This window comes from Erythranthe guttata, chromosome 13 (assembly GCF_056151865.1).
Source record: "Erythranthe guttata isolate IM_541 chromosome 13, IM_541, whole genome shotgun sequence".
NCBI lineage: Eukaryota > Viridiplantae > Streptophyta > Magnoliopsida > Lamiales > Phrymaceae > Erythranthe > Erythranthe guttata.
This window is the reverse complement of record NC_142545.1, coordinates 10,514,686-10,586,774: the sequence shown is the minus strand read 5'-3', so window position 1 is coordinate 10,586,774 and position 72,089 is coordinate 10,514,686. Positions and strand designations below refer to the sequence as shown.

Below are 72,089 nucleotides of genomic sequence, written 5' to 3'. Positions count from 1 at the left end.
ATTGTAGAAACTGAGTCCAAGGAGAGTTGAGGATTCTTTTTTCACAATCTGTATATCATGTTTGATGGATTTTCTGATGGAAGACCATGGACTTTCAAGACAGACAGACAAAAGGTCAGTTTTATTTCCTATTATTTTTCTTGTGATATTATTTTTCATGTGGTATTTTTGATGTCTAATGAATTCATTGGTTTATTGTAGGGACTGGTGGAGGCAATAACAGAGAGAGTCCCTCATGCCATTAACAGAAAATGTGCTAGGCATATTTGTGAAAATTTTAGAAGTTCATTTGCTGGGGTTCCCCTAAAAAAGTGGTTTCGGAAAGCTGCTAGGTCATATACTGTTCCAGGTTTTAACTTTGCCATGTACAAAATTAAAGAACATAACATTAGGGCTTATAACTGGCTTTTAAAGATTTCATCTGAGTTATGGTCTAGATATGCATATGATAGGAGATTGAAGAATGATCATATCACTAATAATATTTCTGAGTCTTTTAATAACTGGATAGCTGAACTTAGGCCTAAGCCTTTCTTTCATTTATTGGATGGACTTAGAGCAAAGTTGATGAATAGGCTGATAATGAGGAGGGAAAAGGGAATTAGGTGGAAAACTAATCTTCCTAAAAATGTAGTGATAAGGTTGAACAAGGAGAGATTAGAGGCTAGGAAATGTCGTTTCTTTGTTGCTGGGGACAATGAATTCCATGTTCAGGAAGATAACCAAATTTTCATTGTTAAGTTATCTAGCAAAACTTGTGAGTGTCAGGTTTGGGATCTGAGTGGAATCCCTTGCAAGCATGCAATTTTGGGGATTCTGTACATAAGGGAAAACATAGAGGATTATGTTCACAACAGTTTATCCAAACAGCAGTACCTCACAACTTACAGTCACCACATTCATGCCATTACAAGTTCTGAATTGTGGCCAGAAGACACCATTGTTACTCCACAAAATTTGCTGCCTCCAACTTATAGAAGGCCACCTGGCAGGCCAAAGAAAAACAAAAGAAGAGCACCAAATGAGGGGGAAACTGCAAAGAGGTCTTCTGTTGTTAGATGCAAAAGGTGTAATGGCTTGGGGCACAATGTCAGAACTTGCAAAGGAGCTCCAAGGTCTTCTGGTGTTGAGGTAAATGTGTAATTAGACTTTTTTTTTTTGGTTTTATGTTACTGTTTAGTTGATTTGCATTAGCTGATATTGTTTGTATTTTAATACTGTTTAGTTGATTTGCATTTGATGATGTTGTTTGTAGGCAAATGTTGAAGGTGACAGCCAATTCCAAGCATCCAACAATCCTGAAGCTGAAATTCCATTATCACAAGCTGCTGAGTCAAGTAGAGTTGGCAAGAGAAAAGCATCAAATACTGCCATCAACAACAAAAAAAAGAAAATACACAAGGTATATTTACAAGATCATAGTTATTTTTTGAATATGATGTATATATTTTGAACAGTAGTTTCTCATTATTGTCTTTTAAATATTCAGGGTGATCTACAAGCTGAAGGCCCATCCATCCAAGTTCAAGAAAGCTCATATGTCCAAGTTGATGGCCCCACTGTTCAATGTGATGGCCCCACTGTCCAAGTTCAAGCTCCTTCTAAGGCAACTTCAAAAGCATCTTCAAAGGCAACAACTTCAAAAGCATCTTCCAAGCCACATTCCAAGGCAACAGCTTCCAAGCCACCTTCTATGGCAACAGCTTCCAAGCCACCTTCCAAGGCAACAGCTTCCAAGCCACCACCTTCATCTGGAATTGCTTCCGAGCCACCACCTTCCAAAGCAACAGCTTCCAAGCCACCACCTTCAAAGGCTACAGCTACCAAGCCACCAGCTTCAAAGGAAACAACTTCCAAGCCACCAGCTTCCAAGGCAACAACTTCCAAGGCAACAGCTTCCAAGGGAACATCTTCCAAGCCACCACCTTCCAAGGCAGCTAAAACAGCTTCTAAGGCATCTTCACAACCTGTTTGGAAGCCACCTTCCAAGGCAACAACATCAACTTCCAGGGCAACATCTAAACTTGATGATGAATTTGAAGAGAGAATTAGGCTGAGTAGGATTGCTATTGGCAACCCCATGACCACTAAATATGATCATCTTCTTCCTAAGATGAGTGTAGATAAATTCCTTTCTTTGATGAGGTTTTAATGTTGATTATGCATGTTTGAATGATTAAGTATATAATGAGGCCTGTTTTGTTAAGTACTTGATTAGGCATATTTTTGAAAGCCAAAGAGGCCTGTTTTGTTATTATTTTGGAAGCTTGTAGTTATTTTGTAGGCCAACTGATGTTATTCTGTTTGTGAACAAGTTTGCATTAGAATACTGTGGTCTTTTTTTGTGTAGTTGGGAATCTGTGTTATATTCTGTTTATGAACCAGTTTGTAAGTCAGTTTGCATTTGAATATTATGGGTATTTTGTGTTTATATTCTGTTAGTGAACAAGTTTCTAAGTCAATTGAATTAGAATATTGTGGTTTTTTTGTGTAGTTGGGAATCTGCATTTATTGAAAATACAAGTTTTTTTGATTGTTACACTAGTGAAATATAAGCACAAATGTTTGGCATAACATATAGAATGCAAATATTGCTAGGTTTAAAACAATTAGGCTATGAATTACTCCATTTGCAAGTTCTTCAATTTTCACTGCAGATTCTTTTTTTGCACTAGTTGCTTCACTTTCATCATGAAAGTCCTTCGAAATGTTGTGTGAGCAGTTTTGCTGACCGTCAAACGGGTCACACCAGTGAGAGAAACCGTGCTCGGAACAACAATAAAACAACCTTCCCGGATTTAAACTTGTTTCCGAGATCATGATAGCAGTCTTTTTTCCACAATTCGACCGCTTGCATTTCTGCTTCTTGTAACGAACTCCACTGATTTGAGAACTATTACTTGAGGATGCCATATAATTACAAAAACGAAATGACTTTGATTAAGTTGAGTGAACAAAAAAATTGAACATATGGTGACACTTATATAAGGGGTGGCGGGGGGGACGGCTATTTTTTTATTTTTGTTCAGACATTACAATTACCCCCCTCTGGAATGTTTTCGATTTCAATTAACCCCTCATGGTACAACGGCTATAAAAAACGGTCAGGATTTTTATTTTTTTTTATATTAAAATTTGAATTTTTTTTTATAATTATAAAATTAAACATATTACAATTAGCCCCCTCTGGGGTATATTAGTCTTACAAAAATAACTACCTACTGGGACACGTGTACAGGGGCATATTTGGAATTTGAAAACGAATATTCCATAGAATCTTGTAGATTCCGTTAGTAAGGGGGCCTTAAGGGGGTAACTGTTAGACGGAGCAATACCTCAGGGGGGTTATTGTAATTCCTAAAACGACAGGGGTTTGTGAGTTATTTGATGATACCTCAGGGGGGTCCCTGTAATTTACCCTAGTATTAATATTAATATTAGTATTAGTATTACTATTAGTATTAATATTAATATCAGTATCAGTATCAATATTAGTATTAGTATTAATATTAATATTAATATCAATATTAATATTAGTATTAGTATTAATATTAGTTTTACTATTAGTGTTAATATTAATATTAGTATTAGTATTATTATTGGTATTAGTATTAGTATTACTATTAGTATAAGTATTAGTATTAGTATTAGTATTAGTATTGGTATTACTATGATATTAATATTAGTATCAGTATCAATATTAATATCAATATCAGTATTAGTATGAGTATCACTATCAGTATTAGTATCATTATCAATAACAACATCATTATGAGTATGAGTATGAGTATGAGTATGAGTATCAGTATCAGTACCAATATTAGAATTAATATCAATATGTCTATCAATATATGTATGAGTATTGGTATGAATATTGTTATGAATATTAATATTGGTATTAGTATTAATAATAGTATTAGTGTCAATATCAATATCAGTATCAATATGTGTATATGTATCAATATGTGTATTAATATTAACATCAATATTAATATCCGTGATAGTATCAATATCAGTATTATTATCATTATTAGTATTATTATTAATATTCGAAGTCATATTAGTCTTGGCGTATTAGCATTAACATTAGCATTAGCAGTAGCATTAGTCTTAATATTACTATTAGTATTAGTATTAGTATTAGTATTAGTATTAGTATTAGTATTAGTATTAATATTAGTTTTAGTATTAGTGTTAGTATTAGTATTAGTATTAATATTGGTATTAGTATTAGTATTAGTATGAATATTAGTGTTCGTATTAATTTAAACATTAAATATTCGTATTAGAATTGGCGTATTATTACTAATAGTAGTGTTGATATTAATATTAGTATTAGACTATTAGTATTAATCATCGTATTAATATTAGAATTAGTATTAATATTAGTATTATTAGTATTAGTATTAGTATTAGTATTAATATTATTATTATTATTAGTATTAGTATTAGTATTAGTATTATTATTAGTATTAGTATGATATTAGTATTAGTATCAGTATCAATATCAATATCAATATTAGTATTAGTATCGGTATCAGTATTAGTATCATTATCAATAACAACACAAGTATGAGTATGAGTATGAGTATGAGTATGAGTATGAGTATGAATATGAATATGTATCAATATCAGTATCAGTATGAATATGAGTATCAGTATCAGTATCAATATCTGTATAAGTATTGGTATGACTATTAATATTGCTATTAGTATTGGTATTAGCATTAATAATAGTATTAGTATGAGTATTAATATCAGTACCGGTACCGGTATCGGTATCAATATGTGTATGTGTATCAGTATGTGTATTAATATTAGTATCCATATTAATATCAGTAGTAGTATCAATATCAATATCAGTATTATTATCATTGTTAGTATTGGTATTAATCTTTATATATAAAAGAAAGGTTTTGCCCCGAAACCCTAATCCCATTTTCGTGAAATATTTGTAACCCTAGGATCATTTTTGTCCGTTTACTTTTGAAGGTATTATTAATATTTTTTGAACGGTTTTTTCTTTTGGATTTTTTTGACAGATAACTAAAACAAAAAAATATTAAACTCGCACACAAATTTAAAACTGTTGGGAAGGTATTTATTTAAATTTTTAATCTTTTTTCTGTTTGCTTCAGTCTTTAACTTATGTATTTTTCTCTCACATGTTTTCAAAAACTGCCTCCACAATCCATAATGGCCGGTTAAAACTTCCCTCTCCCACTTCTACCATATCATCTCCTAACTGTTCGTCTGAGAAGGAATCTAATTTTAATTAACCCACGATAAAAAAAAAAAATCACACGATATTAATCTGCACGATTCTATCATTTACCACATTTGAAGGGAAAAAATAAATGAAACCGCTTTTCCAACTCCATCTGCACGATTTTTTTCTTTTTTTGTTTTCATCTTTGTGAGTACGTCTATGCAAATCTTCTTTTTCTCCATTTCTACAAAAAAAAAGTGTTGGGTTTGTTCTTACAAAAGGTGATGTAGTCACTATGGTCTACGCTTACTGTTTGTTTCTTTTTTTTTTCCTTTTTTTTTTGGAATTTGCATCCTTGGGAGTATGTTTACATGAATTTTATTTATACAATTTTTAGGCAAAATTTTGTTTTATTAAAATTGTTTGTAACTAAATTAATTTTTTTCTTACAACAATTTATTCATAATGACTTTTGATTTGGGTTTGTATTTGTTTCAGGCATTGATTCTGCATATTCGAAGAAGAAGAGCATTCTATTCTATGGGTAGGAAACATGATGATTTCGACTCTTATGGTGCTGCACATTACGACTTTGCATGATATGATTGATGTATCTCCACCTATGCTGCACGAATACGGATACGTGGACACGGCGATACGTGGATACGGACACGGTGATACGACATTTCCAAAATACTAGGATACTGACACGCAGAAATACGCGTAAATATAAAAAATATAGGGGTATATTTATAAATAATAAAAATATAGGGGTAAATTTATACATTGTAAAAAATATGAATAAGTCGTCATCGCATAAGAGAACCGCTTGCCCTTGTTGCTCGTGTTCTTGGTCGCCGTCGCATGCTCGACTTTTGGAGTTTTGGGTGGACTCACAAAGAAAACAGAGGAAATGTGTATTACAGCGAAAAGAAAATGCGCATTTTTTTTATAAGGATTCTCTCTTAAAATGTAAGAGAAGTGTCCAACTTTTTTAAAATTATGGACACTGCCCGACACGGATGTCCTACTTTTAGCGAAATTACGACACGGCCCGACACGGGTGTCCGAGAAGTGTCCGTGTGTATCCGAGTGTCCAGGTGTCGGATACGGGGACACTTCACCTTCTAGAAGTGTCCGTGCAGCATAGATCTCCACACTATGTTCGTATCTAATTAAATGTTAATCTTAAAGGTGGAGATATGTTGTTGAATTTTCATCAAGGCAAGGTCGTAGATTGATTTCTAGAAGTGTCCGTGCAGATTTTGAATGTATGTTTGATACAACATAACATATCAATTATATACCGTGTGTTTTCATCATGCTACGAACGTAAATCTTTCAATCTGGATGCTCGACATATTACAGACGTTGGACTTGCTGCCCTGACATGTAACATCTTAGTAATATAACTTAAATTTCTTTAACAATAATCTTAGCACGAGTGGGTTCTTTCCGCATAGAATATTTTTTGCATGCGAATTAGAAGAGTGGGTATTTTTTCAGTTATTTTTAATCTATGTTAGTCGAGTACTTTTTAAGATAGATTGAGAAGTAATTTTTATAAGTGAGATTAAAAATTTCTTTATCATAACATTGCACTTTCTGATATAATATTTTTTTTCATGGAAATTTGTTGATGTAAGATTTTCTGCTTTAATATGATTTTTGTTTTTTAGAAATTTTCAAGTATTGCTAATTTATGTTTCGTTGAGTACCTTTATCAGGTTGTTCACGTTTTTTTTTTTCCTTTTTTTTTTTTTTAAATATTCACAATTGTTTTAGTATTGCAAGTTTCTTTTATTGTTTTTCATCACTATTATGATTTTGTGCTCAAATTTAACTTTCTTTGGATGAAATTTAAGATAACGAATGTTTTTAACATGAGAAATTGAAAATGTCGTGCATAAAATTATTTTTAGTGAAGTATGTTTAATTGACTATTATATTAGTTGTATTGCATTATGCATAACCATTTACAATTTGAACAATGATGTTTTAAACTAATTATTTCATTTTATTTTTTACTATTTTGTCCCCGATTATAAATTTTACTTATCAAATTTTATTTATACCACTTCAATATAAAATTATAGAAAAATATTACTTACCTTAATGTTTTTACAAATTTTGTATGAATATTAGCCAATTGTTATGATTTTTCTTTAAAGTTTCTCCCGATGCTTTTGATTGGTTATTGGCTGCGGCTATATGCAATACTAATTCCACCTGTGCAAGACCAAATTAAAAAAGATTCCAAAATATTCTATTGTATTAAGATGAAATGACAAATATACCCATAAATTAAATTGGCTTTTTTTCTCATGCAAGACCAAATACAAATAATGAGGAAAAAAAAAAAAAAAGATGCGTGAATTGAATAAACATACAACCCCCCCTCCTCAAACCCTACATACGCCCATCTTCTCCACCTACGTCCACCTTCTCCGCCGTCCAAGCTCCGCGCCCAAGCTCCACCACCTACGCCCACCTTCCTTATTTTGTTCAACCTTACAAAAAAAGAAGAAAAATAAATTAAATTTGAAACTGGTAAAAATCAACACCAAGGTGTCGGAAAAATGTGCTACAAATCTACACTTAGGCGTCGAATTTTATGGGTAAAAATCGACATTGACATGTCGAATTTATAGCACAAATTCGACATTGCCAAATGTCGAATTGTATGCCTTAAAATCGACATCTAAATGTTGATTTTTACCCATAAAATTTGACCTGTACATGTCGAATTGGTTTGCGCGGGATTTTTTTTGGAAAAACGATATTCTAGCTAAAAAAAAACCCATAGATGCATACCTTCTTGGGTTCTTCCACCGTAGAATCTTCTATGTTGATGTCTTCTGACTTCATATTTGCCATCTTTGTAAGATTTGTTGAGTTTTGATGATTTTGAGTGTTTAGGTTTTGTGGGTTTATGGAGGAAGGAGAAAGGTCTTGTGGGTTTTGGAAGATGAAGAAGATGAGAGTTGTTCTTGTGATCTTGTGATAGGGTTTTTTGTGTTTTTGAATTTTTTGTCTTGCACATTTGGAATTTTCTATTTTTTTAACAAGTAAGGGTATTATAGTATTCATACATTGAAAATTTTAATTTGGTCTTGAACAAGTGGTTTTAGTCTTGCATATAGCCGCAGTCTTGGTTAGTTTGATTGAGTTAGTTTCTCTCCAACTTAAAAATATAGTTTACATTGTATAATTTAGGCATTTATGTGGTGTCCAAATTTCTCAATTATTGAATGGAAGATTTAACAGTAATTGATTTTATAAATTCTCAAGTTTGGGTTTTTGCTTAGGGTAAATTACAAACACCCCCCTCGGGTATGGTCAAATTACAAAAATCCCCCTCTTGTTTGAATAATTACATCTACCCCCCTCAAGTATGATTTTTTCTTAGACCTCCACCTCTATGGTGCCAAATTCAACATAGTCATCTAGATTCCGTGATATGTGATCTAGTTTGTACTCTTTTTGTGTAAAAAATACAGTTTCCGATGCACCACAAACTGATATATACAAGCTAAAAATCACATATTATGATCATCTTGCTTCATAATGTAGAGTTTGAATGGGATAAAACGGGTACAAAAGTGATAATATTCCATATAATCTCGAAGATTCCACTAAATTTTATGAGTTGAGGGGGTGGTTGTAATTATTCAAACAAGAGGGGTGTTTTTGTAATTTGACCATACCTCAGGGGGTGTTTGTAATTTACCCTTTTGCTTATGATTTTTGGATGTATGATTCAACTTCAACTGCCCACACTTCCGTTGCGTTTGACTTTCACTACCTATTTTAAGATAGGATTTCAAAATGTAAAAGAATTATTGTGTTGAATTTTTATTTTTTATTTTTCGAGATTCAAGAGAAATTAATTATTTAAGTTAAGACATTGAATATTTTCAATATATGTTATAAATATACTTTTTGTTACTGAAGTATGTGCAATTGAATACCTTAATTGTGTTGAATTACCCAAATCCACTTAAAATTAGATCAATGGTTTTTCAGATCACTTTTCATTTAAGTTATCTTTTTATTATCCTTTCCAGTTACCGCGGAATTTTATTGATCAAAATTTTATGTCCAATATACATTCTCTTTTAATTTAATTCACTATTTACGCAATATATTCATTTAATATATGTTCAGTCTTTCTAATTTTATCCAAAATATTACATTTGCATACATTACACGTTACCTTTTATAAGATCGACATCTATTGCTAAAAGAGTGTGATACATAAAGATTAGTAAATTAATTCTTCTTTTTTTTTTTTTCTCTTTTGTACTTTTTCTTCAGAATATGGCCGGACATATGTATATCAAACTATATTCGTAAAACAGATATGTACATAACGATTGTAATTAGTGGATTTTTTTTATAGTTTAGTTTTTTATTGTATTGGCTGTTTCGAATATGAACTTTATTTATATTATGTATTTATTATCGTTTATTTAGCTATATTCATTTTGTTTTCTTTAATATTCGGCCGTGCAACGCACGGGATAAAGTACTAGTATTAATAATACTATTAATATGAGTATTAATATCAGTATCGGTATCGGTAACAGTGTCAATATGTGTATGTGTATGTGTATTAATATTAGTATCAATATTAATATCAGTAGCAAAATCAATATCATTATTAGTATAATTATTAGTATATTATGAGTATTAGTGTTCGTATTAGTATTGACGTATTCGTTTAAACATTAAAAAATTCGTATTAGAATTGGCGAATTATTATTAATAGTAGTTTTGGTTTTTTTTTTTTAATTTTTTTTGAGTAAATTCAAGTCCATTACAAGGGGAAATATAGGAGGGGGGACTCGAACCCTAGACCTTTACCCTATTGGTAAATGCTAGGTACCAACTCTCCTAATGAGGGTTGGTTAATATTAGTGTTGATATTAATATTAGTATTAGACTATTAGTATTATTCATCGTATTAATATTAGGATTAGTATTAATATTAGTATTATTAGTGTTGGTTTTAGTATTAATATTAGTATTGTGTATTATCAATATTGGTTTTAGTATTAGTATCAGTAGTTGTTGTTAGTGTAATATCAGTGTCAATATTAGGGTGGCATAGGCAATTGTACGCCGCAATGTCCAGAGTTAAAAGTAAATTTGAGATAAATATATTTATCAACTCAAAATCGAGCGATATAACTAACTTTACGAGCAATTTTGTGTACAAAAGATTTTCAACGAATATGAAGGTAAATCACAAACAAATGTATATTTTGATTCAATAAAACATTTTTTGGGTATTATTTACATGTATGTCAACTGTTCAAAGTTTTCGTTCGTTTTATTTTATCCAAAATAATTTTTAAAAAAACAATTGATCCCGTGCATCGCACGGGTGAATTACTAGTAATATTTAATAAGAAATGAATTATCGTGATCTAATAAAAGTTAGGCTGCGGCTATATGCAATACTAATTTCACTTGTGCAAGACCAAATTAAAGAAATATTCCAAAAGATTATATTTTATTAATATGAAATGACAAACATACCCACAAATTAAATTAGCTTTTTTTTTCTCATGCAAGACCAAATACAAATAATGATGGGGAAAAAAAAATAGATGCTTGAGGTCCCCCCGCCCCAAACCCTACATACGCCCACCTTCTCCACCTACGCCCACCTTCTCCGCCGTCAAAGCTCCGCCGCCCAAGCTCCACCACATATGCCCACCTTCCTCAGTTTGTTCAACCTTACAAAAAAAGATGAAGAACAAATTAAATTTAAAACTGGTAAAAATCGACACCAAGGTGTCGAAAAACTGTGTTACAAATCGACACTTAAGCGTCGCATTTTATGGGTAAAAATCGACATTGACATGTCGAATTTATAGCACAAATTGAACATTGCCAAATGTCGAATTGTATGCCTCAAAATCGACATCTAAATGTCGATTTTTACCCATAAAATTCGACTTGTACATGTCGAATTTGTTTGCGCGTGATTTTTTTTGGAAAAATGATATTCTAGCTAAAAAAACCCATAAATGCATACATTTTTTGGTTCTTCCACCGTAGAATCTTCTATTTTGATGTCTTCTGACTCCATACTTTCCATCTTTGTAAGATTTGTTGAGTTTTGATGATTTTGAATGTTTATGTTTTGTGGGTTTATGAAGGAGGAAGGAGAAAGGTCTTGTGGGTTTTGGAAGATGGAGAAGATGAGAGATGGTCTTGTAGTCTTGTAATAGGGTTTTTTGTGTTTTTGAATTTTTGGTCTTGCACATTTGGAATTTTATATTTTTTTAACAAGTAAGGGTATTATAGTATTTATACATTGAAAAATATAATTTGGTCTTGCACAAGTGGTTTTAGTCTTGCATATAGCCGGAACCTAAAAGTTATTTGTAACATATTGTGCCTTTAAAATAGGAACCAATGAACACATTTAATTTAGGAATAAAAGGGTTGGAGAATATTATTTTACTTTGCCATTAAATCAATTTATTTAATTATGTAATTTTATTATTATTATATTTTCGTTATTTGGTTTCTTTTTAATTTTTCTTGAAATTAAAATAAATTTTTCTTTATAATAATAGAAAATTCGAAATAATTATATCTTATATATAAAAGGAAGATATTTTGACCTATAACCCTAAACCTAAACTTAGGGGCACTTTAGTCATTTTCTTGGGGATTTTTTTTTAATTTAATTTTTGCACGTATATAAAACTGAATACTTTCTCTAGGTGAGTTATTCCATAACTGTTGTCATATAACTGATAGAACATGGAGCGAGCACTACTCACGTTGAAAACTGCTATTTTGCTCTTTTATATTTTCTCATTTCATCATCGTTATGAAAAAACTGTCAATCTTCCATAGCAATATTTTATCAATCATAACATCGGCTTTAGTGGTATATTTAATTTTTTATTAACTTCTTTTCCATTAGTATTCCCAAATTCCATAACATGGATCATCAGCATCGTTTCTCTTTACTCTCTTTTTTTAGAAAAACATAAGTCGGCCTCGCAATGGCTGAATTTTTGGAATTCATAGTCTGTGTAGTATTGCACGTGTGTGTGTGTGAGTTATTACCGTGTTTTATGTGGGTAAGACGTAAGTATGTTTGTGGGTTTAGTTAATAAAGAAAATAGGAAAAAATGAGGAAATTTTTATTTTTAATCCATCATCTAATTTTGTTTACATGGCTGGCCATGGCCCATGGCTGATGGATAACAACATCCAAGCTGTTGTCAAGAAGTTGTTCGGTAATAATAGGTAACTTGGTTTATGTTTGAGCTAATGTTGTCGTAATATTGTCATAACTTTTTGTTTTTTTTCTTCTTTTTTTTTTGGCCAACAAAATGTATTTTTTAGGTTCTGCTAAATTGACATGGAGAAGGAATAGAGCATTTGTGAAAGAAGCAGAGGTCGATTCGACACCAAAACCTGGTGAAGATGCTTAGGTGCAGGTCCTTTTGTTCGTATCGGTTTATACGTTTTGTGTTGTTTTGTAATTTTTTTTGGTACTTTGATTTTCGTTTCCAATTTTTATCTCACCATTTGTGAATCTTCACCTATTTCATTTTTCAACAATTGTGAATACGGCCAGTCACGTTAAATTTTATTATTCTTAGCAATATTTGACAGATGGTGTGAATATAAAATATAATTATGTGTGAATTGGAAAATTGAAAGTATTCTTCTATGTAGATTACTGTTTAATTCATTTGTTTATTTATTATGTCCATCTATATTTTTTTAATAATAGTTTATGTAAATTATATTAATTATTTTGTTTCGGATAGCTTGGATTACAAAAAAAGAGGAAAAAGATTCCCACGCCGTATCTTCGCTTATTTTTATTTTGTGATTTTTACATATCTAAATCTCATGATAAACCGGTTGAGCTAATGTCCTATTATAGTTGTCTAAATCATATTCGTCTTTTGGTTTGTTCCTATTATAGTAGAAGGAAGAAGAAGGAAGAAGAAGGAAGAAGAATGAAGGAAGAAGGAGATAAAAATAAGAAGTATGAGGAAAAAAGGAGAATGAGAAGAAGAGAAGACGAAGGTTGAGGAGGAGGAGGAGGAGGAGGAGGAGGAGGATGGAAAAGAAGAAGAGGCGGATGAAGCAAGAAGAAGAAGAAGAAGAAGAAGAAAAAGCAGAAAAATAAAAAGAAGAAGAAGAAAAAGGAGGAGGAGGATGAGAAGGATGAGGTTGAGGAGGAGAGGAGAAAGAATAAGGAGGAGAAAAAAGAAGAAGTAGAAGATCAGAAGAGGAAGAAGGAACACGAGTGGGAGGAGGAGTTTGTGAGGAAGAAACATATGGGTGTGAGAGGTTTGTGTGTGGTAATGAAGAAAGAAACATGAGATTTTATATGTTTGTGTGATATTGATTTTCATTAATGGTATAAATATTATTACCTATTTATTATTTAGGCGGGGTATTGAAGTAATAAATAATTGTTATTTAAAATAGTCGTCCCGTTTGTTAAATTTGTATTATTTATTGTTTAACATAGATTTTATATATTGACTCGGTGTAATAATATTGCTTTTCTTTGAGTTTTGTAGTTTCTCCAGTTGTGGAGACGTTTTATGAATATACATAGAAGGTTGCTTCTATCTTGAGGATTTTGGATGACAAAAAGAGAAATTAAATACAAGAAGATTCGTCTCAATGCTGCTCGAGTCCATAACCAATATTTGGTTCATTTACTTATGAACTCACAAGAATTAACTGTTAACACGAGGACGAGACAAACGTAGTATAATAACAATTGGATTTTGATTGGCAAGGTAGGTTTTTTCTTTCTCCATCCCTCTAACATTACTACAAGAAGGTTCTGTTTTTCTTTTTTTTTTTTTTTTTTTTTTTGTGATGTCTAACCATGTAAAATGAGATAAGTTTAGTTTCAATCTGCTTAATTCTCTCTCATGTCAATGTGTTGCATTTCTAACCTGCCTTCATAGTCTGCCATTTTCCACCACTGGCAAGTGACGAGGCCGTGTTTGAATTTATGAGACACATTGTACTAAATATTATAATTGGTTTTGTTTGCAGTGATATGTTTTATAAAATGGATTAAGAATGTAACTACACTACATATAATTTATTACGAATGTGTTTTATATGTTGATTCGGGTAAGAGAAACCCAAAATCTCAATTATTTTGGTTTATTTTTTTTTTTTTTATCAAAACTTCATACATGTGACACTAAGATTTATAACTTGATTTACATTTTGATTTTCATTGACTTGATGGTATATAAAATATAATTATTTGAAAACGTTTGGTAAAAAGACAATATCTATTAATAAATATTATATTACTATTTTTTTCTATATTATCAATATTACTTCATTTTCACTGATCCATTGTTTCCATTGAAATTTGTTCATAATGTTTGTGTTGCTTATCTAACACATATTATTTGCTATGCAATATAATATGTGTTATTTGCAATAATACTCTTATTTCAATTTCTTGGATAATTTTTTCCACTTAATTTTCTGACGATATTTGTACATTTGTTACCTACTATTAATTTGTGCTTTAAATGCTTCATTTCTTTGTGGAATAATTCTTTTTCCTTTTTTTTTGTCATCTCCACACGCAACAATTTCAACCATTTCAAAAATTGTGTGCGTATTTAATGATGTCTTAAGAACACTAACATTTAAAAAGCTATTTGTTGATTGGAGATTTGCATTATCAAAATTGTAGGCATGTTAATGATATTACCGAAATTTAAAATTTGCAAGTAAATATGTTAATCTTTGGTAATATATTTTTTATTGCAATAAATTATTGAACTAAAACCTAGACCTAAACCTAGGGACAATTTTGTCAATTAATAAACCTTTAATTTAAAATTTGGAATTCTTCTAATGCTCTATTACCCTTTTATATGTTCTAATGCTCAATTGTTCGGTACATAGGTTTAAAAATAAAAAGAATTAATATTTTCCTATTTTTTTGGGTAGTGGTATTATTCCACCTCCAACTAATTCCTATATTCATGCAATTTTTTAAATCTTCTATCATTTTTTCGTTTTTTTTCCTTGCAGTTATGCATTTTTTTTCGATTTTTCTTTTTAACTCTAACTCCCCACTAACTAGAAGTTAGAACCCCATGATCTCAACCCACTACAAATTGTACTCTATTTAAACAGATGGAGAACTCCAGCGAAAAACACATTATTTTTTTGTTCGTCTTCTTCTTGCTATTTTTTTTGTTCGTCATCTTCTTCCTCACCAAGATTTTTCAACCTAATCAAAACTTATGCGATTGCTTTCTACAGGTAAACAATATAATTATTTATTTAGATTTATTTTATATTTAAATTTCATAGCTCATAATAGTTGCTAACGGTGTTGATTTTTTTGAACACATGCATAATTTTCGTTCACAATGACTCCCCACGTGTAAACCATATGTCTTCATTTCCTGTCATTATTAGAAGGTGATTTTAATTGCGATGATGATTGCTCTTCTGAACGAACCCCTAGAGATCGCCGCCGAATTCTGAATTTGATTAGGCAGAATTGCTAAGACTGATTTAGTTTTCAAAGATAATTTCAGGGTTATGCAGTTTATGATCACACTGTTTTCTTCCCACCAACCCAAGTAAGATCATTTTTTTCCTTTTTCTCATGTTTATTTGTTTGTTTTTACAAATGGGTTGCGTCAAATCTTTCAGTTTCTGCATCGAATGGCTGTATTTTTTGCAAATTAGTGGATATGTTCAGTATTTCTTTATAATTGAACTACAATGTCATTATGGGAACCAGTTTTCCTAACGCTATAACATGATAGATATTTGTTAGTATGAAAAAAAAAACTTTCTTTTCCGAAAAATATGTTTTTGCGAGTATGTAATAATACGAACTTCTTTTCTTTGTTGTTTTGCTTAGGTTTCTGTGTTTTTTAAAATGCAGCATGTTTTTCCAAAAAACTCCTTGGTGAAATGTCATAGTACGGAAAAATAATCAGAGAAAATCTTGAAGCTCTGTGAAATTTTATTCGGTTATTTCGCGTTAAACAAATTGCAGCTTTAATTTTTTTAAATTGTGGATTTTTCAGAAACGTTTGTTTTTACAAGATTTTTTTTTCACGATAATACTTATACTGATTTTCGGTTAGTTAGCGTAAGCAATGTTGTTGTTCGTGTTTTAACTGAGTGTTCAAATTTCTGTCAAGTTCGTTGTTTTTTACTTCATTACCTAAGATAAAAATATCGAAGTTTTGGCAAACAGCTACTTTGCTCTTTTCCGAAAAAATCTTTGGCATAGATGTGGTTTTATCGTATTCTTTTACAATAAAAATATCTCTGCTCCTCAAAATTTTGTTTAGTTGTTTGCGTTATTTTGCTCTTTTCCGGAAAACCTTTAGCTGATTTTTGGAATTATGCAAAAATTTTGTTCGTTGTTTGTGTTAACAAAATTGACAAAATTGCAGCTTTAGTTCATAAATCTGTCTCTTGCACTTCACTCGAGACAATATTGGTAGCGAACAAGAATTTTACGTTTTTCTTCATACGATGCAAAACAAAAATGGGGAGAACTCTGTTTTTAATGTTTTTAAAACAATTGTGACATGTAGTAGCATTACTTTCCACGCTTTGTGTTGCATGTTTTAAGGAGTTTTTATTAAATTTTCAACTATCTTTGAAATTATGTCGCCTACCTTTTAATTTCTTTTCACGCATGTTTTTTACTGGACCATAAGTATAAAGAGTTTTTTCAAATTTTCCAGTACCTTAACCAATCACGAGACTGTTATTAACATTCAGTGTGCTCAATTGCAAATACTAGATCAGTTACGAAAACTTTTTGAAGGCAAACATTGACATTTTATCGAGAGGTCAACATTTTTAGAATAAGTTATTAATTTTTTAACACTGTTTTAATATAAATAACCAATGACAATAGCGCTCTCTCTCTCGATCTCTTTCTATTGTGATCTTATTGATAGCTTTCATTGAAACTTTATGTTTGTAATTAGCAAGTGATTTTACATATTGTGCATGCAGTGACAGTGACCATAAAAAATGAATGCCAAGTATATATTGAAGCTATTGTTGGGTTGAATTCAAGTACAATCTTATTTTCATTTTTTTTTGTGTATGTATCCAGAAATTAAAAAAAATGTACCGTCTCTTAGATTATCAGATTAACTTCAACTTAACGCATAGTTTCTTAGAATTAGTTTTAGATTGATTTGTATTGTTTTATTGTTTTGTCTACAAAAAATTACTTATCAAATTTAATTCATTCTACTATGATTTGAAATTAGAATTACAAATATTATATACTGTAATTATTTTACAATTTTTACAATTTGTTATAAATCTTTTAAGTTGTTTGCGGTATAAATTTTTCGATCGAAATTTGTGGTGTTTTTTTTTCTTTATCATACAATGATGAAATATAATTTGTGCTAGGTGAGTTTATTTTCTTCTTAAACATTGTTTTTTTTTTTTTACATTTGCCAGATTTTGCAAATTTAGCCATCCGTGCTTTTGAACATATGAATCTTATATTACATATGTAAAATAATTATTTTCTTTTCTTTTGTAGTGGTTCCCGTGCAACGCACGGGCATGGTTACTAGTTACGTATAAATTAACAACATTATATCATAATTCACATTGAGGTGACTCCATATTATTATGTAATTGAAAGGGAAAAAATAGATGACAAAAAGGAAATAAAGAAAATAACATATTAAAAAAAATTTAATTTCCATTAAACATGTACACATGTCTTTTTGTGAATGGGATCTATTTTCTACGCCTTAACAGAAGGTCGTTCTGAATTAACACCCAAAAATTATTATACTACATACTAAGTATTATACTAAATACTAATCTAGCTTTAACAATAAATGATATTATTAAACAATAGTTCAATGAATCCTCTAATACATAAAAAAAAAATCTTAATAAATTGTGCATCTATTGGTAAACTTTTTTGTAAAAAAAATTAAGTATACATACTTACATGAAGAACATAAACAATAAAATAAAAATCAACGACAAAACATTCGCCTCTCCATTCAAAACCGAGTATGCCAATCCCTTGCAATGTTATGTAAACCATCGTCTGTCAATCGGCACGCTTCAATCATATGAAAAGTATAAGAGAGGCACATGTCTTTCCTAAACCCATCGCGATGATAAATATATGTAAAGAAATGATAAATATATCTTTATGTAGGATATTACACTTTAAATCATATTCTTTTATATATACTAGCATTTTTCCCCCGTGCGATGCACGTGCGATGCACGGGATATTATTTAAATAGTGAAAAAAATAATCAGTTTAATACATAATAAGAAAATATAGTACAGTAATATAATAAAATTTAATAATGTAGTATTATTCATATTGAATTTCTAGCTTTACCTCTTAAGATTTGAGATATATTGATGAAAATTAGGAGATTAATAATTGTTTAAAATTATAGTTAAAAAATTAGTACAGAAAAAATATTAAAAATAAATAATTATATAAGTAGCAATAAGGTAAAATTCTTTACGGGTTAGTTTTAATTTTGATAATTGTTAAAAATTATAGTTAGAAATTAGTAGAGAAAAAATATTAAAAATAAATAATTACAGAAATACCATTATGATTTTTTATCGTTGCCCAGCGTTTCTTTGCTTTATATATACTAGCATTTTCTTCCCGTGCGATGCACGGAATCGGATTTTAAAAATGAAAAAAATGATCAATTTAAGAAATATAATTTTTATCTTTATTTCTTTAGATTTGAGATATACATATATTGATGAAAAATAGGAGATTGAAACCGGAACGATTATTCACGGATCAGTGTCAATTTTGATAATTGTCGTATATGCTGAATATATATATATATATATATATATATATATATATATATATATATATATATATATATATATATATATATATATATATATATATATATATATGCTTGTTTGGTTTGGTGGTGCAGTGGTATCTTTGCAGGTGGTGGCGAAGAGTTTGGGGAAGACGGATTGGAATTTCAGTGTGGATCCATGTAGCGAGTTATCGGGTTGGATTACCCTTAACCCGGCCATTAAAGAATTTGAGAATACACTTACTTGTGACTGCACCTTTGACAATAACACCGCCTGCCATGTTGTTAGCATGTGAGTTTTTTTTTTTTTTTTTTTTTTTTATTTGAAGTTATGGATTGGGGATAAGGTGTATTGATAGGGTGGGCCATGAATCATAAGATTGGGTGAAAGATGTTGAATATTTGTAATATGATTTGAAGTTAAGGTAGCTGAAGATGTTTCAATTAATTATTTAAACTGTATAATGTAGAAATTTCAAATTTCTATATAGTAGGCTTGACTTGGATCCTAGCTATACCCTCGTAGGAAAAAAAGATGTTTGAAAAAAAATATGTATAGTGTTTAAGATTGTGATTTTTTTTTTAAACATAAAATGTCTTGTATTTACTAAAATTCGTCGAGTATTTGTTACTTATTAGAGCCCGTTTGGCTAAACTTATTTTAAAGAGCTGATAAGCTCTTACGTCTCATATTAAGAGCTGATTAGTTGTTACGTGGTATCTTTTAGATTTATTTTTTAAAGTATATGGATTATGAGCTTATAAGCTATTTTTACTCATTATAAAATCTTTAATAAAAAATGTGATAGATATAAGTATCATAAACGATCTTATAAGCTCTCCAACAAGTTATTTATCCCTTACAATTTCCAAATATAATTAAATATAAATATTAATTAGTAACAAAAACAAAATAAAATATATTGTTAAAATCATGAGATAAAGATGATTCATTCATGTATTTACACGAACCTATATGATTCTTTCATAAAATAATTAAAAGTATAAACTCCAAATTTGAGCATAATATATTGAAATTATAATTACAAAATTTCGAAGGTAATACAATATTATAAAAATAAAAATGAAAGGAAAATCGTCAATAAAAAATAACGAAAGAACTAAATAACATAATGAAAAAAAAAATCAAGAAAAACTAATTTCAAAAAGGAGCTGATTTTATCAAAACAAAACGCACATTTCCATACGTTTTTTATCGAATGAAAAATGATGATGGAATAAAGTGAATCGGTAGGGGGTTTATATACTTGTATATGAACAATGAGAAAAGAAACAATCAATGTCATATGGTAATAATATAAAAAACATTAAATGCAATAAAAAGATGATAATTTTTTTATTAAGAAATAATATTGTATACCTTATTCTAGGAAGGTATATGTAAAGAAATGATAAATATATCTTTATGTAGGATATTACACTTTAAATCATATTCTTTTATATATTACTAGCATTTTTCTCCCGTGCGAAGCACGTGCGATGCACGGGATATTATTTAAATAGTGAAAAAATAATCAATTTAATACATAATAAGAAAATATAGTACACTAATATAATAACATTTAATAATGTAGTATTATTCATATTGAATTTCTAGCTTTATCTCTTAAGATTTGAGATATATTGATGAAAATTAGGAGATTAATAATTGTTTAAAATTATAGTTAAAAAATTAGTACAGAAAAAATATTAAAAATAAATAATTATATAAGTAGCAATAAGGTAGGATTCTTTATGGGTTAGTTTTAATTTTGATAATTGTTAAAAATTATAGTTAGAAATTAGTAGAGAAAAAATATTAAAAATAAATAATTACAGAAATACCAGTATGATTTTTTATGGTTGCCCAACGTTTCTTTGTTTATATACTAGCATTTTCTTTCCGTGCGATGCACGGAATTGGATTTTAAAAATGAAAAAATGATCAATTTAAGAAATATAATTTTTATCTTTATTTCTTTAGATTTGAGATATACATATATTGATTTAAAATAGGAGATTGAAACCGGAACGATTATTCACGGTTCAGTGTCAATTTTGATAATTTTTGAAAATATAATTAGAAAATTAATACAAAAAATATTAAAAAATAAATAATTACAACAATGCCATTAGGGTTTCTTAGGGTTGCCCATCGTTTCTTTCTTTTATATATAAGATGTAAAAAAACTTAAGAAAAACATGTCACCAAGATCCATTTCTTGAACCCCACATCACCACGTTCTCTAATTCAGCTCTCTGGATTTATTTTGTACTAAATCCAGATTTTGCTCACGTCATTCATTAATCACCCAAAAAAAGCTAATTAATTACATCTGAGCCATTCCCTCCCAATGTTCTTTCCCAGGTTTCTCGGGTTGATTTGTATTCTGGGTTTTGCTTCTGGAGCAGCCCTTCTGCCTGCTGATGAAGGTACATATTACATATACATATTATATGTATATATGTAAAGCTAGTAAATGGTGTTAGTTGTATTATATGTATATGCTGAATATATATATATATATATATATATATATATATATATATATATATATATATATATGCTTGTTTGGTTTGGTGGTGCAGTGGTATCTTTGCAGGTGGTGGTGAAGAGTTTGGGGAAGACGGATTAGAATTTCCGTGTGGATCCATGTAGCGGGTTATCGGGTTGGATTACCCTTAACCCGGCCATTAAAGAATTTGAGAATACACTTACATGTGACTGCACCTTTGACAATAACACCGTCTGCCATGTTGTTAGCATGTGAGTTTTTTTTTTTTTTTTTTTTTTTTTTTATTTGAAGTTATGTATTGAGGAAAAGGTGTATTGATAGGGTGGGCCATGAATCATAAGATTGGGTGAAAGATGTTGAATATTTGTAATATGATTTTAAGTTATGGTAGCTGAAGATGTTTTAATTAATTATTTAAACTGTATAATGTAGAAATTTCAAATTTCTATATAGTAGGCTTGACTTGGATCCTAGCTATACCCTCGTAGGAAAAAAAAAGTTTGAAAAAAAATATGTATAGTCTTTAAGATTGTGATTTTTTTTTTTAAACATAAAATGTCTTGTATTTACTAAAATTCGTCGAGTATTTGTTACTTATTAGAGCCCATTTGGCTAAACTTATTTTAAGAGCTGATAAGCTCTTACGTCTCATATTAAGAGCTGATTAGTTGTTACGTATTATCTTTTAGATTAATTTTTTAAAGTATATGGATTATGAGCTTATAAGCTATTTTTAATCATTATAAAATCTTTAATAAAAAATGTGATAGATATAAGTATCATAAAGGATCTTATAAGCTCTCCAACAAGTTATTTATCCCTTACAATTTCCAAATACCAATTTTTTGTTATGCAAACCATCGTCTGTCAATCGCCACGATTCAATCATATGAAAAGTATAAGCGAGGCACATGTCTTTCATAAACCCATCAAACGTAGCTTTCAAGAGGATATTCATATGAAAAATATAATGAAATATAAATATTAATTAGTAACAAAAACAAAATAAAATATATTGTTAAAATCATGAGATAAAGATGATTCATTCATGTATTTACACGAACCTATATGATTCTTTCATAAAATAATTAAAAGTATAAACTCCAAATTTGAGCATAATATATTGAAATTATAATTACAAAATTTCGAAGGTAATACAATATTATAAAAATAAAAATGAAAGGAAAATCGTCAATAAAAAATAACGAAAGAACTAAATAACATAATGAAATAAAAAATCAAGAAAACCTAATTTCAAAAAGGAGCTGATTTTATCAAAACAAAACGCACATTTCCATACGTTTTTTATCGAATGAAAAATGATGATGGAATAAAGTGAATCGGTAGGGGGTTTATATAATTGTATATGAACAATGAGAAAAGAAACAATCAATGTCATATGGTAATAATATAAAAAACATTAAATGCAATAAAAAGATGATAATTTTTTTATTAAGAAATAATATTGTATACCTTATTCTAGGAAGGTATGTGTAAAGAAATGATAAATATATCTATATGTAGGATATTACACTTTAAATCATATTATTTTATATATGCTAGCATTTTTCCCCCGTGCGTTGCACGTGCGATGCACGAGATATTATTTAAATAGTGAAAATAATAATCAATTTAATACATAATAAGAAAATATAGTACACTAATATAATAAAATTTAATAATTTAGTATTATTCATATTGAATTTCTAGCTTTATCTCTTAAGATTTGAGATATATTGATGAAAATTAGGAGATTAATAATTGTTTAAATTATAGTTAAAAAATTAGTACATAAAAAATATTAAAAATAAATAATTATATAAGTAGCAATAAGGTCGGATTCTTTACGGGTTAGTTTTAATTTTGATAATTGTTAAAAATTATAGTTAGAAATTAATAGAGAAAAAATATTAAAAATAAATAATTACAGAAATACCATTATGATTTTTTATGGTTGCCCAGCATTTCTTTGTTTTATATATACTAGCATTTTCTTCCCGTGCGATGCACGGAATCGGATTTTAAAAAATGAAAAAATGATCAATTTAAGAAATATAATTTTTATCTTTATTTCCTTTAGATTTGAGATATACATATATTGATGAAAAATAGGAGATTGAAACCGGAACGATTATTCACGGTTCAGTGTCAATTTTGATAATTGTTGAAAATATAATTAGAAAATTAATACAAAAAATATTAAAAAATAAATAATTACAACAATGTCATTAGGGTTTCTTAGGGTTGCCCATCGTTTCTTTCTTTTATATATAAGATGTAAAAAAATTTAAGAAAAACATGTCATCAAGATCCATTTCTTAAGATGTAAAAAAACTTAAGAAAAACATGTCATCACTGTTAATTGACTTTTTTTTTTCTTCAAAAATATTTTAATTAATATTACTGTATTTGTTGCTAAATTACTGTCTCCATCAGTTATTTAACTGTTGGAGACAGTAATTTAACTGTTAATTGACTTTTTTATTCTTAAAAAAAATATTTTTAATTAATATTACTGTATTCGTTGCTAAATTACTTTCTCCAGCAGTTATTTAACTGTCGGAGTGAGTAATTTAACTGTTAATTGACTTTTTTTTTTCTTAAAAAAGTATTTTAATTAATATTACTGCCTTGGATGCTAAATTACTGTCTCCAACAGTAATTTAACTGTCTTAGACAATAATATTAATAATATTACTGTTCGGGAAAATAATATTCGTAATATTACTGTCCCAAACAGTAATATTACTGTCTGAGACAGTAATTTAATAGCCAAAACAGTAATATTAATTAAAATATTTTTTTTTAAGAAAAAAAAAAGGTCAACGCCGGAGACCGGCGGTCAACGGTGGTTGACCGGCCGGAAAAAAATTTCATGAAAAAAAAAGTTTTGGGGGTTAATGTGATATATTTGTTTAAATCCGGGGTCAATGTGTAATATTAAGGAAGTTAGAGCATAATGGGTGGAATTGATAAGAATTATATTATTGAGGGTATTATAAACTAAAGACATGGGGATGAGTTTAATTGAGAGACTGTTTTTTTGTGGACCAAAATGCATTTAAGTCCCATGTGATGGGCCTTTTTGCCATTCGCCCTAATATATATATATATATCAAGTGTAGAGCACCACGCAATGCGCGGTTCCGGGTGCCTCGGGTGAATACAAGAACTTATCGTATTATGTATTTTCGACATACTTTCATATATCGATTTTTAGGCTGCATTTTTTTTTATCTTTTTTTTACGATTAGGTAAAATTTGGGTGGAGCGACTGGGATGATGGAGTAAGTATAGGGGTGATTCTGCAATTTTCAAAACTGTGTCGGACGAGAGGTGGATTTGTTGTCTTAAATATCAACAAATCGATCAAATCTTACGATTTACGATTTATGAAAACTTTAAAGGTATTATATTATTTATCATAAACTTGTGATAATAAAATGTGGCGAATATTTTGGATATTGAAAGAGAGATCCACTTTGGGGTCAAATTTGTAATTAGGGTGGAGCGGCTAGGAATATGGAGTAAGTATAGGGTGATTCTTCAACCTTCCCAACTGTTTCAGCCAGGGATGTGGATTTTCGGAAATTACAACTTGATTTCCACTTGGGGGCATTTTCGGTTTAAAGACTTTAAAATGGTATATAATATAGGGACCAAAATAGTAATTATAACACGTTTATTATAAATAATATAGTAAATTATTGTTTTCTTAAATTGTAAATCGTAAAATTTGATCTTTTTGTCGATATTTAAGATTTATTTTTTGAATCGACTTAGGTATGAATAATTGAATCGTAAGATTTGAATCGTAAATCAGAAGATTTTAAACTGGGTATTGCGAATTTTCGTAAATGAGTTACACGCGATTATAGTCGAGGAGTCGAAGCATATTGCGTTGGTGACAGATATTTCGGATATTGCAAGAGAGATCCACTTTGGTGTTAAATTTGCAATTTGGGTGGAACGGCTTGGAAGATGGAGCAAGTATAGTGGTGATTCTGCAATTTTGAAAACTGTTTCAGTCAGGGAAGTGGATTTCCAGAAATTACAAATTGACCCCCACTTGGGGTGCATTTCTTGTTTAAAGACCAAAAAAAAATGTATGTAATATAGGGACCAAAAATCAGAAAATTTGATCGATTAGTTTATATTTAAGATTTATTTTAACATTTGAAGTGACATAGATATGAATGAATTGAATCGTACGACTTGAATCGTAAACCATAAGATTTTATGCTCGGTATTGCGAATTTTCGTAAATGAGTCACACACGATTACAGATGAGGAGGATTAGAAGCAAACTGCGTTGGTGGCGGATATTTCGGATATTGCAAGAGAGATCCACTTTGGGGTTAAATCTGCAATTTGGGCGGAGCGGCTGGGAATATGGAGTAAGTATATGGGTGATTCTGCAATTTTTAAAACTGTTTCGGCCAGAAATTACAAATTGACCCCAACTTGGGGTGGATTTCTTGTTTAAGGACCAAATTAAAAAAAATGTATGTAATATATAGGGACTGAAAATCGTAAAATTTGATCGATTAGTTGATATTTAAGATTTATTTTAACATTTGAATCGAAATAGATAAGAATGAATTGGATCGTGAATCATAAGATTGTATGCTCGTTATTGCGAATTTTCGTAAATGTGGCGGATATTTTGGATATTGAAAGAGAGATCCACTCTTTGGGGTCTAATTTGCAATTTGGGTGGAGCAGCTAGGGAGATGGAGTAAGTATAGGGTTGATTGTGCAATCTTCACAACTGTTTCAGCGAGGGAGGTGGATTTGCGGAAATTACAAATTGACCTCCACTTGGGGGCATTTCCGGTTGAAAGACCGATATTAAAAATGGTATATAATATATGGACCAAATCTGTAATTATAACATGTTTATTATAAATAATATAATAAATTAAAGTTTTCTTCAATTGTAAATTGTACAATTTGATCGTTTTGTCGATATTTAAGATTTATTTTAATATTTGAATCGACTTAGGTATGAACAAATTGAATCGTAATATTTGAATCGTAAATCATAAGATTCTAAACTCGGTAATGCGAATTTTCGTAAATGAGTCACACGCGATTATAGCTGAGGAGGACTTGAAACATACTGCGTTGGTGGCGGATATTTAAGATATTGCAAGAGAGATCCACTTTGGGGTTAAATATGCAATTTGGGTGGAGAGGCTGGGAAGATGGATTAAGTATAGGGGTGATTCTGTAATTTTAAAAAATGTTTCGGCCAGGGAGGTGGATTTCCAAAAATTACAAGTTGACCCCCACTTGGGGTGCATTTCTGGTTTAAGGATCAAAATTAAAAAGAGGTATACTGATATAGAGACCAAAAATCGTAAAATTTGATCGATTTGTTGATATTAAAGATTTATTTTAACATTTGAATCAACATAGATATGAATGAATTGAATCGTAGAAAGAGTTATACTAATATAGGGACCAAAAATCGTAGAACTTGGTCGATTTGTTGATATTAAAGATATATTTTACCATTTGAATCAACATAGATATGAATGAATTGAATCGTAAGATTTGAATCGTAAATCATACGGTTTTATGCTCGGTATTTCGAATTTTCATAAATGTGGCGGATATTTTGGATATTGAAAGAGAGATCCACTTTGGGATCAAATTTGCAATTTGGGTGTAGCGGTTAGGAAGATTGAGTAAGTATAGGGGTGATTATGCAATTCTCAGAACTGCTTCAGATAGGGAGGTGTATTTTCGGAAATTACCAATTAACCTCAACTGGGGGCATTTTCGGTTTTAGGACCAAAACTAAAAATGGGATATAATATAGGGACCAAAATAGTAATTATAACACGTTAATTATAAATAATATAATAAATTATTGATTTCTTAAATCGGAAATCGTAAAATTTGATCGTTTGTCGATATTTAAGATTTATTTTAACATTTGAATCGACTTAAGTATGAATAATTAAATCGTAAGATTTGAATCGTAAATCATGAGATTTTAAACTCGGTATTGCGAATTTTCGTGAATGAGTCACCCGCGATTATAGTTGAGGAGTCGAAGCATACTGCGTTGGTGGCAGATATTTCGGATATTGCAAGTGAGATCCACTTTGGTGTTAAATTTGCTATTTGGGTGAAACGACTGGGAAAATGGAATAAGTATAGCGGGGATACTGCAATTTTCCAAACTATTTCAGTCAAGGAAGTGGATTTCCAGAAATTACAAATTGACCCCACTTGGGGTGCATTTCTTGTTTAAGGACAAAAATTAAAAAAAAAAAATAATGTATGTAATATAGGGACCAAAAATCGTAAAATTTGATCAATTTGTTGATAGTTAAGATTTATTTGAACATTTGAATCGACATAGATATGAATGAATTGAATCGTAAGATTTGAATCGTAAATTATAAGTGTAAACCACAAATTTTCGAGTCTGTAAAATATAATAAAAATACAAGACAAGAAAATAGGGAACAAATAATTTATTAATCAAAACGATGTGGATTACAATCTCCGTAATTCCCCTGATTCTTCTCCCCTATTCTAGTTTTGATTCAAGGGCTTAAAAGCTTGTTCTTGAATCGAACATATGATTTCCTATCACGAACATCTCGAATTTAAATATGTTATGAATTCGAGGAATCGAATGTATATGATTTCCTATCACGAACACCACGAATTCAAATATATTATGATTTTTTTAGGCGGGAGGCTCGAGACGTGAGCTTGAGAGCTCGATATGTGTCTGTGTGAGTCTGATTTTTAGATGCACCGAAGCCGTCTTTTTATAGCCACGAGCTAGGGTTAGGGTTTCTCGACTTGCAAAGTGGGCCAGACATTTTAAAGCCCAAATATATTATGGATTTTAATTTGAGACCTAAATTAATAACCGATTTATTTTGGTTATTAATTAGTAATTTATCTCAAAATTTCGATGTCTACAATAAGATTGTATGCTCGTTATTGCTAATTTTAGTAGATGTGACGGATATTTTGGATAGTGAAAGAGAGATCCACTCTTTGGAGTCAAATATGCAATTTGGGTGTAGCGGTTAGGAAGATGGAGTAAGTATAGGGTTGATTATGCAATCTTCACAACTATTTCAGCCAGGGAGGTGGATTTTCGGAAATTACAAATTAACCTCCACTTGGGGGGCATTTCCGGTTTAAGGACCAAAATTATAAATGGTATATAACATAGGGATCAAATATGTAATTATCGCAAGTTTATTATAAATAATATAATAAATTAAAATTTTCTTAAATTTTAATTCGTAAAATCTGATCGTTTTATTGATATTTAAAATTAATTTTAACTTTTGAATCGACTTAAGTATGAACAGACTGAATCGTAAGATTTGAATCGTAAATCATAAGATTTTAAACTCGGTATTGCGAATTTTTGTAAATGAGTCACACACGATAATAACTAAGGAGGAGTCGAAGCATACTGCGTTGGTGGCGGATATTGCAAGAGAGATCCAATTTAGGGTCAAATTTGCAATTTGGGTAGTGCAGCTGGGAAGATGGAGTAAGTATATAAGTGATTCTGCAATTTTCAAAATTGTTTCAGCCACGGAAGTGGACTTCCAAAAATTACAAATTGACCCCCACTTGGGGTTCATTTTTGGTTTAAGGACCAAAATATAAAAAATAAAAATAAATAAATAAATAAATAAAGGTATAATTATATAGGGACCAAAAATCGTAAAATTTTATCAATTTGTTGATAGTTAAGATTTATTTGAACATTTGAATCGACATAGATATGAATGAATTGAATCGTAAGATTTGAATCGTAAATCATAAGATTGTATGCTCGTTATTGCGAATTTTAGTAAATGTGACGGATATTTTGGATAGTGAAAGAGAGATCCACTATTTGGAGTCAAATATGCAATTTGGGTGTAGCGGTTAGGAAGATGGAGTAAGTATAGGGTTGATTCTGCAATCTTCACAACTATTTAAGCCAGGGAGGTGGATTTTTGGAAATTACAAATTAACCTCCACTAGGGAGGCATTTTCGGTTTAAGGACAAAAATTATAAATGGTATATAATATAGGGATCAAAACTGTAATCATCACAAGTTTATTAAAATTAATATAATAAATTAAAGTTTTCTTATATCTTAAATCGTAATTTGATCGTTTTGTTGATATTTAAGATTTATTTTAACTTTTGAATCGACTTGGGTATGAACGGATTGAATCGTAAGATCTGAATCGTAAATCATAAGATTTTAAACTCAGTATTGCGAAATTTCGCAAATGAGTCACAAGCGACTATAGCTGAGGAGGAGTAGAAACATACTGCCTTGGTGGCGGATATTTCGGATTATTGCAAGAGAGATCCACTTTGGGGTTAAATTTGCAATTTGGGTGGAGCGGCTGGGAGCATGGAGTAAGTATAGGGGTGATTCTGCAATTTTCAAAATTATTTCAGCCAGGAAGGTTGATTTCCAAAAATTACAAATTGAACCCCACTTGGGGTGCATTTCTTTTTTACGGACCAAAATTAAAAAAAAAAGGTTTAATAATATAGGGACCAAAAATCGTAAAATTTGATCGATTTGTTAATATTTAAGATTTATTTTAACATTTGAATCGACATAGATATGATTGAATTGAATCGTAAGATTTGAATCGTAAATCATAAGATTTTATGGTCGTTGTTGCGAATTTTCGTAAATGTGGCGGATATTTTGGATAGTGAAAGAGAGATCCACTTTGGGTTCAAATTTGCAATTTGGGTGGAGCAGAAGATGGAGTAAGTATATGGGTGATTCTGCAATCTTCACAACTATTTAAGCCAGGGAGGTGGATTTTCGGAAATTACAAATTAACCTCCACTTGGGGGGGCATTTCTGGTTTAAGGACAAAAATTAAAAAAAACAATGTATATAATATAGGCACCAAGACTGTGATTATCATAAAAATAATATAGTAAATTAAAGTTTTCTTAAATCGTAAATCGTAAACTTTGATCGTTTTGTTGATATTTAAGATTTATTTTAACATTTGAATCGAGTTAGGTATGAACAAATTGAATCGTAAGATTTGAATCGTAAATCATAAGATTTTAAACACGGTATTGCGAATTTGCATAAATGAGTCACACGCGATTATAGCTGAGGAGTAGAAGCATACTGCGTTGGTGGCGCAGATATTCCGGATATTGCAAGAGAGATCCACTTTGGGGGTAAATTTGTAATTGGGCTGGAGCGGCTGGGAAGATGAAGTAAGTACAGAGGTGTTACAGTCAGGGAGGTGGATTTCCAAAAATTACAAATTGATCCCCACTTGGGGTGCATTTATAGTTTAAGGACCATAATTAAAAAAATATATAATAATATGGGGACCAAAAATTGTAAAATTTAATCGATTTGTTGATATTTAAGATTTATTTTAACATTTGAATCAACATAGATATGAATGAATTGAATCGTAAGATTTGAATCGTAAACCATACGATTTTATGCACGGTGTTGCGAATTTTCATAAATGTGGCGGATATTTTGGATATTGAAAGAGAGATCCACTTTGGGGTCAAATTTGCAATTTGGGTGGAGCGGTCAGGAAGATTGAGTAACTATAGGGGTGATTATGCAATTTTCAGCTAGGGAGGTGGATTTTCGGAAATTACCAATTGATCTCCACTTGGGGGCATATCCGGATTTAGGACTAAAACTAAAAATGGTATATAATATAGGGACCAAAATAGTAATTATAACATGTTAATTATAAATAATATAATAAATTATTGTTTTCTTAAATCGGAAATCGTAAAATTTGATCGTTTTGTCGATATTTAAGATTTATTTTAACATTTGAATTGACTTAGGTATGAATAATTGAATCGTAAAATTTGAATCGTAAATCATAAGATTTTAAACTCGGTATTGGGAATTTTCGTAAATGAGTCATGCGCAATTATAGTTGAGTCGAAGCATACTGCGTTGGTGGCTGATATTTAACTTAAGATCTACTTTGATGTTAAATTTGCTATTTGGGTGGAACGGATGGGAAGATGGAGTAAGTATAGAGGCAATTCTGCAATTTTCAAAACTGTTTCAGTGGATTACTAGAAATTATAAATTGACCCGCACTTGGGGTGCATTTCTTGTTTAAGGATCAAATCTGTAATTATTCAAATTGTTTCTCGGAAACAGTACAAACCTAAAAACAAAACATAAACGTACGCCACGAACATGATAGACGATTAAAAAAATTATGCGACATACAATCAAATTTTTGGTTTTCAATTTTACCAACACGTATGAAAATACGAGAAAGATCGGATTACAAGTGTCTACATAAAGCTGTGAATACCTTGAAGTGCTTGTGTGATTATGTGCAAATTAATAATTAATTAATCATACGATGTAATTCACCGAGTGTAGCATCAAATAAACCGTATGTTCGATTACAAAATTCAAGATAACTCAAACGCACAATTAAAAACTCAAACTCGCGAACAAATGCTACTGACCAATAAAACAACTTATCCCTAAAAATATACTACATATTAGTGTATGTTTATTATCAAATTAAATTAGATGTGCATGCTATTGAAACATGACATTTAGCATCGAAATTTTGGCAGTTTTAATACTAGATCTAATACAATGAAACAAACTTTTAATTCTAGTATATACATATTTTCAATTCAACTTTAATTTTCAAATTTTCATTTTTTTTTTCTTCCGTTCATGAATTACATTTACGACACCAACATTACCATGCATTTTATCATGCCGATTTCGATCCAAAATTTCTAATTTTAGAATATAAAAGTTTCATTTCAATTTTTGAAATTTCGATTACATAATTCTCGGGATTTGTTTTTTTAAATTGAATTGGTAGTAGTTTTTTCATCTAAAAATAAAGCCTATTAATTATTATAACAATCAATTTTATTTTATAATTATTGTTACTTTTTAATTAATTAATAACAATAGATTTATTAGTAAAAAATGTACACAAATATAGTAGAGAAGATTAACAATAAATAAATAAATTATGTACGAGCAATATTTAAAAGCAATATCGAATTAAAAATAAGATTAATAGAAAGAAGCTGTATTTTCACTAAGCCGGATGAAGGATTAAAATATCCAAATAAATTTTAAAAACAAAACTTGACCATTATATATTATTCCATCGAATAAAATTTTCTTTCACAATATTTCATATAATTGTAACAATACAATCTTTATATTGCTGTAAAATAATGTAAACATAAAACAAACATAGCAATTCCTTTCGTCGAAAATTAACGGATAACGAATAAACGATCACGTCAACCATGGAAAAAATAAATAAAAATCAGCGGATCGGATTAAATTAAAAAGGAAAAAAACCTTCAATTAATCATACGCGTGACGTAAGTTGATTTAATGTAAATATCTCGGCCGAGGATTTTCCTTTACAAAAAATGTATTAATACATTATCGTCCTATGCACTATAAATACACGTTCGAGCAGCCTAGGTCTAATACAAAATTTTATTTTACCATAAACACATTCACGGTTGATCGGGCTGCCCTCCACGAGTCGATGGGCCGGCCCTATTATCCGCTCCTTTACATATGTGAATTTTTTGGTGGACAATTTCGAGCTCTTTCTTGGTCTTTTCAATCTCGATGCTAAGCTTTCTCGCCACTGAAAAGTGGCCGTGCACGGGATGTTCTAATCTCATTTTCGCCTCCATAATAAGGCTCTCAATCGTTGCGTCCCTTTCTTCTTCCTCCACCGATTTTAGTATTTTCAATGTGTTTTGCATCCCCAAAAAGATGGTACACGTTTTCAAAATCGTCGGATCTTTCTGCCGGGAAATACTTGGCGAGTACGCAGTTTTGATTGCATTTCTGCGTTGGTGCTTGCATGCAGCGCAAGGTTTTTGGGCTACCGGAACTGCGTTCGCCATTTATATTAATTATAGAAAAAAATTAAGTATATATCTTGTATTTATCTTTTCGCTTGTGTGATACGAAGAAGACGAAGGCGAAGGGCGAATATTTATAGTGAAGACGCGGTGATTACGTCATCATGGAAAGAATCCTGCATTTTCTTTTCTTGATTTTTATTTTTGGAAATAGCAGCATAAGTTTAATTGTTGTTGGATTTGATTTGTGCACAGTAGGAACTAGGAAACATTCATTAAAATAATATCCAAAAAAATTTATGAACATAATTTGTAATAAAAGATTGCAAATTGCATTGCTTGAATTTTTCTACCATATTTGTACGTGTACCTTTTTTTATACTGATTTTTTGAAATTTTAGAATTGATTAAATGAAAACGTTCGTCATTAGATTATTATTTGATTGTTACTATAAAGTCGTCGATTGACTAAATAATAGGAGTTATAATCGGTTGACATAATATATAATCAAGATAGCTCGACTCCAGCAATTAAAAACTCAAACTCGTAAACAAATGCTAAGATCCAATAAAATTTGTAGCTATAGGAGATTAAATTTTCACATAGTTAATAAAACGAAAAATACGAATTATCGCTAAAAATATTACAAACGAGCTTCCGATTATTATTAAATTAGAGGCGTTATTGAACATCACATCTAATTTCAAATTAGGGATAATTAGTGAAAACCCCCCAACTCATTTACTTATATAAGGATGGATATAACCTCTTTTTCATTATTAGTGAGAACCCCCACCTTATATTAAATAATTTATTTTTTAATTAATATTATATTTAATATTACTAATATACCTAATTTGTCCTTCTATGTTATATTTAAAAGAACCAAACATATTTTACGTTCTCTCTATTTCTCTTATTTTCCTCTCCCTTTTCTCTCTATAAACCGCCGCCTCCAACCCTCCCCATTTCTGCGTTGCCGATGCCGCCATCTCCAACCATCTTCCTGTCTCTGTGTCGTCGTCTACTCCCATCGGCGTTCCTCCCTCCACCGCCGCGAAAAAAAAAGCGGTCTCCACCCCTGGAATTCTCTCGTCATGGACGGTATTAGGATTTTCGGTAGGGAGAATGATGAGACTACGCATCGGAGCTAGGGTTGATATTGCGTTTGATTGTTGTGGTCTTCTTCTTCTCTGATTTTTTTAACCCAATTCTCGAATCTCAATTTTCTTAGTTGGAGATTTTGGTTGAATTCTTATATTGAAGGCTAATTTTGTGTTCAATCAATAGTATAATGGATGTTTGTTTTTTGTTGAAATTGTGTTGGTGTTATTTACAGACATATAGTTGTTTTCGTACAACAATATAGTTGTGTTCGTACAATAATATAGTTGTTTTCGTACAGTAATATAGTTGTTTTTACTACATTTTAGTTGATGTTAATAAATAGTTGATTTAACAAATCGAATAGTTGATTTTGATAAATGAGAGTTGTTGGAGATATATAGTTGTTTTAATAACAGTTGTTTAATATAGTTGTTTTTAACATTAGTTGTTTTATTGAAATATAGTTGTTTTAGCTAAAGATAAAAAAATACTAAAAAAGTATTTTTAAAAAATATAATAGAAAGTTATAAAAAATATTTGTTTTTAAATATTATTTTTTAAATAAGAAATAAATAAATAAGCGAAAATTAAAATTAAAATTAAAATATAAAAATAAAAAGTGCATCTAAGTATGGTATAATAGGTAGTGAATAGAGGAAGGGTAAATTTGAAAATAAAAAAAAGATGGGTCTCTCACTAATAAAGGAAAATGAGCTAGACGCTCATTAAAATAATGCTAGAGGGGGTTCTCACTAATAGTCCCTTCAAATTAAAGTACTAACTAATTAACTAATTAACTGTCAAGTAGGGGAATGTCTTACTGTGATTTCTACGGCTAGATTCGGGATTTTTCGAGCTTCGAGTTTAAATGATTATTCTAGTTAATTATGACACGGTTCCAATCTTTTATTTTCTTAATTCGTTTTTTAAATTTGATTAACAAAGTTTAACGAAAATTTCATATTACAAGTTTAAAAGAAAATTCCAAATAACCAAGAATGTTTAAAAAAAAAATTGCAGGCTTCAACTTTTAGTCTTATATATAAAACAAAATTGAAAATCAGATTTAAGAAAATATATTGTTCAGTAATATTTATATAACAAACTTTTTTTATAATGGAAAAATTACTTTATCGTAGCTATGGTGAGTCGGACCGAGTACGAACGTGTGTTTCGTGAGGATGTTAAGAGAATATTCAGTATGCTATTTAGGGCTGTGCATGGATCGGTTTTAACCACCAACCAACCCATTTTCGACCCATAATTTGTGATGGATAATCAACCATCAACCGACCCATTTAAGTTGGGTCGATAATATCAACCAACCCATGTATAGTTGGGTCGATAATGGTTTCTAATATGCTAAAAAGTTGGTTAGTCGGGTAATATCGGCCAACCAACTTTATTTATTAATTTATTATTTATTAATTTTAATTAAAATGTTTAATATTTTTAATTTCAAATTTCTATTTTATATCACATTTATTAAATTGTCTAATATTGACAAAATCCTAAAAGCAATAAATCTAACATAATTATCTAATTTGAACTATTTTAATTTTACAACATAGCCTAAATATTTGGACGATTATTATTTGTTGAAATATTTATGTTTAATTGCAATATATATGCCTGTAATGTTTTGAATCTTTTATTTTGAATATTGTTGAACTAGTCACATTTAATTTATAAAAGATATTGCGTTGAAACAACTAATAAAATATTAAAAAAAATTAGATGGATGACCCATCAACCAAACCACCAACCGACCCACCAAATTGGTTCTCAACCATCACCCAACCCATGTAAAATGGGTCGATAACGGTTTCCAATATTTACTAAAGTTGGTTGGATGGGTTGGGTTGGTTTTATGCCTGGTTTTTACCCAAACCAACCAACGCACAGCCCTAATGCTATTATAAGCAAGGCCGCCCAAGCCCAAGGTGAGTGAGCCCGCCGCCTGGAGCTTCCAAAAAATAAGAGTTATTTAGAGCCTCCAATGGAGCTAAATTATATATGTACAAATGTTTTCAAGAATTATTTTTAGCTCTTTTGGCAAAAGCATTTTAATTTATGGAGTAGGTAGCATGTTCGACCCTAGAAACATGCAAACTAATCTCAATTTTTTTTTTTCTTTTCTCTTCCAAAAATGGCTAAATTTCCAAAAATGGATAAAAAGTATAAAACGTCAAAATTATATATTCATTTAATTTAATTTATTTCACAACCGTATCACAATATTTATATATATAATTGTTATAAAAGAACGTAAACAAACATAGCAACTTCCATCGAAAAATAACGGATAATTAGAACACGTCAACCACGAAAACATAAAAATTGATGGATCGGATTAAATAAAAAAGGTAAAACCCATTCAATTAATTATACACGTGACGTAAGTCGATTTAATGTAAATATCTCGACCGAGGATTTTCCATTACAAAATCGTATCAATACACGATCACCCTACGCACTATAAATACTCGGTCGAGCATCCTACGTCTAATATAAGTTTTTATTTTTCTAAAACACATTCACGGTTGATCGGGCCGCTCTTCACGAGTCGACGGGCCGGCCCGATTATCCGCTCCTTTACATATGTGAATTTTTTGGCGAACAATTTCGAGCTCTTTCTCCGCCTTTTCAATCTCAAAACTAAGCTTTCTCGCCACCGAAAAGTGGCCGTGCACCGGATATTCCAATCTCATTCTCGCCTCCATAATAAGGCTCTCAATAGCTGTATCTTTTTCGTCTTCGTCCACAGATTTCAGTATTTTCAGCATGTTTTGCATCCCGAAAAGGTTGTACACTTTTTCATAGTCGTCGGATTTTTCTGCCGGGAAATACTTCGCCAGCGCGCAGTTTTGATTGCATTTTCTACGCTGGTGCTTGCATGCAGCGCAAGCTTTATAGACTGATCAGAGCCGGTCCTAACATTTTCGGGGCCCTAAGCGAACTAAAAAAAATGTGGCCCTCACGTATTTTAATATTATTTAACTTTTTTTTCATTGTATATATATTTTTTACAAATCTCTCATTAACTTAATAAATTATAATTAAATCACTAAAATAACAAAAAAAATCCATAACAGAGATGATAACAATGTATAAATTTCGCAACAAAAAAAAAAAAAAAAAAAAAAAAACTACTTAAACATTACTCTTCTAGCATTCTTTGAAGCAAAATCACTAATTACACAAGTGTAATCAATCTTCTTCACTATATCTTTTTCTATCGACAACATAGCTAGTCCATTTAATCTTTCTTGCGACATAGTTGATCGGAGATAAGACTTAATTAACTTCAACTTTGAAAAAGACCTCTCAGCTGACGCAACAGTAACTGGAATCGTTAGCAAAATCCTGTAAGCAATCCATGTATTCGGAAAACCACCATCTATAACTTGTAAATAGTTCAACACTTCGATTGGCCTTTTAAGTTCTTGTGGTAGAGTACATCTCAAAACTTTCAATTCCATAGACAAATCAATCCCATCAATATCGCAACTGTCATATTTCAAATATTCTTCAAGCTTGACACAATAATCATTCAAAGTTTTATCATCAATAGATTTTAGCCTCTTCAAGTCAAACAAAAAGCCAAACTTCTCTTCATATATTTGAAGTTGTTCAAACCTTGTAGTAAGTGACAAAAGAGCTTGATCCACCACATAGAGAAAATAGTTAACTCTAAAGCTCTCTTCGGCCGCTTGTAACACATTTTCACTAGAACTCTCATCAAATTGTTTTTTCTTGTGAATGATGCGCTTTTGAGGAAATACAGGCTCAATTCCCATTGTATTTGCAATTTCAATAGCTTCAATCTTTGCTGCTAAAAATCCAGTTTCTCTGTAACTTTCAAAAAAGCAAATAAGGCTCTTAAGTTGTTTAATACCAACATCAATATCCATATCTTCAGCTTGAAGCATTTTACTAGCAACATTTATCGTAAACAATAAATTATGCCAAATAACCATGCCAAACAAGAACTCAAAATTTTCAAGTTCATGTATCACCAAAGAATTAGCTTCACTCTTTGTTTTGGCATCTTCCCCACTATTTGCCAAGTCAAGTAATGCATCCCGGATTTTTGGCGCTTGATATCTAATAGCTTTAAGACTTCCAATACGACTTTCCCAACGAGTTTGAGATAATGGTTTAAGTGTAAGCTCTTGCACATGACGTTTCAAAATATCCCACCGCTTTGTAGAAGATGCAAATAAGGTGTAAATGCGTTGAACTACTCCAAAAAATGATTCAGCTTTGGTACAACAACTTGCCATATCACAAAGTGTAAGATTTAGGCTATGACAACCACATGGTGTATAAAAGGCTCTCGGATTGACTTCTAGCAGTCTTTTCTGAACACCTTTGTGTTTTCCTTTCATATTCGCTCCGTTATCATACCCTTGCCCTCTTATATCAGCAATATCAAGTTCAAGAGCCTTCAATGCATCCTTAAGTACATTAAAAAGTCCCAAGCCAGTTGTGTCATTCACTTTCACAAATTGCACAAAAAACTCTTTTACTGTTATCGGCACAGCTGAAATATCTACGCATCGAACTACCAGAGTCATTTGTTCTTCATGACTGATATCAGGAGTGCAATCAAGTATTACGGAAAAGTATTTTGCATCTTTGACTATTTTAATAATTGCACTTCTAGTTTCACCAGCTAACATATGAATCAACTCATTTTGAATTTTATGACTAAGATAATGATGACGAATAGATTCATCCTTAACACGTCGAAGGTGATCTTGCATAACCGGATCGAACTCTGCAATCATCTGAATGAAGCTCAAAAAATTGCCATTGTTCTCTTGGTCAAGTTTTTCATTATTTCCTCGAAATGCTAAATTATTACTGGCAAGAGTTTTGACAAGCGCAATTATTCTCGTTAATACTTGCTTCCAATGCTCCCTCTCTTTGTTGATTCTTTCTTGCAGACCTTTGTCTATTGTCTCGTTCTTTTTCAATCTTATTTGCAAATCAATCCATTTACTCATGCAAGTAAGATGATCTCTACTAGTTTCATGACTTTTAAGTCGCTTACCGAGATTTCTCCAATCCTTATACCCTTCAGCTGTGAGATGAGAATTGCATTTATCTTGCCTGAATAATTTACAACAAAAACAAAATACTCTATCCGCAACAAGTGAATATACTAGCCATTTTCTATCTTCTTTCTCCCCATTTAGTAGATCTCGAACATAAAATATACGAGAAAAATGCCTGCTACCTTCGTCTGTTGGGAAATTAATATCATCATCTGTTATTCTAACTGGGCCTTTTTCTACCAAAATATTTCTAAGATTGTGATCAATCTTATCCCAATTCCCTGGATCATAAATGTTCAAAGGTCTCATTTCACAATCTTCGCGACAATCTTGATCTTGATAATCCTCGTTCGAATTTTTGCTTTCACTCACCAATTCTTTATCTTCATTCGAGCGATCTTGTTCTTCGTTGATACTTGTATTATTTTCTGTCTCAACCGAAAAGTCAGTATTCCTGATATTTTCATCCAACCTTGAACTTGAAGCAACTGTATTTTTTTCCCTGCTAATAAACTTATCAAGTGACCCTGCTAGTGATTGAGTCAAATTTTCAATTCTCTGCTTCTTCTTTTTCTTGTCATTCCCACACATGTATTTTCTAGGGCCCATTATTACCAATCAAAATCCAAGAACACAATTTCACCCAAGAATTATATAGCCACAATCCGAACACAACCACCCAATTTGCAATTTCAAAAATTAAAAGCACAAATAGCAGGCACGAAGAAATAATCCACTCTTCAAGAACAAAGAAAGTTCAGATTATCCCCAAACAATATTTCACCTACATTAGAAAAAACTAAGTGTTTCAATATAATAATAAATTTTAAAAATAAATGACCTAAAAAACTTAAATTAAAATAGGGAAAAAAGAAGAAGAAAACTTGCCTGGTGAATTTCGTGGTCCCTGCCCTCCGCAAAAGATGAGATTGGGATTTGTTTTCTTTTTCTTATTTTTATAGTATTAAAGTCTTGAAAATCCCTAATTTTCAGTAACAAAAATATATATTCTAAATATAAACACACAGCCCAAACTTTTTTTCTGACTACCAGCGGCCCCACTTTCAAATTATTTATATTTTAATATTTAAAACGTTTTATATATATATATATATATATAAAGTTTTTTTTTTTTTTTGGGGGCCCCTCATCAAGGTGGGGCCCTAAGCCAATGCATCTCTCGCTTCCCTCAAAGGCCGGCTCTGAGACTGATGGACCTGCATTCGCCATTATATATATAAATATAAATATTAATTATATTAAAGCCCAAATGAATGGTTTCTTGTATTTTCTTTGTTGCTTATGTGAGATGAATTGAAGAAGAAGACGAAGGGTTGAATAATTTATAGTGAAGATGTGGTTTGATTACGTCATCATGTACAAAATCCTGATTTTGGTTTTCTTGATTTTTTGTTTTTAAAATAACTGCATAAGTTTAATTGTTGTTGGATTTAATTTGTGCATAGTGGGAAATGGTCATTAAAATAATTGCTAACAAAACTAATGATACTGAAATGTAATATTTATTAAACTTTTTCCATAAACAAAATTGCAATAGAAGCTTCCAAATTGTAATGCTTAAATTTTATACTATATTTGTGTACCTTATTAGTTTACTAGTTCCGAATGTTAGAATTATTTGATGATTACTTATTTTTATTATTAAGCCATCAATTGATCGACTAAATATGAAATAACTTCTCACTAAACACGTATACACATAGATGTGTATAATTATGTGTAAATTAACGGTTAATAATTATCTGATATATTTCACCGGGTGTAGTATCAAATAAAACGTCTGTTTGATTACAAAATTCAACATAACCCAAACGCACAATTAAAAACTCAAACTCGCAAACAAATGCTATTATCCAATAAAGTTAGTAGCTTACGGAGATTAGTATAATGTTTTAGGTAGTTAATAAAAAAAGAAAAAATAAGGTCTTAATTATCCCTAAAATACTACAAACTAGTATATGTTTATTGTCAAATTAAAGAATAGAGATCCATGTTATTTAAACATGACATTTAGCATCGAAATTTTGGCAGTTCTAATATAAGGTCTTATATATATATATTATCATGCATTTTATTATGCTGGTTTAGATAAAAAATTTCTGATTTCAGAATATAAAAGTTTCATTTCAATTTTTGAAATTTCGATTACATAATATTCAGGATTCTTTTACATTGAATCGGTAGTTTTTTTTCATTTAAAGAAGGAAAAACAATTATTTCCGCTGAAAATGGTAAATTTTGATCTCTCTTCTAATTTTCACACTTAAAAGTTACGAGTCCAAGAAAATCTACGCGCTATAACAATCGATTTTGTTTTAATTATTTTTCTTTAATAACTAATAACAATCAATTTATTAGTAAAAATATGTACACAAATATAGTATCGAAAATCTTCCATTCCAATCTTCTATAGCAAAGTCCATTCATTGAAAATTAGCAGAAAAAACTAAGGGATAAAAAATCATATCAATTTTACACGTGACATAATTCGATATTCAATGTAAATATCACGACAAAAGATTCTCCATTAATAAATTGCACTGCATCTTCTACTATAAATACACGTTTCTGCAGTCTATCTCTAATACCTAGCTAGAGCTAATGCAAATCCACATGTAACCGCATTTTTTGGGTGGATGAATTCCGATACATGGTTGATAATTCCACATGTAACCGCATTTTTTGGGTGGATGAATTCCGATACATGGTTGATCGGACCGCTCTTTTCGGGCTGGCCCGATGAGCCTGCAACTTCAAAATTTGTCATGTACCGAATTTCGACCCCAAAATAATGCTCTCAATAGTCGTATTTTGTTCTTCTTCCTCCATTGATATATTTTAATATTATATATATTAATCGTGTGTTTAGTTATGAATATCAAATATTCTGTGGGTGTTCGTTCTTCTGTCATTTCTAATGGAATATATTTTGCATGGGGTCTTTCTGAATTCGGGCCACTAAATAAGACTCTCAACAATTTTATCACCCATATAAAATTGAAGTAGAAGTTGTTGAGAGCCTTATTTTGGAGGCCGGAATTAATGAAAGAAAATCGAGGGCCTGGCCGTTAGACATGGCCATGCGGCGGTTTCGGGCCCGGAACCAGCCCGAATCGGCCCGTTGACGACCCGGCCCAACCCGTTGACCGGGTGAACCGGCCCGGACCCGTGAACCGGCCCGTCCTACCCGGGACGGGCCCGGTTCTAAGAAATGGTGAACCGTGAACCGCCGGGCCGGCCCGACGGTTCACCCGGATTTAAAAAAAAAAATCAAAAAAATTCAAAAAAAAAGCAAATAACGGCTAGTGAACCGGCCGTTATTGGCTTTTTATTCATAGAAGAGAGGGAGGGCTTTTTGCGATCGAGCAGCGATTTCATCCGCTTTCCTCAACAAAAGAAACAATCATAGAAGGAAATAGGGAAGGCCTTTTGAGATCGAGCAGCGATTCATCCACTTCCCTAAAGCACCAATATGCGCAGAGGAAATTGGAAAATATGAGAAATCGAAAACCGCCGGAATTTATGCCTCGTGTGTCCAGTCGACGGAGGCCGGGAAATAAGGAGGTGGTGGAGAGAGGGAGCGAAAATTTTGAAGGATAATGTACAAGAAGTATATCATAAGGAAAAAATACAAATGAAGTCGAACGTCAAACGAAGTCGTCGGAAGTGCAAAGCTACTCGTCAGAGTGGTGCCGTCTACAGATGCGGACGAACCCAACTCCAGCTGAGAATTCACTCGGCCGAATAAAATTAGCTATAAGAAGTAAACTTCACTGGAAGACATCAATATAATTCTTGAACAAGCGGCAAACCTGTATACGAACAGAGAGAGCAACAGCAAGCCGAAGCCGAAACACCAAAAAAGGGCTAACCTGTAATTGAACATAGAAAACACGAAGAAAAAGAAAACAAAGGAAACAATGGTTGCGAATGAAGAAAGTAATAAAATTAGATTGGGTGAACACAAAAAAGAGAGAAAATTACAGGAAAATAGAAGAGAGTCACCTGCACCACGACTCAACCTTTGGAAGCCATAAGCAAAGAATCCCTTGCATAAGAGGCATCGTGCTGTTTCATCTCTCAACATCAAGCTCAAATGAAAATGGTTACAACGCAAGATTAGCTGTCCAACAGTAGAAAATGCTTAGTTAGAGCAATTACTGGCTATAACATAACAAAACATACAAAATGCAAGTCGATTATGAGTTACATGGACCATTGCTTTTACGTTTGAGCAGAAATTATAATAGCATTATAAAAATTGTCTACAATAACTTATGTTTGTTGTATACGAAAACTAAAAAAAGGTACAGAGATTTAAACCCTTATCTTTTTCGTTCCGACTTTTTATCCAGCATATGAAAAGAATATTAAACAATAGTAACAACTGATATTGTTGTGTGAGTTTGTAGTCAAAGAAGAGAATCTGTAAGATATATAAATAACAAAGATCACATAATTCAAAATTCCTTGTAATAGTCCGTTTGAAGCTGAATTTTAGTGACGTACCTCGGATCCAAATAGAGGTATGTATGCAACCCCAAGTTTGAAATATTGCCGTGAGGGAATCATGGTCGAATTTTTTTCGTAATCATCCAACCCGCGGTCCTTCAAATAAAGAGTAGCATTGGTGAGTTGGATTTTAGAGTCGTAATGATCCCTTAAATAAAAGAGAACATAAAGCGCAGGATAATGTTTTTTTAATTAACTTGTCACACCGTAAATTTTGCACTGTAATATCATTATATATCACCAACGTCAACATGACAATAAACGAACAAGAGGCCTAGCGTAATCGTAATTACGAGGTTGAACCTGCAAATAGTGAAGAAACAAATAATATCAATTGTATTCATCAAATTTTTATGAACTGACCAAACAACAACAGGGAGCCAATAGTTCGAAAAAGTTTTGCAGCCGCACAGTTGAAAAGTAAATGAACAAGCAGCATTGAAGATTTATGAGTTAAGATGGATTTAAAGTGAAAGAAGGAAAGGTGGGTGAAAATTCGTCGCACGAATGAAGCTGTAAAGATATAAAAGGTAATCAAGGTCATTAACACACACACAAAATACTCTATTGTTTACAAACGTGGACAAGTTCAGATTTAGATTTAGATACCCGCTGTTTTTAAAATATTTTTTTTCTATTTTGTTCATTCATCAACATGTAGAAAATCAAAATTCAGCACGATGAAGATAAAGTAAATACTTAATTGTTGCTCAAAACCAGCACCAATAATCATATTGCTGGTAAATATCACAAAAAATGGAAAAATAAAATAACATCATGCTGTAAAAGATTATAGATACACGCTCTTTTTACCTGCCTCTCTTCTTCCCCTTGAAAATTTTGTTGTGCGGTCTACATTCTTTGATGAGAGGAAAACAAGAGGCTCAAACATTTCAATTCAGTATTTCATACCGAAAAATAAAACCTATAACACACACAGAAAAGGGGAGAAGTGTACATACCTGAATTGGCAAAAAATCAGGCGCCATTGGTTGTCGAGAAAAGCCAGATCACCATCTTGAAGCTGCATAAACCAAGAAACATACACTGATCAGTCCAAACTTGTAGCTTCGTATATATGGTTGGACGGGGTTGCCGCCGTCGAAGAGAGAGGATCTTTGAAATAAAGGAAGGAAAAAAAAATGCAGGCTTGTGAGTAGAGAACGATGAAAGAAAAGCCAAAAGAAACAGCAGCCGATCGAGCGTGTTCCAGAAGAAAAGAGAAAAGGGAAAAAATATTATTACAGCTCCATCGCAAGAGCAGATATGTCAACAATTCTATGTAATTTACAGTACGCAGCAGATATAAAATCAAAGGAGATGCAAACATATAGTAAAAGTAGAAGTTAATCAAGACAAGGAAATTCAGGTAAGAGAGCATATTAAAAAACGAATGCATAACAGCAAGAAGAACAGTGTCAAATCAACCTAAACAGAAACCAATATCAGCCACATCAATATTGACGAAACGTACAGGGAAACACATGGAAAAATAATTGAATTAAATGGTAAATATAGGAACTGATTAGCATTATTACCTAACGAAACGTAATTCCCAAAGGACTGCAAAAAAAATCAATTCATACACATGCAAGAAAAATCGAGCAAAAAATAGATAAATGTATAAATTCGGGTTGTAGATTAAAAAAAATTAATGCAAGCGAATGATATTAACAAATGATCAAAGAGAATTAACCAAGAGGGTGAGAGTTCAGACAACAGAAACTGCGGCGATCTCAGACGGTGTGTACAAAGCTCGCTTCTAACCCAATTCAAATAATACTGAACCTGAATTTAGTAGAACACCTCCTACATCTCCAATAAGGCCGTAGATTATTTTGGAAGTTCTCCTTGAAAAAAACAACAAAACAAGCGCTCTAAACGTTGCCAACATACATAAAAAATAAAAGAAAAAACAAAAAAAAAAAACATCAATAGTTCAAAACTGAGATACAATGTAAAGTAACACATACAAATTACCAAAAATACCTGCTAAAAAAGGTGGTTTATTTTTGATGATACATACCGAGTAAACGTTTTTAAAGTGAAATCTGAAGAAAAAAAAAGGACAGATAAAAATAAGAGTAGGTTGTGATAATGGAACTGTCAGAAAATTCCACCTACGCTAATTCTCTTTAGCGTGTCTTAAGATCGCCTAAGGATTATTAATTAATGAAACTAATAAAATGAGAACTGATATTAGTTCACCTGAGAATCTAACTTCTAACTTCATTCCTGCTTCCCGGACAAGCACATCCTCAGGTTTCTTCTCCCCATCAGCCGCTGATTCTTTTGCACTACACACATAAAACATCGGAATTTAGCAAAAGCTTACTGAAATAGATTTAATTGAACTTGATATGATAAATATACCGAGTAATTTAAAGACAACAAACAAAAGCATTTATTCAAGTTGAAGAAGAGTTAACCATTCCACTGATGGAAAAAAAACTAATATGATAAAGAAAGTGCATAATTAGAAACAACAGATGGGGCACTAACGGCATACCAAGCAGACAAATAAATATGACATGAACGCTCAAATAAGAAGGCAAACGATTCAACAAAATACATGCGAACACCTAAAGAGCTAACAAATGAAAGGTAATTACAAAAGGAGGAGACGAAACAAACAAACAATTGCCTGATGAAAGCATGCTGGAAGAGTTGCCATTTTCATAAAATATAAATTTGACAAAAACAAGGAGGTAAAATAGCTGCACAATACTGAAAGAAAATTCCACAGGCATAATAAAAAAAATTCCAAAGGGACAAGGACTTCCCGACACTAAAGAAACAAAAAAACATACAAACCGAATCCATGGCGAAAAAGCAGGACGTAATGTATGGAGCCAAAAGCAAAAAAATGTGCCAACCAATGAGGTAATTCACCGAAAGATGCACGGCCGGCCAAGAGCATAATCCACCAAATCTATATGAGCATCTAAATAGCTAAGAACTGAAAGTGAGAACCAAAGGCATGTGCTCCCCAACGCACCTATCGAAATTATTTATTTCAATTTGAGTAGCAATGCAAACTGTAGAAAACATAAAAGAAATTCGTCGAAGCAATTTAATAGAGAATATTTCATTTTATTTACGCAGAATTGAGGGAAGGGAAACCTTTATTTTCAATGTAATAACTCTGCATAGCAGTCTTGTATCATAAGCAAACTGCTATATTATTATCTAAAGGTCATTAGCATGGAAAAAAGGGTTGTTAGAAATGCATATTGTTTCAGTATTAGCCTATGTTCGTGAGGCTTCTATTGGAAGTCCAGCTTGCAAGAGAGTTTCAATCGTGAAACTTGTACAAGTTTCTACAGTAATTAGGGATACTCATACTAACAAGAGAGAGTTGGAGAGTTAGCAATCAAACCTTCACTTTCTTAAGACTTTCAGGATCAATATCGATATTATGTTCATCTACGACATAGTCTATCATCTTCAAAGACATTTCTTCATGAGACCTGCAAAAATTATTCACTATTTGCTTCACAAGTAGTTCAGCAAGTGATGATACATGTTTATGCAATTATCTAGATGTTTTTTCTTTTCTTTTTTTGGGCAGCACATATTATCACATGGAAGAAAGATATATGGAATCACCATTCCAAGCCAGGGAGAACCCGTGGGAGAAATTCACGCTCGAACATGTGGCTGAACGGCCCATGACCCAGATCATGCAGTAGACCGACAACAATTGGTAAGGCAAACAAATGAATGAAAGCCATGACCGCAAATAAATGACTACAAATTTAACACATTAATTTACCAGCGATTTTAACAGTTTGTGTGTCAAAATGATCAATATCAAGCTCCCTGCCCTGCAAAGCTAGCATGCATAAGGCCCTTATTCTCAGTTATATTATCAATAACAATATTATAAAGACATTAGTTGAAAGGTTTTCAATCTGTTGATAGCTTCACCAGCCAGCCAATACACCCCAAGTGAATGCTCAAACCGAGAATGCACAGCCCCAGGGTAAACCAAATAAGTCGAACCTATATATATGTATTTGAGTGGAGTCAGGATAGACAACAAATCAAATGAGTGTAAAAGAATTTAAGGAACAACCAATTGGTCGTAAAAGTTCCAAACAGGACATTTATAATGGCCCTGATCCTGGTGTCTAACTGATATCACCAGTTTCCACAAATGACTTGCAGCTATTATCATAATATAGAGACAAATTGATGTTTACAGAGATCTTACAAGATAAACATTATCTTTCAAGTGCGTCACAAGTGTTACAAAACTGACTGAGCTGAATATGATCGCCAAGAATTGAAAGCGGCAGCAAACAAAATAATTACAGAACATATAATAACTGTGAGAAAAGGGCGGTGCACCCAACGGTAATGATCCTACAATTCCTGAGTTATCCAATTCGGATGTGATTGGAAAAGAGCAAATCAGCAATTGGATGAAAAAGAGGTGGAAAGTGATGTTTGCGGCAGGGCGGTGGGCATCGAACAGAGCGGCGGCGGTGGCGAGCATGGAAGCGGCGGCGGTCAGCAACTGTTGGTGGAGGTCAAAAATTGTTGGCCTGCAGGGAAACGACGTCGTTTAAGAACAAGCAGATTTAATGAAAAGGAAAAATCAAGCAGGCGTGTCGCGGTCGAGCAACTTCAAAATTAAATGAAAAAGAAAAGAATGGAGATGCTGATTGGACCGAGACATTGGAACGATACAGTTTTGACATTAACTGGGCCAAAAGAAAATGGAAAAGAAATGGGCAAAAAAAAAGGGCAGATGCCTATATATAGGCAGCGACTATTTGCAAGACGAAAATTACTTAGGGCAAGACCAAATTAATTTTTTTATTAAATTCAGTATAAAAAGACTATAATAACCTTAATAAAATACAAACAAAATAAAAATTCTTTTATTAATTTCCTTTTGCAAGACCAATTTAAAAAAGAAAAATTAATAAAAAAAAGAAAGAAAAAGGAAATTGAATCGAGAATTGAAAAACGAGGAGGGAAGAAGGGAAGAAGAAAACAAAAAAATTCAATGCAACACTCAACCCCGCCTTCGCCGTCGCCCCGTCGCCGTCGCCGTCGCCGTTGAAGTCCACCATCTCCCCGTCACCGTTGAAGTCCCCACCTGCAACTGTTGTTGCCCCAACCCCGCCACAACAATCTCACGAAAAGCAAGTAAGGAAATTGCTGTCTCCGTCAGTTAAATAACTGTTGGAGACAGTAATATTAATTAAAAATAGTTTTTTTAAGAATAAAAAAATCAATTAACAGTTAAATTACTGTCTCTGACAGTTAAATAACTGCTGGAGACAGTAATTTAGCAACAAATACAGTAATATTAATTAAAATATTTAAAAGAAAAGTCAATTAACAGTTAAATTACTATCTCCGACAGTTAAATAACTGCTAGAGACAATAATTTAGCTGCCAAGACAATAATATTAATTAAAATATTTTTTTTAAGACAAATAAGTTTGAATGTGCTGGATTTATTTGAAAGACAAAAAAGTTGGATGTTCTTCTTTTAATTAGGGCTGGGCATTTGGGATCGGGATTCGGGATCCCGTCCCGTCCCGATCGGAATTTTACTATTTGGGACTAAAACTTCGGGAATTCGGGATTACGCGATTCGGGATTGGGATTAGGAACAAATACGGGATCGGTATTAGGGAATTGGTTCAATCCCGATCGGGATATTTTAATCCCGAATTAGGAAAAAAAGAAAAAAAAAACTAATAAAAAAAATAAACACACACACACACACACACACACATATATATATATATATATATATATATATATATATATATATATATATATATATATATATATATATATATAGAAATACAATATAAAATATATTGTTTCAACTTATTTTTAAATTTTTAAAATATTATTTGTTCCAAGTTTTGTGGTAAAAATAAATAAGGCAAGAACAATAGTATGTATATAATATATGGGCAAATTACCAAAACCCCCCTGAGGTAAGGCTGAATAACGAAAATCCCCCCCTTGTTTGCGTAATTACGAAAATCCCCCTGAGGTATGTTGTCATCTTACAAATTCCCCCTACGGTGTTACTTCTGACGGAATCTTTTTGATTCCATGGAATATTCCTCCGAAAATGACATTCTTGCCCTTGAGGGGTAATTGTAAGCATATTAATTACTTAGGGGGTAAATTGTAATGTATTTAAAAAATGTAGTTATTTTAATTTTAAAACTATAATGTATTTCTTCATTTTATAATTATTAAAAAGATAAAATGTATATAAAATAATTAAAGATAACATTAAAAGTTTTTATTTCTTTTTTAATTTTTTTATATATTTTTTTATTCAATAAAATCGAGGTTACGTATTTTTGAAATACTCTCGTATTTCTTATTTTATGCTACAAATATTTTTAATAGTTTTTTTAATATTATGGTAATTGTCAATGTTTTATTATATTTTTTCGTCAAAAGTAACACCGTAGGGGGGCTTATAATACTTAAAAAACGTAGTTATTTTAATTTTAAAACTATAACGTATTTCTTCATTTTATAATTATTAAAAATATACAAAAAGAATATATAAAATAATTAAACATATCTTGTAACATAATTTTTTTTACTTGTTTTGTATTTTTTTTTATATATTTTATATTTTTTTATTCAATCAAAACGAGTTTACATATTTTTGAAATATTCTCGTATTTCTTATTTTACGGTAAAAATATTTTTAATAATTTTTAATATTTGTTTAATTATATTTCAATTTTAAACAAACGAAATGTAAAAAGTATATATTAAATACAAATAAATCATAATATTCCATTGAGGGGGATTTTCGTAATTACGCCTTACCTCAGGGGGGTTTTCGTAATTTGTTTTTTTTCTTTTATTTTTTACATATTTAACAGAAGGGTATAATAGACTTTTCACGTTTTCTGTTAAAAAAAATTGGTCAACCGTTAGTCAAGGGGGATTTTCGTAATTACGCAAACAAGGGGGGGATTTTCGTTATTCAGCCTTACCTCAGGGGGGTTTTGGTAATTTGCCCTATAATATATTCAAGTTGGTTTAGTATATAAAATAATACTAATGGAAAAAAGATGCAATATTTCTTAGTTTTTAGGCAAAATATGGGATTTCCCGATCCCAATCCCGATTCCCGAAATATTTAGGGATACCGATATAACCGGGATTTAATAGTTTGGGACGGGATTGGGATTTGAAATTTCTATCCCGAATCCCGAAATCCCGATCCCGAAAATCCCGAATTCCCAAAATCCCGTCCCGAACTCACCCCTACTTTTAATTAAGTGCCCTTGTCATGAGTCTATTTGTCATTTGCCCTATATTAATTAAATGGCATTGTCATAGAACTTTGACAAAATTTTTAAGGGGTCTTTACAAATAAGCCCATCAATGGGTACTTATTCATAAAGAGATTCAGACAAAAAACTCATTTACCAATAAGTCCACACATGGTCCAGATTTTTGTAAATGACTAAAATAACCCTTCATACTTTAATATGCTCCAATTTCATCCTTAAATTTATTTAACCTTAATTTGACCCCAAATTTCACATATTATTCAATTTTGACCCAAAACTTTTTTTTTCAATTTTTTTTTCCGCCAGATTCCGACGTTGACTTTTCAATTTTTTTTTCTTCCGGATTTTTTCGCCGGTTTCCGGCGTTGAATTTTTCGATTTTTTTTTTTAATTTTAATTTTATTTTTCTTCTTTTCTTTCTTTCTGTAACTTTTTTTTTGTGTAAACAACAATATTGTTGTGATTGACAGCAATATTAACAATCTTACTGTTAAACACAATAAAATTAACTAAACTACAGTTTAACATAGTAATATCGCTATATTAATCTCTAGTACAATAATATTAACACAACAAAACTTATTATTATTGTGTAATAGAGTAATATTACTATGTTGACCGTTCAACAAATGTAAACATAATAAAAAAAATCAAAATAATTAATATTACTGTGAGTGACAATAATATTACTATAACAACAGTAATATTACCGTCAACCACAGTAATATTACAATAATAGACAGTAATATTATTACGTTACTCCGTGAATAACTCAAACAAACAAAAATTCAAACAAAATAATAATATTGATGTGGTTGACAACAATATTACTATAACAACAGTAATATTACCGTCAACCACAGCAATATTACAATAATAGACAGTAATATTATTACGTTACTCCGTGAATAACTCAAACAAACAAAAAATCCAAACAAAATAATAATATTGATGTGGTTGACAACAATATTACTATAACAACAGTAATATTACCGTCAACCACAGTAATATTATTGTGTTTACAGTAATATTACAATAATAGACAGTAATATTATTACATTACTCCGTGAATAACTCAAACAAAACAAAAAACCCAAAAAAATAATAATATTGATGTTGTTGACAGTAATATTATTGTGTTTACAGTTATTTTACTGTCAACGACAGAAATATAATTACGTTGACTTGTCAACAAATCAAACAAAATAAAATAAAAAAATAACAAAAAACAAAAAAATAATAATATTACATTAATTTACTGTCAAGGCAGCAGAATTACATAAATGTATTGTCAACGGCAGTACAATTACGTTAATTAACTGTCATTGACAGTATAATTACGTTAATTTACTGTCAGTGACAGCACAATTACGGTCAACGTTTAGCGGCGGACGTAAAAAAAAAACAAAACAAACAAAAAAAAAACTTAAAAAAAACACTAAAAAAAGTCAACGCCGGAGACCGCCGGAAACCGGCTAAAAAATCTGGAAGTAAAGAAAACAAAAAAGAAAAAAGCAAAAAAAAACAAAAAAAAGTCAACGCCAAAAACCGGCGAAAAATCCGAAAGAAAAAAAAAATTGAAAAGTCAACGCCGGAATCCGGCGGCAAAAATATTTGGGGTCAAATTGAGATTAAATTAAGTTAAAGATGAAATTGGAGCATATTTATGCTAAAAAAAAAAAAGTCAAAATTAGATTTTTGTGGTCAAAATTGGATTTTTGTAGACAAAATTGATTAAATTGGGGCTACAATTAAGAATTGTGTATAAATGGTTGAGGGTAATATTGACTTATTGGTGAAAGAGATATAACCCCTAAACCTAGAATAATAATAATAAACGTACTTGATTGAGGACTTATTTACAAAACCCCCAATTTTTAATTATCAAATATCAAGATTTATTAGTAAAAAGAATTAAATATCGAGAGAATCCAAAATCAAATAGACTTAGGGAATATACCAAAAAAAAGGAGGAGAGAGTTATAATAGGACTAGGACAAGGAAAAGGTCAGTATATATATATATAGGTAATATCCGAGGTCAGGTAATTCAGCGAATTTGACAAAAACATAAAAAAAAAAAACCAAAAAATAATATAATGTCAGTAGGTGTTTTAAACTATGGTTAGAATTTTGAATGTCATTGAGCAATTAGGCAATCAAATGCGTTGAGAAACTATGCAAAATTTTCTGCAGAAACGTGATGAAAACAACACATAAACAAATCGGGAATAGTAATAGTAAAGAACCATATAGCATAAGATTGTCGTCAATTAGTAAAACATAAAACATTAAGATATCCCGTCTTCACCCCCTGTAAGCCTATCACACACCTACTCTGTTAGTGTATATTTATAACAAATTTCAACAAAAAAATATAAAATCTTTCAGAACTAAATTTGGCTTCAAAAGGTTTGGCATATGATTTTTTTGAAACGAACACGAAGATAAGAATGAACTTGAAGAAATATAATCACTTTCGTATAAAAATGTCTGGCTATATGATGGCGGTCACATTTTTGCTTCGAAGAGCTTTTTTTTGCCATGAAACATATTCTCTTGTTTGGATATGCATAATCCATGCCTGAATAAAGACAAATTCGAGTCATAATGGCTGTAAAACATTGTGAAAAAACAAAAAATAACAAAAACACGTATTATATGCAATTCAATACGTTCAATGAATAAAATTTTCAACTCATGCACTGAGCCTATATATGGATGAAGATAAATCTCGCTTCTTCATCATCTCTTCACAATTCTCTTCCATCCCCCAAAGAACATCTAGTTTATCGTTTCACTGATATAAATGGAATTAACGGTTCAAACAGATCCGCTAATTAATTAACAAACATCAAAACACTGTTTTTACACCTTTTACACTGCTTCACATTTTCTCAGGGTGATTTCTCCATCAATTTATCATATCTGCAAATCAATGAATTTTTTCAATGAAGAAACACAATTGTTGAATTTAAATCGGTCTATTAGGGGAAATACTTACGATGAAAGTATACTGCATACGTAGTCCATTAAAGAAGCAAGGAATTCTGTCACGGAGTCACCGTCACCGCCACGCCGTTTGATCGTGGTGGTTTTTTCAAATAATAATATCAAGCCGTGGGAAATTGCAATACATGATTAGAAGAACAGAAGTTTCGAGTGATTATAAATATTCAAATTTTGTGTTGCAGTTAACCTTACATCATGTGCGTTTTTTTCAGCGGTTTTGAGAAGTGAAGAACGTGCAGCAAAGTGCAAAACTCCCCAAAATTTCAGGACACGATAAAAACAAAAGCATGTTTACGTAGAAGGTGGGCAAAAACTTAAGGAAAAAAATAAAAGGGTTAAATACACTATACCCCCTTAAAGTGTTGGATAGGTAGCAAACACCCCCCTAAACTATACCATGTAACGTTTACCCCCCTTGAACTAACCACCGTTATGTTCTCCATCCATTATAAGTGACATGGCAATCCAATATATATGACATGGCAATAAATCGGTCATTTTGACGTCTTCATTGACCACATGGTTCTTTTTTAACGAAATTAACCTTGTTGCTGCGTAGGTCAATGAATTTTAGGATTCTTTGCATCCATTTTCTTAAAATATTTTTTATTTATATTTGTCCTATTTCTTTATCTACTAACTCAGTACATTTAGAAAAATATTTTTATTTAAGAACATATATTTGTTTTTTAATTAATTACAGAGTTAAAATTAAATTGGAGTAGAAATAAAAAAAAAGTACCGTATGCAGTAAAAAAATACATTTAAATAAAAATATTGTACATGCCAATGATATTACAAACCATAAACAATAAACATAGTAGATCAACAATTCATATATACAGTATATCAAAAGAAATGATAAATAATAGCATTGATGACATTCAAAAGTACACTGCAAATAAATAAAAAAAAAAAAAAAAAAAAAAAAGAAAACACACCAGACTTCACAAGTCTTCACTCACCATCATAAGTTCACATAACTGAATCTCTAAACAATGAAAAAAATAAAAAACCAAATACCAAACATACTAAAACTTTTTATACTAAAGCCCAAATTCAGCATCTCCAATATCTGTTGTAACAGTGAAATTATTACGAGAAGATTGACTCGAAAAAATTGCATCCCCAAACCTAGTTGACTGTCTCTGGATCTGATCAATGCCGTGAAACAAGATAAGTTAGGTAAGAGAGAATATAAATACAAATGATCAAATAAGGATTAAAATTTGACCTGCACATTGGGAACAGATCTGGTAGCATATGAACTTGGTAATGTACTAGGAGGTGTATATGAAGTCCACTGCATCAAAACACTAAATTAATTTGATAAGTAAGGTTAATGTAAAAATAAACAGTTTTAAGATGAGATCACAATCACCATTTTTGTGGTGATCCCTTTACTAGTACCCTCTGCCATTGGAAGAAACTGCACAATAAGAATCAAATACCATTAGTAATGCAATATTGCAGGAGTGATAATAATTTAGGTGGTTCAAGGGATTTACACTTGCAGGCATGAAGTTATTTGGAGTAGCCATTCCTATGCCATTCCAATTTCCGATACCACAATTTGGATTGTTGAACTGATTCATTCTTCCATTCTCTTTACATTTTCCTCTTTCTCTTCCTCTTCCCCATCCATTTTCTCTTCCTCTCCCTCTTCCTCTTCCCCTCATTGTTCCTCTTCCAGTTGTGACTGAAGGAGCTTCAGTAAAAAAATGTTGAGTTGGTAAGATGGTGTCTACAACATTTGTACTAACCTGTATTTAAAGAATTAAAATTGAGTCAGATTCTTTGTATGTTATAAATTATAAAGAAGTTAAATTATATTACCTTATGTTGCTTTCTTGGTTTCTCCATTGGAGGCTTCTTACATGTTTTCTTGTTGTGAGAAGTCTCTCCACAATTAGAACATGACATAAAACTGCCCCTCTTGGTGACTCTTCCTCCATTATCTATTTCATCAGGCCCTTTCCTTCTCATTTTTTTTGGTCTTCCAGGCCGTTTCTTGTATGGTGGAGGCATGATTGCTTCTGATTCTTCCACTTTCCATAGTTTTGGATCTCCGACAGGATAAATAGTACATTGATATGCCATCTTGTATGCACTAACATGATAGTATGGGCTGACATAATCTTCCACGAACTTTTGTTCGGTGAGTATAGCACAAGTGGCATGTGAACATGGTATGCCAGTTAGATCCCACTCTCTACAACTGCAGTTATGTTTATTCAGATCAACCACATAAGATTTTGCACCTGATACAATCTCCCAGATTCCATTTCCAGAAAAATAAGTTTCAAAATCCATTGCTTTCTCCTTCATCTTTTCCACCTTATCTTGAATTCTCGGACATATTGAACCTTTATATTGTGCAATCTTTTCTCTCTTTTTTTGCAGTCTACACATAAACTGCCTCCTCAAAGTCTCCAACATAGTCAATATAGGTTCTTCCCTTGCCTCTTTGATGAAATGGTTGAATGATTCACATAAATTATTGCTCAACATATCACATTTGGGAAATGGTGACATTTTAAACTTGCACCACAATTCAGGAGGGATCTTTTTCAGCCATGCATATGCTTCTTGTGAAATTGCTTTGATCAAGTTCATGTTTTCATTATATCCCTCCTCTAAGTATGAACGAGCTGCATTCCACATCAAATCTTTAAGTGTTGGGTCCTTAAATTTCAGCTTGAAATTAGCATATAAATGCCGTACACAGAACCTTTGGTCAACGGAAGGAATTACTTGTTCAAAACTCTCAACCAACCCTTTTTGCCTATCTGATATAAATGTCAATCTTCTCTCCTCAATGTTGCCAATTGCATGTACCAACAACTGTAAAAACCATGACCAACTATCCTTAGATTCAACTTCGACCACAGCTACTGCCAATGGAAACATTTGATTATTTCCATCCCTTGCAACTGCAGCCATAAGTTGTCCACCATACCTTCCTTTCAAAAAGCAAGCATCCAAGCCTATGATTGGTCTACAAGCCATAAGAAATCCCTCATTCAATGCTCCATACAGGATAAAAATTCTCTTAAATGTAGGATTTCTATACACCGGAGGGCCCTCGATCTGAAGTACTGCTGTGGAGCCATTATTTTTTGAAAGAGTCATTTTGCAGTAGTTCCTCAATTTAGAATATTGTTCCTTCACATTCCCTTGAATTGCCTCAATAGCCTTTCTCTTAGCTCTGTACAATTGTTGCCTGTGAGCATATACTTTGACCTCCTTTCTAACAAGCGTCATGAAGGATTTATGACTCAAGTTAGGGTCATCCACAAATCTTTGCATGTATCTATCAGCCAAATAGGTTGAATTTGCACTCTTATTCTTAAAAATTCTTGGACACCTATGAGGCTCTCCTTTAATAGTTTTTATCCGAAAAGAACTTGACTTACCCAGTAAACTTGCATGGACTCTCCACCCGCAACTTTTTTTACACTTAACAGTAACTCTATCGCTCTCATTTTTTTCAAATGACAATTCAAAACCGCAATCCACAGCATATTGCCTCAAAGCTTTTCTATACACCTTAACATCAGCAAAGACAAGACCCACCGTCAATTTAGGTCTTCTATTATCCTTATTTTCCTCAAATTGAGGAAACCTCACACTTTCCTCTCCTTCAGATTCACTAGGGCTATGTAACACCTCTGGATCACTTTGACTTTCACTTTCTTCATCATATAAAATATCAATGCCCTCATTTTCATTTATCGTATTATATGTATGTGCTTCTACCGAATCATCTGAATCACTCAATGTATCCCCTTCTGCAAAGTAATCAAACTCAGACACTAGGTTATTTTCATTTTCACCATCCTCCGAGTTCATTTCATTGTGATCACTCCCTTCATCCTCACAATTGCTATCGAAATCAATTTGATCACCATCATGACCTACAACAGCTGCACTCTCATCAAGCATATGAAGCTCAATATTTATTTCTTGAATATACAGCTCAATCTCAAACAAACTATGTGCCCTGTGAATTGTTAACATGTCGAGGACCACTTGATCATTATCAATTAACCGAAGTTCACTTATGATTGTACTATGAGGAATCTTCAGCCAAACGACACTAGTCACTGGGTGGCCAAGTTCCCTAACAATGTGTAGAATCTCAAAGTATGAGATTATGTCAGGATCAATCTCATTTTTAGCAAAACATTGACCTCCAGTGTATGATCCGAAATCCATAGTAACAAATTGTCCCCCATAATAGAATTTTAGAGTGAATAATTCAACTGCCATATTCCTGAAACACAAAAGATACATAAAAATTAACCAATTAATAAAACAACAAAACAAAAAGAAATATTCAACAGTTTTTCGGTTTTTTGTATTAGAAATACTCAAAAGTTACACAATGTATAAGATAGATCGAAAAAGCATGCACTTTTATAAAAGTTTGGATCATCACATGGTATATATTATTGTTTTTCAGTCAAACTGGAACCACGTTAAAATGATATGCAATTAAAGTTAAATTATATAATAAGATATTTATTTAACTATTAAAACAGAATAACACAATCATATAAGTATCAATGAAGGTACAAACTATAAAAGGGTTGGAAATACAAACAAAAATTGATTAAAACCTATACAAACATATTTCCAACATAATACAATCAAAAACCTAAAAAATACCCTACATAGTGAAATAAAGTGCCCAACAGTCAAGTACTCAGAACATGACTCGACGCTTTTAACTTTTTAAGACTCTGTTTACCAGACAAAATACTAGCAGGAATGAGGAAAAAAATCTTGTCTTTCTAGTAGCTAGTCCGCCACGGTAGAATTGAATTTTGGTGATATGCCGCCGGCATAGATACAAAGATTTTGGGTAGTTTTCGAAATAAAATGGCAGAAATAATAGGGTTAGTGGGGTTGTACTACTTTCCACTCCCATGTTAATAATTTGATTTTCTAATGCCACGTAAAACTTATTTTCTTAAAATAAACTGTGGGTAGTTAGGGGATTTTAATTATTGTGTTATAGGCGTCTTGCCACATCATTTGTATTTAACAGAAGAAATAACGATGGTTAGTTTAAGGGAGGTAAATGTTACATGGTGTAGTTTAGGGGGGTGTTTGCTACTTATTCAACACTTTAAGGGGGTATAGTGTATTTAACCCAAAATAAAATAAAGGAAGGAACGGACCAAAAAAAACGAAAAAAAAAACTAACAATGAACGTGCTTAAAAAGTAAAAACGGACAATTAATTATATGATTTAATTATGAGTTTACCATATATGCCCCTAGGTCTACTAACATTTCACCAAAATGGTATTAGGGTTTCGGGGCAAAACCTTTCTTTTATATATAAAGATTATAATTTGACAAAACTCCCCTGTTGGAACTCTCCAAACTCTCCATTTACAAGGAGTCCAAAAAAAAAAAAAATTACATTTTAAAGTTAAATCCAAAATATTCTTAATTAATAAAAATTAAAACAGTTTCACATTGTACCATTTTCTTATATCTCACCCTATACTCATATCTTCTGTCTCCCTTCTCTATTTTCGTCGTTTTTATTTCTCTACCGCGTCTACAACAAATTCTTTTCTGCATCTCCTTCACCAACCCCGCACTCTCTTCCCCAACCCCACACTCTCTCTCCTTTTCTCCCTCCGGCCGACCAGCATTCGCGCACCAGGGTTCGCGCCACGGCACAAGAGAAGCGCGACTGGGGCGCGATCAATTTCGGGTTTTGGTTCCCGTGTTATTCAAATCTAGCGTTTCCGCCATGAAAAACTACTACCCTGCCGGCGTCAACATCACTTCATCTCTCGACGGTCGCCGCCGTTTAAGCCCACAACTTTTCAATCAAGTAAACATCAAAACAAGATCATTTTTTTTTTCATTTTCTTGATTGGATTGTTTATTAGTAAAAACATTACCAAAAATTATTAGGGCTATATATGCATAAGAGAGGTGGGGCTGGAGGAGGAAAACATGTCGCTAATGGAGACGAGATTGACCCATTTTATTGAAATTCGACGACAACTGTTGCCCGAAGCCGAATTTGGGGATTAGTGGATTAGATGTATGCGATTAATATTAGTGGTTTACGTTTCAAATAGTGAATTTTTGAATAGTGGATTTAAGAATAGTGAATTTACATTTTTTATCGTTTGTTAGTTTTTGAGTTGTATTAGTAGTGGATTACGTATGTATTTTTTTGGTAATTTGTTATTTTTTGAGTTGTATTAGTAGGGAATTACGTATATTTTTAGTGGATTTTGATAAGTTTGTTGTGGATTATGTTAATATTAAAGTGGACTACGTTACAATGAATTTTACCGTAATTTCGCAGTGGTTTTCGATAAATTTGTAATAATATCCGATGAGTTTATAGTGGATTTTAATTTCCGTAACCATGGTATAAAAAAATTGAAAAAAAGAAGTGGTTTTCATGTTTACATATATGTATACGGACTGGTTTTCATGTTTATATAGTTGTATATACAGAGTGGTGTTCATGTTTATATAACTGTTTGTACATAGTAGTTTTGATATTTATATAGATGTATATACAACGTGGTTTTCATGTTTATACAGAGTGTTTTTTCATGTGTCTTCAATTTTTTCCTTCGTGAAATAATTTCGTCAAGAAGCACCATGCAGAATAAATTACTTCCCAAATATAATAAATCATGTAAATTACTTGCAATTATAATAATAATAAAAAAAAGGGTCATTGCAAATAAGCCCATCAATGGATACTTATTCATAAAGAAATCCAGACAAAAAACTTCTTTATCAATAAGTCCACACATGGTCCAGATTTTTGTAAAGGATTAAAATAACCCCTCATACTTTAATATGCTCCAATTTCATCCTTAACTTTATTTAACCTCAAGTAGACCCCATATTTCACAAATTATTCAATTTTGACCCAAAACCTTTTTTTTTTCAAAAACAAAAATTTCAAAAACTTTTTTTTTTCCGCCGGATTCCGGCGTTGACCTTTTCGAATTTTTTTTTCTTTTCTTTCGTTCTGTAACTTTTTTTTTTTCGTTTAAACAACAATATTGCTGTGATTGACAGTAATATTAACTATCTTACTGTTAAACACAGTAATATTAACTAAACTACAGTTTAACACAGTAATATTGCTATATTAATCTCTAGCACAGTAGTATTAACACAACAAAACTCATTATTATTGTGTAATAGAGTAATATTACTATGTTGACCGTTCAACAAATGTAAACATAATAAAAAATCAAAAGAATTAATATTACTGTGTGTGATAGTAATATTACTATAATAACAGTAATATTACCGTCAACCACATTAATATTACAATAATAGACAGTAATATTATTACGTTACTCCGTGATTAACTCAACCAAACAAAAAATCCAAACAAAATAATAATATTGATGTGGTTGACAGCAATATTACTATAACAACAGTAATATTACCGTCAACCACAGTAATATTATTGTGTTTACAGTAATATTACAATAATAGACAGTAATATTATTACGTTACTCCGTGAATAACTCAAACAAAACAAAAAACCCAAAAAAATAATAATATTGATGTTGTTGACAGTAATATAATTGTGTTTACAGTTATTTTACTGTCAACGACAATAATGTAATTACGTTGAATTGTCAACAAATCAAACAAAAAAAAACAAAAAAAAAATAATAATATTGCATTAATTTACTGTCAACGGCAGCACAATTACATAAAATGTATTGTCAACGGCAGTACAATTACGTTAATTAACTGTCATTGACAGTATAATTTACTGTCAGTGATAGCACAATTACGGTCAACGTTTAGCGGCGGACGTAAAAAAAAAACAAACCAAAAAAAAAAAAACAACTTAAAAAAAACTAAAAAAAGTCAACGCCGGAGACCGCCGGAAACCGGCGAAAAAATCCGGAAGAATAGAAAAGAAAAAAGCCAAAAAAAAAAGAAATTGAAAAGTCAACGCCGGAGACTGGCGTTGACCGGCGGAATCCGGCGGCAAAAAAAAAATTTGAAAAAAAAAAGTTTTAGGTCAAAATTGAATAATTTGTGAAATTTGGGGTCAAATTGAGATTAAATTAAGTGAACGATGAAATATGAGCATATTAAAGTACGCTCCAAAAAAAAGTCAAAATTGAATTTTTGTTGTAAAAATTGGATTTTTGTGGACAAAATTGATTGAATTGGGATTACAATTAAGATTGGGTATAAATGGTTGAGGGTAATATTGGCATATAGCCATATACATAGGGATGGCAATGGGTACGGGTTGGCGGGTCTTGGACCCAGAACCGACCCGTTTGGGGTGGGTCTGGGTCAGCTAAATGGTTTTGGGTTGGGTAATGGGTTTAAGTTCTAGAACCGGATGGTTCTGGGTCGGGTTACGAGTCTTATTGGAACCGACCCAGAACCGACCCGTATATATATATATATATATATATATATATATATATATATATATATATATATATATATATATATATATACTACACACAAAAAAAAAGGAAATAACTTTACTGTTGAATAATTTTCCAAATGAATTGAATCAGCTAATACCAGTAGATTGAAAATTTGAACCAGGAAAAAAAATCATCAACTATGTCTTTCATGTTGAGCTTAAAAGTAATTAGATTTAATAACTTAGTTAACATAATCAAAACTAAACTATCGACAACATAAAAGGCCATCTATACATCTTGCATCGGAACTAAGCCCTTCTCCACTGCCTCATTTTCAGGCAGTTTTGCCACTCGAATTAACAATTGGAAAATTAAGAAAAAAAAATAAATATAAACAATAAATTAAATATCGCATACAAACAATAAGTCTTGAAGGTCGACTTCCAATAGCTTGTGGCTCCGCCCATTTTTAGTTAATTCTCTCAAATCATCCATTTCAATAACATGTCCAATAACATGTCCAATAACATATAAAATGAAATAATTGCTATACATAAAATTTGAAAACTTTGGTATAAATTAATGAAACACATAATTTAACAAAATGAAATTACCTATAAGCCATGATGGAAAAAGATGTAAACTAATTGACACACAGTCAATAGGATGAAGAAGATAAAAAACAAAATCTAAAGTCGGGTTACCAAAAGAAGAAGCCTTAGGTAGGGAAGAAATAAAATTCAAATGTTGCAGACATTATGTAAAACGATGTCACAAAATTCGCAAGGGATGAAAATCAGATTTATTTACCCTTTTCTGTAAAAATCGAAAATCAGATTATTATAAATAATATCTAGGAGAATTTGATGAAAATCGATAATAATATTTAAAATAATATTTAGGAGATAAAAAATTGATAAAAAAATCAAAAAATAATATTTAGGAGATAAAAATCTGATAAAAATCGAAAATAAAATTTAAAATAATAGTTAGAAGATAAAAATTGGATAAAAATTGAAAATAATATTTCAAATAATGTTAATGAGATAAAAGTTGATAAAATACGAAAATAATAATTAGAATAATATTTAGGCGATAAAATATGATTAAAATCAAAATTATTATTTAAAATAATATTTAGGAGATAAAAATTTGATAAAAATCGAAAATAATATTTAGGTGACAATAATCTGATAAAAAACAAAATTAATATTTAGGAGATAAAAAACTAATAAAAATATGATAAAACTCGAAAAAAATATTTAAAATATTATTTAGGAGATATAACTTTGATAAAATTCGAAAATAATATTTAGGAGATAAAAATCTGCTAAAAGTTGAAAAATATATTTAAATTATAGTTAGGAGATATAAAATCGATAAAATTAAAAAAATATTATTTATAATAATATTTAGGAGATAAAAATTTGATAAAAATAAAAAATAATATTTAGGAGACAAAAATCTGATAAAAATAAAAAATAATATTTAAAATAATATTTAGGGAATACAAATATGATAAAATTCGAAAATAATATTTAAAATAATATTAAGGAGATAAAAATTTGATAAAAATTGAAAAACAATTACAAATATGACATTAGGTTTTCTTAGGGTTGCCCTAGCGTTTCTTTCTTTTATATATAAGATATTAAATGGATGGGCTTATTGGTAAAAAAAATATAGCCCCTAAACCTAGAATAATAAACATGCTTGGTTGGGACTTATGCAAAAAACCCCATAAAAAAAGCCAATTTCATGAGAACATTAGTTCCCAAATATTACGAGAATTACTCCCCATTAATTAGAGAATTTGGAGCTTGATTTGGTGCTATTAATTAGGGGATTTGTATTTATTAATTTATTGGAATAATTAGTTGGGGTATATAAGATATTTTATATTAATTGGATTTATATCAATATAAAAATTGGATTTATCAAGAAGTTAAAATTCAATGAGTGGTTTTATCAAATAGCCCATAAAAAAAACCTACAAGAATTATCACTAATAGCCCCTATTTAGGGATATGCTTAATACGACGACTTACCTTAATTTCATTACTGTATTTAGGGGTGCAAGTTGGAACGGGATTTCCAATTTCCGCCGATTCCGATCCGAAAAGTTCCGATTTTGGAACAACTTTTTTCATTCCGACTTCCGAAATTCCGATTTCCGAAATTTTCCGATTTTTTTGGATTGGAATTGGAATTATATAAAATAAATTTGGAATTTCCGATTTCCGATCCGATTAAATTCCGAAATTAATTCCGAAAAAATCCGATTTTTTCCGAAAAATACACCTATAAATAATATATATTATATAATACTTATTTTCCGAAAAATACACCTATAAGTCTTGTTTTAGGATTTTGACATAATGAATTGTTATTAGAAGTTTTATTGGATATTATGCTGTGTTTATTTTTATTTATTTTTTTGAACTGAAATTTAGTAGTTATTAGTTTTACTTTTATCGACGTGGATGTTCTTATTTTTGAAAAATTATAGAAATTTTCGGCTAAGTTTTGAAATTTTAAAGCTTATGTGATTTCCGATTTTTTTCCGAAATTCCGAAATTTCCGAGCCTTTTGGAATTGGAATGAATTTTTAGATTCCGAAAATTTTGGAATTGGAATTGGAATTGATTTTGTATTTCCGATTTTTTTTTGAAATATTCCGAAAAGGCTAATTCCGATCCGATCCATCCGACTTTCACCCCTAACTGTATTCATAAATATATGGGCATATTACAAATAAGCCCATCAATGGGTACTTATTCATAAAGAGATCCAGACAAAAATCTCATTTACCAATAAGTCCACACATAGTCCAGATTTTTGTAAAGGACTAAAATAACCCCTCATACTTTAATATGCTCCAATTTCTTCCTTAACTTAATTTAACTTTAATTTCACCCCAAATTTCACAAATTATTCAATTTTGACCCAATTTTTTTTTTTCAAAAACATTTTTTTTCCCGCCGGATTCCGGCGTTGACTTTTCAAAAAAAAAATTTCTTCTTTCTTCCGGATTCCGGGGTTGACTTTTTTTTTCTTCTTTTCTTTTTTTCTGTAACTTTTTTTTTTCGTTTAAACAGCAATATTGTTGTGATTGACAGTAATATTAACTATCTTACTGTTAAACACAGTAAAATTATCTAAACTATAGTTTAACACAATAATATTGCTATATTAATCTCTAGCACATTAATATTAACACAACAAAACTCATTACTATTGTGTAATAAAGTAATATTACTATATTGACCGTTCAACAAATGTAAACATAATAAAAAAAACCAAAAGAATTAATATTACTGTGAGTGACAGTAATATTACTATAACAACAGTAATATTACCGTCAACCACAGTAATATTACAATAATAGACAGTAATATTATTATGTTACTCCGTGAATAACTCAAACAAACAAAAAAATACAAACAAAATAATAATATTGATGTGGTTGACAGCAATATTACTATAACAACAGTAATATTACCGTCAACCACAGTAATATTATTGTGTTTACAGTACTATTACAATAATAGACAATAATATTATTATGTTACTGCGTGAATAATTCAAACAAAGCAAAAACCCAAAAAAAAATATTATTGATGTTGTTGACAGTAATATTATTGTGTTTACTGTTATTTTACTGTCAACGACAGTAATATAATTACGTTGACTTGTCAACAAATCAAACAAAATAAAAAAAATAACAAAAAATAAAAAATAATAATATTACGTTAATTTACTGTCAACGGCAGAACAATTACATAAATGTATTGTCAACGACAGTATAATTACGTTAATTAACTATCATTGACAGTATAATTACGTTAATTTCCTGTCAGTGACAGCACAATTACGGTCAACGTTTAGCGACAGACGTAAAAAAAAACAAAAAAAAAAACTTTAAAAACTCTAAAAAAAGTCAACGCCGGAAACCGGCGAAAAAATCCGGAAGAAAAAAAAAATTGAAAAGTCAACGCCGGAATCTGGCTGAAAAAAATAATTTGAAAAAAAAAATTGGAAAAAAAAATATTTGGGATCAAAATTGAATAATTTGTGAAATTTTGGGTCAAATTGAGGTTAAATTAAGTTAAATATGAAATTGGAACATATTAAAAATTGGGTATAAAGGGTTGAGGGTAATATTGGGATATACATGAATGTTTTCTTTATTTATAATAAATATTAAAATGGTGGGCTTATTGGTAAAAGAGATATAACCCCTAAACCTAGAATAATAAAGGTGTATGGTTGTGTACTTTATCAGAAAAACCCCTTACTTATATACGAACTAAAATTAATGACTAGTTCACCAAATTTGGATTGAATAAATAATATCGTACAATTGATATCTTGTAATATTTTATTTCTTAATTTGTTAGGTATATGTTAGAATTTCCAATTTTTTTAAGGGTCCATTAAATATACACCCCTAGAATGTAAAATATATAGGCATAAGTTCACCCCTAAAAATCTTTCTTTGAGATACACCCATGGCCCAAACAAACTCGAAATTACCCCTGGACCCCAAACCCAACCCAAATACGGAATTACACAAATTTCAAAATCAATTCCCAAATCACCCGTCCCTCCACTATCAAAACCTACCAAAGAAACCACCGAAAAAATCAACCTCCTCTCTACAAAATCGCACCCATCTTCTCGCTGCGGGGATTCACCGGAAACGGCAACCCAACCGAGGAAGGCTAGGCATCTTCGTCGATAGAAACCCAAACAACCGCAATTCTAGTCAACTTCCGCTCTTCAAAATCGTATACCACCAACAGTAGTCACCTTCCATCAATGGCGAAGAAGACACCGGCAAAACGTAAGTTTATGGCTACATTACAACAACATACTTTGTTTTCCCCCTCCGCTGGTACCTAAAACCCCATTCAAACATTTTTTTTCCAGGCCGTAATCGAAAGGAAAAAATGGCACAGGCTGAAAACCTATCAACATGTACTACCCTACTTCAACCATCTCACTACTTCAAATTTGTGAAAAAACCGTAGTCATGTATCCAATTTTGGTGTCTGATTGTTGTTTCCATTAGTAGTAATTCGTAGTCATATTTGCATATATGGTTACATTCATGCATGCCACAGATTTTGTGCTTTTTTGTGTATGGGTGTTGTTTTCATGGGTAGTACTTCGTAGTCATATTGTCATATGTGCTCACATTCATGGATGCTGTTTTGTTTGTGCTATTTTTGTTTGTGGGTGTTGCTGTCACTGGTAGTAATGCATAGTCATATGTAGTCATATGTAGTCACATCCATCCTCTGCTTCAGCATTTGTGCTGTTTCTGTGTGTGGGTGTTGTTTTCATATATAGTCACATCCATCCTTTGCTGAAGCAATTGTGCTGTTTTTTGTTGTTGTGAGTGTTGTTGTCATGGCTAGTTCTGGATAGTCATATTCATATGTGTAGTCACATACATCCTTCAGCTTTTGTGTGTGTTTCCTGTGTGTGGGTGTTGTTGTCATGGGTAGTACTACATAGTCATATTTGCATATGTAGTCACATTCATTCTTACTACATCCTGCTTACTACCTCATGTGTGTTTTGTGTGTGAGTGTTGTTTTCAAGATTACTTATTAGCAGTCATGTACACACCCTAACATATATAAAAACATCTTTATGCAGATACTGAAACAAATGAACAAATAGTCAGACGTAAGAAGGGAAAATGGACACAATACCGAGCCAACATGCGATCAATCGTGACCTTCTTCGAAGATATACACCTACGACCACCTCACTATGCATGTCTTCGCTGTACCCCATTCTACCATCTCGTTCTACCATTCGCAAAACACAAACTCAGCAGAGATGACGTCGCAGGCACACAGAATGAAACTTTCAAAATAATGACGTCATACAACAAAACAGAAAGGGCATTCCATATATGAGGCAAAAATATTAGAATCACACCACAAGATTGCAAGTTAATCTTTGGCATCCAATCTGGCAACACACGGATGACTTTTGACTGGTCAAGGAAGCCGCAACAAGGACTCGCAGCACGAAGATTTGCCGCACACCCATCGCTCCACCAAAAAACTTTGAAACACCAGCTTCTGCAGTGCATATATAGCGATGACGATGAAGACATTGAAGATGTGGTCAGATTAATAATCCTACACCTTATGTCAACTGTCCTTTTCAACACTTCAGCTGAAGTCGTAGCTTGGTGGATGTTCAAGTACTGCGAAGATATCGACCAAACAAATGACTTCAACTGGGCCAGGGGGATAACGGATTTCTTGGTTAAACAAATCCACACAGCAAAAAAACATGACAAAGTCCATGGTTGCATACCACTTGTGCTGGTAAGTATGAATAGTCACTTATAGTCACCTGCTGTCATGTACAGTCACTTATAGTCACTTGATGTCATGTACAGTCACTTATAGTCACTTGCTGTCATGCACATTCACTTATAGTCACCTGCTGTCATGTACATTCACAAATATGACTAATTGTTTATGTTTATTTACGCAGTATTGGATGTGTGAGCGTGTATCAATCGTGCCTCCAGTGGCTGATTCTGCTTTTCCAAGATTTCGGCGGTGGGATATATCCGAGCTTGCATCTACATTGAGCAGCAAAGACATGAACGATATCGATCCACAACTCGTCAACGAGAATCCGCTGATCCCAACAGAGCAAGAACAACAAATCTTAGATGGAAACTTGGTCCTGGACGATATCAGCAACGATGCAAACGATGAACAAAACAACGATAACAACAACAGCAATGCTAGTGTTCATTCTGCCACTCCTTCTGATTCTGACGAGAATGTCCCAATCAAAAACTGGTATAAAAAGCGGCAGTCGTCAGATGAACTCAAGAGGCTGTTGGAGGTAGAAGCAAAACAAAGGGCAGAACAGGAGGCCCAAGTGTCGAAACTGCAAGCTGTCGTAGAAGAACTTCAAATGGAGATAGTCATGTTAAAAAACGACAAGCAGGTACTTGTTGACGAAAAGGCACATGTCGCTCTTCAACTTGCAAAACTACAGGACGAGGTCGCGCTTAGCAATGATGATGGGCCATCTTTCAATATCTTGAGCCAAACACAGCCGAACCAGAGTGAGCTGCAACAAAAAATCAAAGAGAATGCAGAACTGAAGGCAGAGAATGAATCCCTCATCAAACGTCTTGAAGAGTTGACAAATGCTACAACAACTGTACAACCCGAAAAACCTTTGTCGCTGACACAAGAGTTTGAAGCAGAAAATATCTCACTCACAAACATGCCTGAGCACACAGCAGCCCAAATCTTCTTGGAAGCTGAAATCACCCTCCTAAAATCAGCTGAGAAAACTCATCTTGATAAAATTAGAGAAAGGGAAGAAAAGATAGCCGAGTTGAAAGCTAATCGTGCAGAATATGCAAAGGCACTTGATGAGCGCCCACCAATACATTCGGACATCGACTTTGAGATATGTGAGGAAGATATCGAGGCCAAGCTAAAGGACCCAAAATCTGCAGTGGGAAAGCGTACAAGGTCAAAAAAACATGAAGTCACACCACGTAGCACCAAGAAAGCACGTAGGGATTTCAGATACAAAAAATACAACCCATTCATCGGCATGAGTGCGAGAGACAAGGCCATAATAAACACAATGGCAGATGAAATAGTGCATGGGAAGTAAGTAAACTCTAACTACAGTCATATATCCAGTCATCTATATGAAATATTATACTACTTCATACAGTCATATATAGTCATATGACTATATGACTATTAGTGACTAGTTCTATATGACTATTCATATATGTAGTCAAGAGTAGTCATATAGTCATATGACTACCCATGACTACCCATGACTGCACAATCACATGTCTTATTCATACTTCAAAAAATATTTATAAATGCAGTAGAACAGTGTGGAAGAATCCAGATGGCAATATTCATGTTCGGATGGCTGACATCTTTATCATCCTCAGAAAGGAAGATATTTCGGGCGAGGTAAAAACAAATTTAATAACACTGTACAACCTATCCTGCTCACGTTATGTACACAAATTTAATAACACTGTACAATCACAGGTTATAGATGCTTACTGCGAGATATTGGGACATCAGCAAGTTGCAGGGTTGTTTGAAGGTAGCGCTTATGAGTCGCTGAAGGGAAGACGTTCACCAGCATGCTACAGGTACAAAGTCGATAATATATTTGTAATTTTGTTTTTGAAGAGAAGTATATGTTTTCCCGTGGTAACTAATCAGTAGTTCTAACAGACATCGTTGAGGGAGTCCAGAAATAAAACATTCCACGTACCAGCAGAAGTTAGCAAACATAGATACCTCATATTCCCATTACACTCTGACGGTAATCCTCAAACCGGGGCTAACCACTGGACACTGTTAATATTGGACAGAAATTCAAATGAGTGGCGTTTCTACAACTCATTACATCCTCGCAAAGGTCTTAAGGACCCATACCTGATTGACGCCACCGACATGGTAAACAACTACTGACTATTTATTTCCAGCAACTACTTATTTAATAAACAAATATCTAATTCATTCATGTACACAGAAAATGTATGTCGAAAACACAGCAAGGAAGTTTAACATCTCCGCCATTCCCATAAACGCACCGCTGCATGAGGTAAATGACTCACCCCAACAAGCAGATGATTCAAGGGATTGTGGTATTTTTGTCCTGTTTGTTATAAGGAACACATTCCGCCAAATTCCACTGGTTACCAACGACGCTGAGACTGGTGTCGATTGCATGAGGAGGTCCGTTGTTGAATCATTGCTCCACTACAAGATTAATTAGACAATTATTATTCCTATTAATTGAAACTTTTATTTCTGTAAAACTATTTGCACCAAGACAGAATCTTATGTAGTTGTACTTTTATATGACTATTTTGTAGTACTTTTGTATGACTATTTTTGCAGTAGTTCAAATATCTTTTCTTATGGCTATTATATGCGTTACCATTCTTCAAAAATGTTATTTTGTAGTACTTTTGTATGACACCACTACATACATCTATGAATACTACATAAAGTCATATAAAGTCAGATAACAATGTGACTATATATGACTACATGTGACTACATAGTCACATATAGTCACATTGTCTTATGACTATCGTTGACTACTTGTTTATGATCT

General features: G+C 31.6%; 3 protein-coding genes and 5 long non-coding RNA genes across 13 annotated transcripts; 2 read left to right on the top strand and 6 right to left on the bottom strand.

Annotated features, from left to right (window-relative positions):
- Positions 1–21,271: 21,271 nt before the first annotated feature.
- LOC148765862 (uncharacterized) lies at positions 21,272–22,140 on the top strand. The gene is made up of 2 exons (XR_016029129.1): positions 21,272–21,519; positions 21,676–22,140. It is a non-coding gene; the product is annotated as an uncharacterized LOC148765862 (long non-coding RNA).
- Positions 22,141–25,236: 3,096 nt separating this feature from the next.
- Positions 25,237–47,216, bottom strand: LOC105972593 (uncharacterized). Of its 6 annotated transcripts, none has more exons than XR_016029106.1 (9): positions 47,076–47,216; positions 46,408–46,496; positions 45,738–46,250; positions 45,162–45,315; positions 45,013–45,058; positions 44,406–44,502; positions 44,197–44,295; positions 43,462–43,810; positions 25,237–25,380 (listed from the first exon to the last, which is right to left on the bottom strand). It is a non-coding gene; the product is annotated as an uncharacterized LOC105972593 (long non-coding RNA). The 6 variants fall into 6 exon arrangements; XR_016029110.1 differs by lacking the exon at positions 25,237–25,380 and having other exon boundaries at positions 43,483–43,810; positions 45,162–45,246; positions 45,951–46,049; positions 46,189–46,250; XR_016029108.1 differs by lacking the exon at positions 25,237–25,380 and having other exon boundaries at positions 43,483–43,810; positions 47,092–47,203.
- LOC148765861 (uncharacterized) lies at positions 37,686–40,669 on the bottom strand. The gene is made up of 2 exons (XM_088812125.1): positions 40,555–40,669; positions 37,686–40,450 (listed from the first exon to the last, which is right to left on the bottom strand). The coding sequence occupies exon 2, from the start codon at positions 40,273–40,275 to the stop codon at positions 37,753–37,755; it is 2,523 nt and encodes an 840-aa protein (XP_088668251.1). The 5' UTR covers positions 40,276–40,450; positions 40,555–40,669; the 3' UTR covers positions 37,686–37,752.
- On the top strand, positions 45,057–47,310 carry LOC148765860 (uncharacterized). The gene is made up of 2 exons (XR_016029111.1): positions 45,057–45,190; positions 45,238–47,310. It is a non-coding gene; the product is annotated as an uncharacterized LOC148765860 (long non-coding RNA).
- Positions 47,311–53,864: 6,554 nt separating this feature from the next.
- LOC148765859 (uncharacterized) lies at positions 53,865–54,763 on the bottom strand. The gene is made up of 2 exons (XR_016029203.1): positions 54,507–54,763; positions 53,865–54,430 (listed from the first exon to the last, which is right to left on the bottom strand). It is a non-coding gene; the product is annotated as an uncharacterized LOC148765859 (long non-coding RNA).
- Positions 54,764–55,452: 689 nt separating this feature from the next.
- Positions 55,453–55,948, bottom strand: LOC148765858 (uncharacterized). Its single transcript, XR_016029143.1, has 3 exons — positions 55,896–55,948; positions 55,749–55,817; positions 55,453–55,668 (listed from the first exon to the last, which is right to left on the bottom strand). It is a non-coding gene; the product is annotated as an uncharacterized LOC148765858 (long non-coding RNA).
- Positions 55,949–56,018: 70 nt separating this feature from the next.
- Positions 56,019–57,485, bottom strand: LOC105958068 (uncharacterized). Its single transcript, XM_088812388.1, has 3 exons — positions 56,351–57,485; positions 56,082–56,277; positions 56,019–56,023 (listed from the first exon to the last, which is right to left on the bottom strand). Exons 1-3 carry the CDS (start codon positions 57,455–57,457, stop codon positions 56,019–56,021), a joined length of 1,308 nt encoding a protein of 435 aa, XP_088668514.1. The 5' UTR covers positions 57,458–57,485.
- Positions 57,486–57,537: 52 nt separating this feature from the next.
- On the bottom strand, positions 57,538–58,786 carry LOC148765857 (uncharacterized). The gene is made up of 2 exons (XM_088812387.1): positions 57,701–58,786; positions 57,538–57,615 (listed from the first exon to the last, which is right to left on the bottom strand). The coding sequence occupies exons 1-2, from the start codon at positions 58,784–58,786 to the stop codon at positions 57,538–57,540; spliced, it is 1,164 nt and encodes a 387-aa protein (XP_088668513.1).
- Positions 58,787–72,089: the final 13,303 nt, after the last annotated feature.

Coding starts and splice junctions, on each gene's coding strand:
- LOC148765857 (XM_088812387.1), bottom strand. CDS start 58,786: ATGGCAGTTGAATTATTCACTCTAAAATTCTATTATGGGGGACAATTT. Junction 57,616..57,700: donor CTAAGAGAAAGGCTATTGAG/GCAATTCAAGGG, acceptor ATGGCTCCACAG/CAGTACTTCAGATCGAGGGC.
- LOC105958068 (XM_088812388.1), bottom strand. CDS start 57,457: ATGGCTGCAGTTGCAAGGGATGGAAATAATCAAATGTTTCCATTGGCA. Junction 56,278..56,350: donor AACCAAGAAAGCAACATAAG/GTAATATAATTT, acceptor CTTTAAATACAG/GTTAGTACAAATGTTGTAGA.
- LOC148765861 (XM_088812125.1), bottom strand. CDS start 40,275: ATGGGCCCTAGAAAATACATGTGTGGGAATGACAAGAAAAAGAAGAAG.